The sequence below is a fragment of the Lytechinus pictus genome, chromosome 7, assembly GCF_037042905.1.
Source record: "Lytechinus pictus isolate F3 Inbred chromosome 7, Lp3.0, whole genome shotgun sequence".
NCBI lineage: Eukaryota > Metazoa > Echinodermata > Echinoidea > Temnopleuroida > Toxopneustidae > Lytechinus > Lytechinus pictus.
The window spans coordinates 15,070,180-15,129,526 of NC_087251.1; the positions used below are offsets into that span (position 1 = coordinate 15,070,180).

The following is a 59,347-nucleotide window of genomic DNA, read 5'->3' on the forward strand; positions in this document are numbered from 1 at the left end:
TAGGCCCTATGGAGCCTATAAAAGATAGGAGAGGTTGAATGTGTGGTGTATAGAACAAGGATGGTAGATGAGAAAGTCAAGGATTATGTTGTTTGGCGCTGTGTATGACATCTTTTTAGAAATTTAGTTGGTGGTGATGATGATGATGATGATGATGATGATGGAGTTGGATGACCAAACAATATCAGATTCGATAGACCTATTATTTTTTTATTCATTTTTATTCAATTTATCTGCATTTTGCATATGTTTTGTATGTTATCATGCTATAACATTTCAACCACTGGCTGCCAATCATGTTTTATCAAAACCATTTCTATTCTATTCTATGCAATCGACCCGCACATGGAGGAAATCAGTGGCGGATCCAGGGGGGTGGCGCAGGGGGCGCGCGCCCCCCCCTAGTATTTGAGCGGCGCCGAAGGCGCCGCTCAAAAAAAGATTAAAGAAAAGTAAAAGAAAGAAAAGGCGCTGCTTGAAAAAATAAAATAAAGGAAAGAAAAGAAAAGGCGCCGCTTAAAAAAATTATACACTGATATAATGTTAGCAACAGTAAGGAAAGACTATCCCCTAGCAAAGCACAATCATATCATCTTCCTTATCTTTTCTTTTAACTACCCTTTTCCCAACAACTTCGCCGGTTAAAAATAATCAGCAGTGCGCTGCCTGCATATAACTGGCGCCAATCAAGAATAATCAGCGCCACCTTAATCTAAATCGGCGCCGGACAAGAATAATCAGCGCCATTTGGTTATAAATCGGCGCCAGTCGAGAAAAATCGGCACCGGCTGCCAGAGTCTTAACCGGCGCCGATCAAGAATAATCAGCTCCACCTAAATCTAAATCGGCGCCGGGCAAGAATAAACGGCGCCATCTGGTTATAAATCGGCGCCGGTTAAGAAAAATCGGCGCTGCCTGAGTTCGTAACCGGCGCCGATCAAGGTTAATCAGCGCCACCTATATCTAAATCGGGGCTGGTCAAGAATAATCAGCGCCATCTGGTTATAAATCGGCGCTGCCTGAGTCTTAACCGGCGCCGATCAAGAATAATCAGCTCCACCTAAGTCAGATTTATTCATTTAGATTTATTCATTTATTTCCGTTCAAACAAAAGATATAATCAAAGTAAAGTGTAAATACATGTTCAAAATAATACATACAGTTCTATAACATTTCATAACAAATATTGAAGATAACATTATCTGAACGGAGGGACTTGCCAAGAAAAGCAGAGCTTGTAAATAAGGCAAGTCCCTAAACATAGTTCCAATACTAATTAACATAACCTATATACAAGAGACGGGTGGAAAACAAAAATAAAATACATAATCTACAAAATACCAAAATAGAGCGTATAAACGACAACAAAAAGTGGAAAGTAATTTGAATAATTGGAGTGATAACGATAATGATGATAAAATTTTTAATAGAAATTATAAGAGTGGAAAAGGGAGGCAAAGGAAAGAGAGGGGAGAAAAGGGTGGTGCAAATAAAACTGAAAATAAAAAGAGGAACATGACAGGTGCACAGGTCATAGGACACTGTAGTGACATTATTTAGAACATATATTAGACAAATTTGTTGATAATTAAATGATAGTTGTAAATACGTTTAGTTACAGTTATATATTAGCTTGACTTGTTGGTGTGGAGTATTGACAAATTAGCATCTTTTTAAGTTTGCGCTTGATAATGTTAATGCTTGGTGATTCTTTAAAGTCATTGGGCAGTGAATTCCAATACACTGGTCCAAAAAAGACGAAAGAGTTTTTTGCTAAAAGAGTACGGGTTGGGGGTAGATGATAACAATTACGTTGTCTCGTTGGGTAATCATGTATGGAGGAGTTTTTACAAAACATATTTGAAAAAATTGTGGGGAGATCATTTTTATTTAGTTTATACATAAATTGGGCGAGTTGGAAAAGATATAAATCATTCACTTTAAGAATATTATTTTGGAAAAAAAGGACATCTGTGTGTGATCTGAAATGAGTTTGAAAAATTATTCTAAGGGCCTTCTTCTGCAACAACAGTATCCTTTGTAATTGTGTTTGGATTGCACAACCCCATGCCAAAATGCCATAATTAATGTATGGTAATATTAGTGTATGATATAATGTAAGTAAAGTGTGAGATGGAAGAAAATATTTGAGCTTGTTAATAATTCCGATGTTTCTTGAAATTGTTTTGCATATATTATCAATGTGTGGTTTCCATGATAGCTTATTGTCAATAGTAACACCCAAGAATCTGGTTTGTGATACATTTTCAAGAACGGTGTTATCAAAAATGAGATTGTCAGGTAATGTATGTGTTTTGTTACTAAAAAGCATATAATTTGTCTTTTGTAGGTTAAGTGATAGTTTATTCGCCTTAATCCAGTCAGTTACATGTATGAGTTCAGAGTTTACAATTCTTACAAGTTGATTTGCGTTATCATGAGAAAAGAAAATATTCGAGTCGTCTGCAAACAGTATGAATGTTAGTAAATTTGAACTTTTTTTAATGTCATTGATGTAAGTAATAAAAAGAAGAGGGCCAAGTAAGCTACCCTGAGGTACTCCACAGGTGATAGGAAGAGTAGAAGAAGTATCGTTGTTAACTGATACGAATTGAGACCTATCTGTTAGGTAACTCCTGAACCACTCCAAGGCCTTCCCCCTAATACCATAAAAAGAAAGTTTATAAAGAAGTATTTCGTGGTTAATGGTATCGAAGGCCTTGGAGAAGTCCAGGAAAATACCAACAGTATGAAAACCTTTATCTATGGAAGTAGTGATTTTATCAATAAAAGACAGAATTGCATGTGAAGTGCTATGATTTTTGCGAAACCCAAATTGTGAGTTAGAAAAGATATTATGTTTATCAAAAAACGTACTTGTACGTGTATGTATAAGTTTTTCGAGAATTTTAGATAATGAGGTGAGTAATGAAATAGGGCGGTAGTTAGAAACAAGTTGATTGTCGCCTTTTTTGTAAAGAGGGATGACTTTGGCTATTTTCATGAGACTAGGTACTTTCCCTGTGTTCATAGAAATATTGAATATGTGCACCAAAGGATCGACGATAGTTAAAATAATTTTCTTGAGTAGAAAGTTAGGAATGCTATCGAAACCTGGGCTCTTCTTAGAGTGCAGATTGTTAACAATATTAATAATTTCTCCTGTATTGGTAGGATTAAAAAATATAGAGTTAGGGTTTGGGTTGTTAAGAAAACTGTTAAATGATTTATGTGTTAATGGGATTTTGCTTGCCAGATTGTTGCCAATATTGGAAAAATATGAATTAAACTCATTTGCTATTAAGTTATTGTCATCGATGATTGTGTTGTGTGTTTTTATTTTTGATATAGTGGAACTTTTATTCTTTTTGTTTAACGCGCCATTTATAATTTTCCAAGTATTCCTCATATCATTTTTGTGCAAATCAAGTTGGGAGGTATAATATTCTTTTTTTGCAATACGAAGTAAAGAAGTAAGTTTGTTTTTATATGATGTATATTTAGAACGGGATTTGTCGCTTGGTTTGGATATGTATTTATAGTATAATTTGTTCTTTCGGTTGATTGATCTCAAAAGTGATTTAGTAATCCACGGGTGGAGTGGGACCTTTTTATAATTTGATTTTCTGTTGATAGTAAAAGGAACGTGAGTATCTAGAGAAGATGTTAATTTGGAAATGAAGAAGTTGTATGCGTCATCAACGTCTGTGGATTCAAAAACACTCGACCAGTCTGTTGTATTTAAGTCATTAATTAGATTGTTTATATTGTCATCAGTTATTTTTCTAAATGGAGTATTGAATGTTTCTTTCATTATAGCTTTATTTGTAGATAACCTAGCAAAAATGGGAAAGTGATCAGTGATGTCACTAATGATAACGCCGGCTTTGGGGATTTGTTGAGTTATATTGCTAAAAATGTTGTCAATTAAAGTGGCCGAGTTATTTGTAACTCTTGTCGGTTTAGTGATAAGCGGTAAAAAAGAATAGGAAAGAAACATTTCAAGAAACTCCTGAGAGGTGCTGTTAGAATTGCAATTTACTAAGTTGATATTGAAGTCACCCATGAAGAAACAATCTTTATTTTTCAAAACAGGATTTAATAAAATTTCATTGAGAGATTCTAAGAATGCATTGGTATTTGATTGAGGAGGTCTATAAAATACACCCAGTATTAAGTTTTTGCCTTTTGGGTTTGTGACTTCAACAAACAGGGTTTCTAAAACGTCGTTTGATATGGTTATATTAGCTATATGAGTATAATCGTATTGTTGTGGTATGTACAGAGCGACACCACCTCCAGGTCTTTGCGTTCTATTATTAACAATTAAATCAAAATCAGGGAGTGTGAAGAGGGAACATGGATTATCAGAGAACCATGTTTCAGTTAAACCAATAAATGAAGATTTTGGAAACCGGTTGTTATCTAGGAATAATTTAAGTTTATCAAAATTTTTACTGGCACTTCGAATATTTAAATGGAGAAGATAAAAACTTTCGCTTGTGTTGTCTGATGTAATAGATGATTTGAAATGTTGTTCTGTGAAATAATGTGATGTAGAGAGTTGTCCAAATTGATCATTTGCATCAAAGTTGTAATTAAGATTGGTTGTATTATTGTCCATAAAATTTCGTATGTGTGTATCGTAATTGGAATTATGATTATCTAATGTGTGAGTAGCGCCATGTTGCGCCGAGAGAGACAACAAGTCGTCGTTGTTTAAAGAACTAAATGGAAACCTAGTAAAATCAGTCATTAGCAGAGGAGAGAGTGTTTGTGGTAAACCTCGGTGAAACAATGCACTATGCTGTATACCTGTTCCTGAGTATGTGTGAAAAAAAGAAAGAAAGAAATAATAAGTGTGTGTTGACGAAAGGGTAGTAAAAACAGAAAAATCAAAATAGAAGAAGAAATATAAGGAAAAAAAAACAGGGAGAATAAAAACTAATATAAAATGTAATGACCTTGTGCAGTGCAAAGTATGAAGGGGTGGTGTTGAAACTAGAGAAAATGTAAAACACTGAAACAAAAACAAAATAAACTTCCTTAGTGAAGTACTAAGAGTAATTGAGAATATATACTAGTATATGTACATATATATACATATATATATATATAAATATATATATATATATATATATATACATAGGTAAGTAAAAAAACAAAAAAATAAACAGAACGTATGAAAGCAAAATAAAGGAAGTAAAATGACAACAGATATTCATTCTGTATCCGTCTCTCCTGAAGGTTACATATATTTTTTTAAAGGTCATATCAAAATATCAAATGAGGATAACTAAATAGTAAAGATAGCAAACTTAACATAATGTCGGATTTATACCTGCGTGATCGATAGAAGTATGCAAAGATCGATCAATATAGTCTATTGGTCTAGAACGAATACATGTCGTGATATGTATATATACAGAAAACAAACAAGGAGGACTCTGCATTTAACATGTTTAACGAGAGTCACGTTTAAGTTCGAAGAATGATTCAAACTTTTACAAAACAGACAAACGATAGTCTAAATCGGCGCCGGACAAGAATAATCAGCACCACCTGGTTAAAAATCGGCGCCAGTCAAGAATAATCAGCGCCTCCTGGTTCTAAATCGGCGCCAGTCAATTATGAATTGCCGCTGCCTGAATCTTACGTGACGTCGGTAAAAATAATCAGCACTACTTGTTCTAAATCGGCGCCGGTCAAGAATAATCACCGTCCCCTGGTTCCAATAAATAGGCGCCGGTAGAATAATGAAGAAGGGCCTATTGCCAACCAAATCTAGATCGGCGCCGGTCAAGAATGATCAGCGGCACCTAGCTGGTTATACATTTTATTGTTGAATGGTCATAACAAAGCTTATCGCATGCCCTTACAGAGTGGACTGGGGCGGGGCAGTTGCCCACAGAATGACAGATGTCATGAAATCTTTAATTTATAAAAAAAATCCCAGAATCATACAAAAGCGTAGAGCAAATCCTTTAATTTTGATCTAATTTTCCAAGGCTTTAATAAAACGAAGGTCAGTCACTTTTCTTCTTTACACATTCCACATTGTGCAACCTCTATGGCCTTTAGTTTAGGACAGCTTCTATATAGTGTTTTATGAAGATGATTCGATATTTAAGCCCAAAACTTTGCTAAAACCCGTTGCTAGTATACCGGTAGTGTATAATTACGCAACCAGTCGTATATTGAGATTGAGCTACACAACTCGTTCTTTATTTAAAATCGTGCTTAAATTATCCGCTTCTCAGATTGGAATATAAAAATTTTCAGCTCGCGCTTCGCGCTCGCATCATTTCTGTAGCAAAACCGCATACTTTTCATGATTAAATAGGTGAATGAAATGTCCCTTTTTCAGGACTAAACGTCAAAAGATCTCCCGCTTCGATTTGCAATAATCTTTTGCTGGATATAATCTTGTTCTTTATTACAAACGTCCATTAAACTGTCATTTTTTCAGATCGAAATATTAAAATTTTAAGCTCACGCTTCGCGCTCGCATCTATTGTTTTTTAGATACCCATCTTAATCATTGGTACCAAAATGCATAGAATATCAAGCTTTCTGGTCAGAATATAAAGAAATTTCAGCTCGCCCTCGGCACTCGCATTATCTGTGTAGTGAAATATGTATCCTCCTCATGAGTTACTACAAACAGTCCTAAACAGGCACCTTTTTCCTGTTTTCAGGTCAGTATACCAAAAAATTTCAGCTCGCGCTTCGCGCTCGCATTAATTTGTTGGTGAGATATGTGTTTCTATCTCATAAGTCATATAAATATATATATATATATATATATATATATATATATATATATATATATATATATGTATGCATATGTGTGTGTGTGTTTGTGTGAGTTTGTTTGTTTGTTTTGTGTGATATCGAGCGCCTTTGGAAAGTTGATTCATGATATCGCCCCCCAAATCTTAAAAAAAGGATCGACGCCCCTGTGTATTATATATATATACATATAGTAAAAAGTATTGGCCTCATCGCAATAAAAGGGTTAATACACGAGATTTTGAAATCGCACATAACATGCATAATTTTGTGTTACTTTTTGCTTGTTTCTTTCTTTAATAAGTTTTTCAATCTCTCTCTATATATGTTTTAGAAAGATTATATGTTTAAATTGATGTATATTTTCTGTTATAATGAGATATGAAGTGGACTTCAGGGAATGGTCGTACGCAGCAAGGGGGAAGGGCACATTCGCGATCTGCTGTTGTGAAAAACATTTTTTTTTCCTTAACATTTCATGAAAACTATGAAAAATGTGCAAATGTGAGATGTGCACCAAATTTTCGAGTCTTGCCCCCCCCCCCCCCCGGAAATATTATCTGCGTGTGGTCATGCAAAATGGCATGACTGGAAATCCTACATTTTGAAAAGAGCATTTGACAGGGTCAGACTTTACCCCTTTTTCAACATTTTCTTTTATGGCGCCGGTGAAGTGCAAAAATATGTGCGCCGCTCGGTAGTGCGCCCCCCCTTTCGCCAAAAGCTGGATCCGCCTATGGAAATAGACGTTAGAAGAGGCTGCAGATGAAGCATGTGTAGCAACGGCCAAGTGAGAGGAGATGATGCGGCGTGCTGCTCAAGTAGGCATACGGGGTTGGGTTTCGTCCTTACATTAGAGCACGTAAGGAATGTCTCATTACCGCAAGTCGACGGTGTCCTCCAAATCCGTGCCTGTAGGCCAATTTCTGTTGCAAGATCCACTGATCTACATAGTGGATACTGTTAGAATAAAATGGCACACTCAATTTTTATTATTTTCATCATGTTTTAACAAAGAAGTGTACACCGGGATACCAATAATGTATATATTTCAAATGCAAGTCAGGCGCCTTACACCACTCTGCCTCGGCATCTACATTATTTGTTTTAACAAGTGCACACATATATTTATCAAGAATGCACGTAGAATTTTCAGCTATCAGTTGAATGCAGAATAAAAGAGCACGGATAAAGCCTTGATCAGCATGCTGTTGGCAGGGATCAAACCCCCGGATCGTACCCCGGACTTTCAAATGTCATGCCAGGCGCCTCAGACCATTCACCTCGGCACCGCCACTACCGGCGCACACCTAGCTAGTTACCAAGAATGCATTACTGTTGATTAATTGCCTAGCTTGCGGGCATAGGTGGCGCAGTGGCGGATCCAGGGGGGCACAGGGGGCGCACGCCCCCCCCCCCTAGTCCTTAAAATAAAATAAAAGTAAAAGAAATAAAAGGCGCCGCTTAAAAAAATGAAAATAAAGGAAAGAAAAGAAAAGAAAAGAAAAGGCGCCGCTTAAAAGAATTAAACCCTTATATAATAATAGCAACAGTTAAGGACTATCCCCGCGGCCAGCAAAGACTTTACCCCTTTTTCAACATTTTCTTTTATGAATTGCAAAAATATGTGCGCCGCTCGGCAGTACGCCCCCCCCCTCCCTTTCGCCAAAAGCTGGATCCGCCTATATGCCGTGGCCGGGGATCGAACCCCGAACTTTCAAATGTCTAATCGCGCCAGCTTGGACCACTCGGCCATGACACCTATATGCTCTCGAGCTGACTGCACTGTAAACAGACAGAGTGCTAGTGCCCTCTACGTTCGAAAATGTTTAGTTGTTGCGGAAATAGTTTGTGTACCGTTGGCAACCAATTTATGGAGAAAACTTGGTTGAAAAGAAGCGTATTCTAGTGTTTCACGGAAAAAGTTTTGCGATGGTAAAGCAAGGGATCAAAATTTTCTGCCGAATAAAACCAACCAAGGCAAAAACAGGGGTAAGAATCGTAGTGTTCGACGATTTTATTTTGTACTAACAATAACATGAGTCATGACAGCTGAGCATTAGCGGGCGCAAGCGCCGTAACCTACCCGGCTGCCCCGGCGTCCTGCATCAAGGGGTTTTCACACGAGCTCCCTGAGTCCCTGCCTAGTTTAGTCTTTAGAATTAGAGTTCACCTAACTGCGATATTAGCTATAATAATAGTCTAGATCTACAAACTCGAACACCAACGTGATTTCACTGTAAATTTTAAGCAGTTGGTAAACTTTGAGCATATTTAGAATAGGCCTAGAGTCAATGAGTTAGACAGTCATGAATTATTTACATGATTTTAAGACAGTAGGATTAGGGGGTCGGGTGTCCGGACACTTTATATTTTTGAAGCCTTCTTTTTTGTCGTTGGATTACACTAAAAATATGAATTCAATAGTTGTAATCATCTTCCATTTTGTTCTTTATAATATTTCCTAACATTTTGTACTAAAAATTGACGAAACTTCGCTTGTAAATTTTTCCAAATGACTTTCTAAAATTGATCGTCCGAACACACAACCTGTCCGGACACAACAACTGGGTATACAGAAAATTGGAAATACCACTGGCACTGCTTATCCCCGACCATTCGCCATACAGCGAAAGGTAGGGGCACAAAGTGGACCCCCCAAAAAGGAAAAGTTCTGTCTCGTTCGTTCTCCTTCTGTAAAAAGATTAATTGATATTGGTGATTATATTGGCGACTAAAACTTATAAATTTTGTTGGTGAGTCTTACTAAATTTAATGAGTTTTCGTGACAGGAAAGTGGTGAATCAGTGTCCACGGATACCCGAACCCAAAAAATGAAAACCGTTATCCGTCCATGCGGGCGGAAACCGTTCGGATATCCGTTTGGTGGCAGCACTACATGTAACTGTAAGTTAATATTTTTTTTCCCCCTTTAATAAATAATAATAATAATAATAAATTGGTAGGATGGGGGGTCGGGTGTCCGGACACTTTATATTTTTGAAGCCTTCTTTTTTGTCTTTGGATTACCCCAAAATATGAATTCAATAGTTGTAATCATCTTCCATTTTGTTCTCTATAATATTTCCTTACATTTTGCACTAAAAATTGATGAAACTTCGCTTGTAAATTTTTCCAAATGACTTTCTAAAATTGATCGTCCGGACACACAACAACTGGGTATACTTATATAGCGCATAATCAATTAAATTGGTCTATGCGCTTTGCACAAATTGCTCTCCAATATTACAGTTACACTACAACAAAAATAAATATGTTTTCAAATGTCTTTTAAACGATTCAACAGAAGTACATGATCGAAGGTGAATTGGTAAACTATTCCATGATTTGGGACCACAAAAATCAAAACTAGCTCCCCCCCTTTTGAAACAACTCTAGGAATGTGTAAAATTGTAGTGTCTTCACTAGAACGAAGTCTATAATGTGGCCGGTGTGGGGATCTAAGTAAACTATAGAGGTATTCGGGTGCCATTTTATGCATACACTTATAAACTAACAGTGCAACTTTGTAAGAAATTCTTTTGTCAACTGGAAACCAGTGCAAATGCTTTAACAAAGGAGTGGCTCGATCATACTTGAATGCGCAGCAACCTTTCACGATCTGTTTTATTGATATTATTTGGAGTGCTATTGCAACCACATTCTACCCCATTTTGGAGAGTATACATATATGTTTGACTAGTAATATTACACGGACGAGTCCTGGGTTAGCAAGTCCCCTGCCAGTACAGGTCCCTGTAGTTATGGGGAGAGAGTTGAAGTCATTTTCGTTCAATATTTAGAATTGGAACCGTCCGATGTTTGGGGACTTAACTCTTAACTCTGTTCACTCACACGTATTACGAGGTTAGTATGCTATACTAACCTCGCACTACGAACGTGTATACGCGATGGATTCTAGAGTTGTCGGTTAACATCGCTTCATAACGCGAATAATGTTAGGTTAGGGACCTGCATGCATAAGATACATGAACATACCTGCTGTTGAACTGCACACACAGTAGATCCAAGTTGCTGCTAAAAAAAAATATATTCCAGGGGTAAAATCCATGATTTTGACTTCCAGAGATTCTTGACCGTCGCTAATTATGGACTCCAAAAGATTGATGACTAAAAAAGAAATCTTGTAAGGTGGAACTGATTTTTGCCGTAAATATCGCTGCTGAGATGACACATGTTCAATCTGTCACAAAAAAATCTGCAATGGCCGCCACCAGGTTTCCCCAACGCGGGAAATTTGGCACCCTTCCAAATATGGCACTCTCCCAAATATCGAACATCCTTCAATATTTGGCAAAAAAAAAAGCTTAACTGGTAGTATGTTGGTCTGTTACAAAAATATTCAAGTTTTTATTCAACTTGCTCTCATTTCTTTATTTTTGCATTAGTTAATTTTTATAGTTGGTATTGGGTAATACCACACATGAGCTGAAGAGAATGATGGGGTTAAAGGTCATCTAGGGATCAAAAGGTCAAAAGATATGAGGTCATGTCCATCCTTGTTTTGAAGTTTTTGTTCACCTTGCTCTCATTTCCTCATTTCTACATCAATTTGTATCACACTTGGTTTGAATGTTCCTTGGATAAAACATGTACCACATGTGTGTTGAGGATGAGATATCAAAGACCCTTTATTAGGGGTCAGAAGGTCAAGTTTTTGTTCAACTTGCTCTCATTTCTTTATTTCTGCATGAATTATGTTCACACTTGGCATATACATGTATGATCTTTAGGTCATACCACATGTGTGCTCATGAGGATGATGGGGTCAAAGGTCGTCTAGGGGTAAAAAGATCATATTGTATATTTTATTGATTGCAAAATCAGGTGAGGCTCATGGTTTCATGAACCACCTTGTTTTAATATTGTACATGTACAAGCTTAATGAAGTTGGATTTTGTTTAAAGGGGTTAACTCCAAAATTTGAATGATTTAGATGAAATTCACCAATAGTAATTAATAAAAGGTACATGTACATGTAGGTGCAACACTGCATCCATACCATTTTAAGTTTCAGTCTTTGATTTCTTCAGTTGATAAATTTCATCATTACTTTTCTTCCAGCTCTATGAGGTTGATGAAGATGAAGATGAAGAGCCAAAAAGGCTCTCGTTGGTAGTTCCTAGAGACCAGGCCTCAGGATTTATCAACAATAAGAAAGAAGAGTATGCTTTTCGATTTGAGAAGGTGTTTGAGCAGAAGACAAAACAAGATGAGATCTTTGAATATGTGGCCAGAGATGTTGTGGACAAGTAAGTCTTTATCCTTTTTTTAATTGAAAAAGATATTCAAGGTGAATACAGACCATGATTGAAATTTAATGATTAGTCTTACATGAAAAAATGTTTGTTATATTGACTAAAATGTTTACAAATTGAATGTTACAGTGATGCAACAATGGGTAGGTGTATGCTAATTATTCAATAAGAATTTGGGAATTGTAGAAATTCATGAAATATTTAATTGTGTCTATATGAATGATGTTATTGAAATGCTTTCAGTGACCCATTTGGTGCCTTGACATCTTAACATTTTATGAATAGAAAATGAATCTTCATAGTTTCATGATAAATTTTGCACACTTACATATATAAGAAACAACATCAAATTCAACTTTTGTCGAATTTTAAAGAAATTAATGTTAAATTGCACATACATGAAGACCCCCTTCATTCAGGCATAATTATTCCTTTTTACTTATTTTGATATACAGTGCCCTCATGGGATACAATGGAACAATATTTGCATATGGTCAAGTAAGTATATATACAGTGCATATCAATAAAATGTTTACACTTTGAAAATTTCCTGGAAATTGAACAAAATTACAACATGGGGATAATTTTTTCACATATATTGTTAGGCATTGGTCTCTCACCTATCAAATGAAAGTATCATTTTTGACAGACTATTTTGATTGAGAGAGCATTATCCATTCTGGTAAAGCTCGCAGATATTGGTGTGTGCAAAAATGCTGAGGCCACCACCCCCCCCCCCCAAAAAAAAAAAAAAAAAAAAAACCTTGCAGTATATTTATAATATTGTAAGTCAATGAGAATAAAACAGAAAAATTGTAACTTTTTGTAACAACTTTGGTACCCAAACAAACATTTTAACCCTACATGTAGGTAAACATAACTTTTAGATTGCTTGTGTCAGCTTGACATGAGGACATAAAATGTAACTATTAACAAAAGTTTATTTCAGATATCTCCAGATTTTTTGTGTGTGTATTTTCATATTACTGTATAAAGGGGTTTATATTTCATTGTTCATTTCGTTCTTGTTTCTCCAAACATTCCCCAAACATGACAAAGAATAACAATTTAGAAAAAAAAATCTAATTTCTTAGCCATTTCAATCCAATCACTGCTACATGTTAAACATCATGAAGGCCTAGCTGTGTAGGGAGGGGTGGGGTGTTTGCGGTGTTTGCAGGAGTGTTTTGGGCAAAAAAAAAAGTTAGAAAGGGAAAAAGATATCTCAAATTAATTGATGAGCTAAAGTCCATGTGCTCTTCATGATTTATGTCTACGCTTATCCGTAACTATTTCCAATTTTTGCGCAAATCACCTTTCCATTAATTTTTTCATGGTAGGTGGTGCTCATTCAAGTAGAAAGTTTAAATATTGTCATTTGCTTAAAGAGACCTATACAAATATATAAATGAGATAATTTTATTTAAAAAATAAAAACTGTAAATTTTTTTTGATGCACACTTTATATTTTCCTCTTTGTCTGCATTCTTTTAAAAATCAAGACATGTTAATAATTTTACGGACATTCTTCCAATTTTGTTATTTTGAGGGGTAGGGAGTAATGCATTATGGGTATACCACAAAAGATAACCTTTACATTGTAACTTTAATACATCTACATGTAATTTCCTCCATATTGATAGACTGGAAGTGGGAAAACATTCACTATAACTGGAGGAGCAGAGCGCTATGTTGACAGAGGCATCATACCCCGTACACTCTCCTATCTGTTTGAGCAGTATGCGAAGGTAATTCCTTGATGTTCTTAAATTTGAACAGAATAGTGGTTACATACATTTGTACTTTGAAAAATTAGATCATCATCTAAATTTCAAAATTCCAAAAATGGATTTGAAAAAAAAAATTCAGCAAAAATGCATTTAGAGTTATTTACTGCTTGGATAGACAAAACCCCACAGCTCTTGATCATATTTTTGCAACTTCTTTGCTTTCCTCTTATTTGGCCATGGTTGCTTTCTCAGGCAAATTTATTACGTACTGTCTGATTATAAAATGTAAATACAAGGATGAAAAGCTGTGCTTAAAAGGCAGAAATTTAAATTTGGCAAAAAGTAAGATGTAGAGCTGTAGGTTTCTTAGGCTTTTGTAAATTATTTTCAAACTTTTAAACACAATCTACATGGTACATGTACTCTTCCAAATGTATTCATATTGATCTCTTCTTTTTTTTTCAGTATATTGATAGAATGATAATTGGAAACTACTAAAACTCAAAGCATGTAGTTAACTGAGCTATTTTACTCCACCATACATGTATGTGTTCTTATCAAATATAGAATCCAGAATATGTATACACAACACATATATCATACTTGGAACTGTACAATGAGAGTGGTTATGACCTTCTGGACCCCAAACATGAAGCAGCTAAATTGGAAGACTTACCGTAAGTATCAAAAATTATTCTTGTACTGTTAAAAAAAAAAAAAGATGTTGGCTGATCTCTGATCTGAGGTTGGTTGGTATCAACCAACCTGCCCTTTGGGGCTACATGTGAGCTATTTACAGAATACAAATAAAGTGCTATTGGTCAGCCCTTGTGTTTCTCATGGTAATAAGGCAATTATATTGGGTAATCACCTCACTTACTCCACTACCCTGGATAAACAACATCATTGTAATCATCATTATTATCTTCACCATCATCATCATCATTGCCACACTTATCCTCATCATCATCATCATTGCCTCCCTGATCATTGTCATTATCATCAACATCACCTTCATTGTCATCTTTACTATCTGTAATCATCATCATCGTATTTGTCATATTTATATTCATCATCATTGTCATCAACTTCATCTTTTCATTTCCATCTTCATAATCACTGTCTTCATAATCATTTTCATCCTCCTGATTATAATAATAATAATATATGTGATTTGTAATGCGCCAAATCCACTCGGCAGAGTGCCCAAGGCGCAGTGAAAGAAGAAAGAAAGAACAAAAGAGAAAAAGTACAAATATAATAGTAATAGATTCAGGAACAATTAAGAGTAAGAGGCATTGAATAGACGAGTCTTAAGGTAACGTTTAAATGTGTCAATGGACGTGCATTCACGGATTGTCAGGGGAAGATCATTCCAGAGAACAGGGCCAGCATGAGCAAAAGCCCGAACCCCCCATGTCTTAACGGATTTAGGAATAACTAGGGAACCAGAGTTGGATGAACGTAGGGACCTGACTGGAGTGTATTTGCTGATTAGATTAATATTGTACTGTGGAGCAGAGCCATTAATTGCATGGAATACAAAGAGAAGGATTTTGAAGATGATGCGATCGTTGACCTTTAACCAATGAAGAGATTTCAGAATGGGTGTGATGTGAACATGTTTTTTAGATAGGGTGACCAAACGTGCTGCAGCGTTCTGGAGCTTTTGGAGTTTAGACAACTGGGTGTTGGGTAAATTGTAAAGTAAGGCATTCCCGAAATCAAGTCATGAAGAAATCAGAGCATGAACCAATTTTTCAGTAGCAAATTTTGACAAATATTTTCTGATGAACCCAATATTACGGAGCTGATACCTTACAGACCTACAAATGTTGGTTATTTGATTTGACATTCCACAATCTAACATGACCCCTAGGTTACGACACGTCTGGGACACATTAATGGTACATCCCAAAAAAGAGACGGATGACAACTTGACCTTACTAAGTTGAGCCCTTGAACCAAATAGAAGGAACTCAATTTTGGAGGGATTCAATTTCAATGAATGACTATCCAGCCAGGAGTGAATGTCAGCTAAACAATTCTCAAGAAGGGCGATTGCATTTGTTGCATCAGCCTGGTTTGGTTTGAAGGAGAGATAGAGTTGGAAAATCATTATCATTGTCTTTATGATTACCTCAATCATCTTCATCATCATCTTCATCACCATCATCATCATTATCTCCACCATTTTTCCAATGATTGATCTTCATCTTCCCATTCTCTATGTTCTAGGAAGGTGACATTAATGGAAGATAGTGATGGAAACACTCAGATGAAGAATATCATGACCCACCAGGCATCCAATGAAGAAGAGGCTCTCAACTGGCTTTTCTTAGGAGATACAAACAGGATGATTGCTGAGGTTAGTCATGTTGTTGAATGCCATCTACAGTTTTGATAAAACATCAAACAGAATTATTTGTCTTTAGCTTATCAGTAGCAAAATGAACACTGATGTTTTGTATTTCTATTTCATTTTATACATAATCTCATCAAGATGAATAATAAACAAATAGGATATGAATATAGGCTGGCTAGAGATTTCTTTGCCTTTGAACACTGCATATCGCTATTGGATTCCATGCCAGAAAAGCAGGGTTCCCTTTTTCTGAGCATATGACAAATATCATGGTTATATTGAGCCCACTTCAGAAACATACTAAAATTCACTGGAAATCATAAGTGGACTCTCACGTGATATGACTGTAATTTTAATAATGTTTGTGCAAGATCTGTTAATTTGTATTATGTTTGAATGGAGATGAAGATAAAGTTTTGAATTTCTTTAATGATCTTACATACATATTTCTATATTTACAGGGCACTGTTTATCACAAGTTTCCTAATGAAATATTCTTTAGCTCTGTGGCAGATCCAGTTGGCTTTTTCAATAGCCACATTGCTTAGATGGGCACCTATTATGCACAAATGATATGGTCTTTGAAGTGATATTGTGTCAAAATTGACTGGATCTGCCACTGCAGCTTGCATGTTTCTTTGAAAATTGTTATTTCCCATTGTATTGTAAAAGTTTCTCTCCATTTCGAAGTGAACAAATGAAAATGAACTGAACTAAATTAAGAAATATCCATTGCCTCAACAGACTCCAATGAACCAAGCCTCGACCAGATCTCATTGCATTTTCACTATTCATCTTTCAATACGTGCAGCGGGATCAGCCACCCTGCGGAGGTCAAAGATACATCTTGTTGATTTGGCTGGGTAAGTAAACAGATTTTAGCAGGGTATTGTAGTGCAATGGATGAACCTTCAGATATTTAACTTTAAGGTATGTTGTTCCCAATTCATCTGTGGCATGAAATATTCATCTACTTGTGTCCAGACTAGGGTGCCAACATTTAGCTTGTATGCTCCTCACTGAGTAGTCTAAATCTTCTAACTGGATTGAGTTGCATCGTATGTTCACTTAAAGTGTGATTTTGAATATGATAACATTTGAATCTTGAAAGTAGACTCAATTGTTGGTTGGGACTTACGTGTCATTGACAGTTAACTGTAAATAAATGTGTTTGAAAATCTTCACGTCACGTTGTAAACAATGGTTGAAAGCATACCTACTCATATGATATCTTTAAAGATAAATGTACTTACCTTCATTTGATAAAATTAGCAGACATTTTCCATCCATACAGATCAGAGAGAGTTGCAAAGACGGGAGTAGGAGGAAATCTTCTAAAGGAAGCCAAGTATATTAATTTATCTCTTCACTATCTAGAACAGGTAAGAACTCAGTTGAAAGTTTCTGAATCTCTCTGAACTTTGTATGAATTTAAATATACATACATGTAATGTACACAACTTCCCAATGTATTAAAGTATAGCTAAGCATGATTAATGAATTCATTCAATTTATGTAATTTTTATTGCTTGATGTGAAAAAAGAGAGGTATAATTTTACTGTTATGAAAGTGATTGAACTATATTAGATTTAATTAAAATTTAAGGTAATTAGTCTTCCATTTCTAAACACTGTCTTGTAGTGTATTTAATTTTGATTTCAGTTTCAATTGAATGGTTAGGGTTGCTCATTGGTAGTTATTGTGCCTCATACTTTGGAGGTTTTAGATTCAATCCCTTGTTGAGGCGTACCAAAGACTTTAAAAATTAGACCTAGGACCTTCTACTCTCTGGCCAGGCACTTGGCAGAATAGACCGGAGAATGGTATTAAAGAATTACATTTTCATATGCAGGGCCTGAAGGAAGAATAGCTGAGAAGTGTTTCTACCCTGAATTTTCATTATTCAATTTGTAATGTCCAGGTAATTGTCGCTTTATCTGAGAAGTCCCGTACCCACATTCCCTATCGGAACTCAATGATGACTGCTGTATTGAGGGATAGTCTTGGAGGGAATTGCATGACGACCATGATAGCTACATGCTCTGTTGAGAAGAAGAACATTGATGTAAGTTTAATCAATGACGAATGACCACTTGATTTATTATCATTTGCTAGAAGTGTCTTGCACCACTATGGTTATACCCAAGTGCTTTTTTGGGGAATGGACCAAATAGTTCCGAGTGAATATTTTGTAACATGCCCGTTTTACCATTAAAAATGCCATCCACTCTAAATTGCTACTTATCATGTAAAGATAAAATTGTAATTATCATACTTACTGCCATAAGGTGGAAGTCTAGATTATCTCCCACAACTGTGGCCATACCCTAATGGTCTTTTGGCATTCAAATCAAATGGCCATGTGTTGAGTTTGACAGAAGTATTTTGTCACATGTCAATTATACTTTTTCAGAATGCTACGTTTGTTATTCATTTAATATAATATTTTGAAGTTTAATATTGATATTATTTTATCAGATTCTCAAGGTGCTTCAGTAAAAAATAATGCCAACATAAATCAGATTACAGCTTCAAAACAATAGTGGATTTTGGTCAAAAGCACATTATGTGTTCAGATTGTTCCTGGAGGAGGTTGCTGATGTATGGGTTTTCAAACTCTTGGGAAGTGAATTCCACAGGGACAGCCCCGCAATAGTTAAAGCCTGCTCCCCAGATTGAGGATGTTAAAGGACAAGTCCACCCCAACAAAAAGTTGATTTAAATAGCAAGAGAAAAATCCAACAAGCATAACGCTGAAAATTTCATCAAAATCGGATGTAAAATAAGAAACTTATGACATTTTAAAGTTTGGCTTCATTTCACAAAACAGTTATATGCACATCTTGGATGGTATGCAAATGAGGGAACTGATGACATCACTCACTCACTATTTCTTTTGTATTTTATTATATGAAATACGAAATATTCTAATTTTCTCCCCAATGTCCTATGAAACAAAGTTTATTTCTCCCTGAACATGTGGAACTACCATTGTTTAACATTTTATGGTTCATTCAAGTTTGTCCATATTGTCAAATCTGTAAAAATTGAAATATTGCAAAATTCAAACAATAAAAAAGAAAAGAAATAGTGAGTGAGCGACATCATTGACTCTCTCATTTGCATGTAACTGACTCATTCATATAACTGTTTTGTGAAAAATAAGCGAAACTTTAAAATGTCATAACTTTCTTGTTTTACATCCGATTTTGATGAAATTTTCAGCATCATGCTTGTCTGATTTTCTCTATTGATTCATATCAACATTTTTCTGAGGTGGACTTGACCTTTAATGTTCATGACGGTTGGTAACTATGTATAAAAATACATGTGTTGATTGTACTTGTTTTGTTTCTTCACTTCCTTACACTGTCTAGGAGTCGATATCAACATGTCGTTTTGCTCAACGTGTAGCCTTGATAAAGAATGATGCTGTTCTGAATGAAGAACTTGATCCTAAATTGGTGAGCAGAAGGTCCACTTTTATTGTTGACAAGATTGATGATGCCTTGGACTTTAATGTTTGTCAACATGATGCCTTCTCCTATAGTTTGAATTAATGATTCTAATGATATGAAAAGAATGAATTTGCAATTGTTTTAATTTCAAACTGTATGTGGTTTACACACAATATAGCGAGATTTTCAAGGAACTTATTTGCAATTAGTTGCAAATATCAAGTGCACATTAAATGTTGTCAATTTTGAATGAAATTAATAAATTTTCTGTCACAAGAATAAGACTAGAAATCAAATGGAAATTTGCAATTCAATATGAAATTTAGTATCGGTTATGAGATCGAACATTGACTTGCAGTGGGTTGCATGATTCTTGAAATGTTCCCTTGTCTCTAGCTTACCCAAATCAATGTTATTTAAAACAACTGTTGCAATTGATATAAATTGCAAGCTTGTAATATTGTTAAAGCTCATCAGTGACATTGTATGAGCCATGTCTGGTGATTTGCACAGTGAATCTGAAGTTATGTCTGCATGAGTTTGTCAACTCTCCTGACCATTATAACCAATTCTCTTTTGATAAAAAATATAATATTTATCAAATAAAATGTATCACTAATCGGATTATCATTTTTTAGATATTATATGTATTTTTTAGTGCACTTTGTGAAGAATTTTGTGGTTTGGCTGATTTAAAACTTCTCTAGTTGTTATCATACTATTGTCAAGTTTCGGTGATGACAGTCGTCAGATGAAATCTTGACAATAACTATGAACAAATCTATCCTTTGATGATTTTCTTTGGACTGCCTGTCATTTAATTTTCATTTGATGATTGTTTGTTTCAGATGATTGCAAAATTAAAGATGGAGATCTCTGATCTCAAGAACCAGCTAGCTATGACCTCAGGAGAACAGTCAATGGAAGAACTGACACAGGAAGATATTGAAAGGTACAACATGTATATCCTTTTTGCAATCTAATAAAAGGTTTAAGTTCACACTGAACTTATTTCATTAATTTATTAAGTAATATTTCTCACTATCAGCGTGATTCTTGTTGCTGTAAATATTGGGTGAATTTATATTTTTTTCTCAAGCAGAATATTTTTTAACCTATATATTTACAGATTACAGGAGAAGGTTGCTGCATACATAGAGAACACTGACCCTGAATCTCAATTGAATGTTGGAGCTGATATGAGGAAAATCAATGAATGTTTCAGAATATTGAAGGTATGTTCTATATTTTTTTAAGAGAAAGAATATCTCTTTCAATTCTTTCTTGGCAACAGAATATTGCAATTATATTTTGAGAGGTGAAAGTGTGTGAAAGGTTGACAGGAAAATGAACAATTTTAAAGCTAATTTTTATAACACAGGAAAAGAAATAAGGCTTGTAATGACTGATGGTTGTGTTAAAAAGATTAGAATAGTGGCGTAATTTTCCCAAAATTTGAGGGGACTGGTTCATGAAAATTTTCAGGCAAGCAAATCAAGAAAAAAGAAAGAAAAAAATGTGAAAGATTAAATGAGAGTCCTTAAAGGGCTTCATGCTGTAGGTTATCTTCATCTAAAGAAATTAGAGAGGGTTCCAGATTACCAAAAAAATTAAAGGAGGTTTCTATAAACATCTTAGAGATACCATATGCAACCTTATGGTTATTCTTTCAATATATTTGAAAGGATCTAATTTTCATACCAAACATATTTCCTCTCCAGAAATATAGATACATGTATATTTTTTTTCTATTTCTGCAGCGATATTCACAAGGCAAGACCATCTCCTCTTCGTCAGAATCCTCACCTCAGAAACATCAAGAGGAGAGATCGTCTAGACCTGATGACACCCCACCCCCAAGTTATACCCCTGATACCAGCTACATGGCAGGGGCGGAGGTCAAGAAACTCCAGGGCATGGTGCAACAGAGAGATAATGAAATCAGTATCCTTTGAGAAAAAACAATTCTGCAGGCCATCGCACAACCTTGAATTAGCCCCGCAAATTGCTCTCTCACAGTTTGAGTTAGATTTCTCAATGTGATAAACATTTCATTTCATTTATTTGTCCGTTAAAACGGATAATTGTATAACTTGACAATTCTTGCAACAAAAATAAAATTCACAGAATAACATAACAACAATGAACATACCGGTAACATATTAAACATGAACATGAACGTAATCATCGTAATTGTACAGAGTTATAAAATACATGTAATGTATACATGAATTAAAATCGATGACTTTGCTGGCATAGTTATTGAGCATTTATTTATTTGTTCAGTTATTTATTCATTCATTTTTTTGTTGATTATATTTTTAATGTTTTTATGGTATAAACGTTGTGAATATATTATGTATTAAACATTATTTATTTTCTTCATTCTGAAAGTGATATCAATTAAAGCTGTAGCTAGATCTTGGTTTTACATATTTCAATACTTCCTCCTTTCAAGTTAAGACATGCAGTCGCGGGGGGGGGGGGTACAGTGAGAGTTAAAGGGACATATCTTCCCAACTTTCTCATCTCTAAAACTCTACAATTACTATTGACATGTAAGTTGCAGAGTTGTCTGCTACATTTTCTCTTTGTTTCTACAGATAAACCACACTCCGTATTCTACTGTATTTCATTGACAACCCTTATGGAGAAAGGGACGAACGAATTAATGCGGCGACTGGTTCTTGCTTTTACAGATTTCAGTCTTCGTCCGCTTCTTAATTGAATATACTGGCTATTCAGGGGGTGGGTTTGATCAGACATAATGGAGAGAGCTATCGAAAGTACTCTTTCTTTACAGATTTCATCTAAGTCAACAGTGTTATTCATTATTTTGCTGGCTTGCTTAACAAGTCTTCTAAGCTTTATTTTTTTTGCAATGATCCCCATGCAATGATCAGTCTTTTTGGTTGCAACCCTCTCATTGGATTTCTTTTAGAAGATTGCTATGGATTTTTTTTTTATTTGTTGATATATCTTCTCAGTCTTATCAATTAATTTCACTGTTTTATTACCATTACAAACCAGTTCTATTATTTTATAGCAATTTACAATAGGTGCTACATGTACGTGTATACCAACATTGGTTGATATTATCACTAGATTATTTCCTTATTAGAAGGGTCAGTTGTCAGACATGCGCAGGTTCTTTTCAAATTCTTGTGTGTGCATGAGCTACATATGTAATAAACACATGGGTTAGGTGATCCTTGAACTTGCTCAAGTTTGATCATCTTGTACTTAAGCCTTTATTTTCACTACTTCTCATATGGGAGAAATGAGATTCATTGTAAATCTGTCCTATATTCTTATGTTGCAATAATGTGTGTTATGTGCAAAAATTCTTGTTCATTAATAGAGTCATTTTTTTATAAAATTGCTATATTTGCAGTAAGCTTTCAAAAGTAATGGGCCTACTAATTTTGAACGATGAAAAGGGGTTCCCCCCAAAATTGTGATTAATGCTTACTAATGTAGGATTCTGGCAATACAAGAAGTTGCAAGATTCTAATCTAGGTAAATTAAATGTCCTTGACCAAGTGTTCCACCAGACATCTTGGTTAACATGCTGAAGAAAGAGAAGAAGAGAGCTCAAGATGCTATGAAGCAGGCATCAGATGGAGGAGGCGGGACCACCAGGCACCATCCAACCAATAGCAGGGCTGCATCAGAAGAAGACACGCCCCATAGCAGACATCAAACCACTGGTAGTAGCCAATCACAGAGTAGCTATGGGAGTAGGGCAGGTCACTCAGAGGAAGAGGAAGGGGAGAGTAGCCTTCTCCACAGACCTAAGAGCTCAAGGAGAATTTTAGGTAAGCAAAAATACATTTGTTTCATATATCATGTTGGTTGTTTATAACGCTGTTTGTAGCTTATGCACCACTTTGTGGATGCCTGGGATATGAAGTTTTACCATAGCTTAGAATTTACCTTCATGATTCAACAACGTACTCCTGTATCTGTGAAAACATCATTCGCAATTTTAAACAGCTTCCATAAAACTTTGCAATCAAAGTCAGCTAAAATCAAATGCGACTCCCAGGATGTGTACCTCTGATCGGTTATAAGTAAAGTTATGTGTGCTTTTTAATTTTTTTGTTTTTCAAAATTTTATGCAACAGATTTATCTTAAAGGGATCGTTTAACTTTGTGAGCAGCTGATTTAAAAAATTCTCAAACTGAGACAAAACATGTGTATGAGTGCATGTATTTGTCCTCAAAAACCCTGAAACAAACCACAATATAGAATGAAAAACTCTAATTTAGATACAAGTAGCAATTTATTAGCTTGATTTTGAGAACCGTCTAGTAGACAGGTTAAGCTTATGACCAATTTACTCCAATTCAAAAAGTCCGTTGGCTATTTTGACTGCCTTCTGTTGTGTGTATCTCCTATTTACACACACACGCTATTAGCTGCACTGAACATTCAGTGTATACCTAGTACACACTGTATGTAGGCCATGCTGTGTTCATCTAGAGTTCGTGTGTTGTGGTGCACAGGTTCACTGTATACACATAGTCATTGAAACCAACTCCTAATTATTTTCAAACTTTGGTTTACATCTTTAAGCTTTAAAATTGATCCTGTGGATATAATACTTTGAAACTTTTGGGATGGTATTTTTACCCTATAAGCCTAATGTTAAGCCCATTTTCAAGAACCAAAATGATAATTTTTTAAATCAGAACAAAGTGAAATGATCACTTTAAGTTACTTAAATTACAGTTAACTCATTCCTTCAATTCCTTTAGGGGATATGACTGTTGGGAGGCAGGAAGCGTTTGAGATCTTCAGACGGGACTATGAGCACAACCTTACCATTGAGGAAAACAAACATCAGCTAAAAGAGAGATATGGAGCAGCTAAATCATATGGACAGGGGGTTAATGATTGCAGGCAGAAAATCAGTGAGTTTAATCGTTATGTTTTTGTCTTACTTTGTTCAAATCTTTACTGTTCTCATCCTTCATTTTCTGCATGTAGCATGACAAGACTCAGAATTTTTTATTTATTTCACAAATGCTTCTTTTTGTTTTCATCATCTATACCAATAATGTCAGATGAAATTTTCTGCAATATTGTTTATGATTTTGATACAACTTTAGACTGATGGTTGTAGAGTAATAGAAATTAATAAAGAGGAAATTTATTGACTCGGTCCTGAAATTGTAAAATTGTACAACATATATTGGTTATCTTCTGCTTGCATAAATAATCACATTTTTTAAATTGTCAAAATTGAATTTTTTGTTGGAGTAATTATTTATGGTTGTTAGAAATGGGTAAATTTTGTCATTATTGTATCACATTTTTACATTTGAGTCATTATTTATGTACCATGAAAATATAAACTTGTGGTGCCTTTCTATTTTTGTTCAAAATTGAATTAGCCAAGAGCCTTTATTGTATGTGTCATCCTTATTTTCTCAAAACAATGAATCAGTCCAAGACTAGGGATAAACCAAAATCTGTAATAAGTAAAGAATTGTGAGATGTATGAAAACCCTGGGAGTTCCATTAAATACATGTGTATTTGTTTTCTTCCAGATAAAGTAAAGCGTGAGATTGAGCACCGTAGGATGCAGCTTGCCATGGCAGGCGACATTGTGGCTGAAGAGGAGGATGAGGTCGAATCAAACCTGAGGATACAATTGGAAGATGAGAAAACAAGGTAACGTTTTCTTTCTGTGTTGCATAGTTTTAAACTGTCCACAAGAGCCTTGTGACCCTATTTTGAATTATAACAATTGTTGATTTCTTTTTTCACCTCCCCTCAAAATTCTGCAGGTATAAAGATGTTTTTAATCACCTCCGAGGCATGAAGACTGAGATAGAGCACTTACAGCACCTTCTAGAGAGATCTAGGCTTCAGCTCCAGAAAGATTTTGAGGTTTGGTGGGCAGAGCAGTCAGCATCTGTCCAGGTTAGTAGCTTTATTTCAGTTTCTGAAAAAAGGCAAGAAGGAGGTATTCAATTATTTTTCAATGAAAGTGTGCAGCAATTTCCATTGATAACCTTGAAATTAGAATTCTGTAGCTGTTGATGAAATGTATTTGGTGGTAATTCATGTTAATATCTTAATCACACCATTAAGATCTGTCATTCCAGGACCATCTTGCGATTGAATGTAAACCTGTCATTTTTTTATTCCAGGTATTGTTTGTTCATGTTTTTTTTCCAATGTGAAATTGTTTTTGGGGGATAAGGGGGGGGGGGGGTTGAAAATATGAAGACAAAAATAATTGTATGTCTAGGGATACTTTTTATAGAACTGAAAGCCCAGAAAGTAGTGCCTTTTTTATAGTGTTTTTTGTCTATTATCCAGAATCAGGCAGCCCCTTCACCTCACCGGCCTCCAAGCAACCCTTCCAAGGCGTGGCGCACCCCTCCCGTCTCGCCTATCAAAGGACAACAAGAGGATCATACTAACAGCATCCACCACTCATCATCATCATCTTCATCATTGACATCTCAAACCCATGGCAACAGCCACGCCCTCATAGACCCTTCCAGTTACCGCAATAAGACCAACCATCACCACCATCATCATCAGGATAAGGGTCACCATGAACATCGAAGCAACCTCCAGGACAACCATCCAGAAGACCACCAGAGACATCATAGACCACACTCAGCCACTCACAGGAATGCACTTCTTCAGGGGCTCAGTCAGAACCAGCAAGGTTTGGACTTCAGTAGGAGACCCCCTGTTCCACCAGTGGGGAAGTCCAGTTCAGCAGAAGATAGGATACGAAGGGGTGGTGGAGAGAGTGGATCCGGAGAGGCTGAAAGTGGCAGACAGCAAAGGTACTGTTCACATGTCAGAGATACAAACAGTTTGGTTTGATTTATATTACATTGTAATTAAGACCATATCCAATGCTTGATGACGATGTTGAGTTGACTGGTCAGTGATTAATAAGAGATTGAAAAATATGTAATGATTACAGAAAGTTCACAAAAGTAATACCTTTCTATCATGTCTTCCTCTTTTATACATGTAGGTCTAATTCACAGGGTAATTCCAGCAGTCTGAAGCTGACTGGTGACAAGAGGGCTGATGCAGATATTATGGCTTTCATCAAAGCAAGACAGAGTTTGCTCCAACAAAAAGGTAAAGCTGGTAACAAGTTTTAACAAGTTCTCTCATGCTCCCTGCTTCCATTGCTTCATTGTTTGTTTCTCTTTTTTTTTATATAAACCCCTCAAAAAAAGTTTGGAAATCTGAGTTGGGCCATTAATTTTTTCCAGCTCCCAATTTTACACAATGCATATTTGATATCATTCAAAAGATCAACGGCACTATACAACATAGAATAGCCATTTTTTTTCATATCAATGCATTGATAATATAATTCTGAATAATTTGATACCTTGATCAACCTTCTACGACAAGTAGTAACGGAATTTGCCTCTTTCAAAGTTTGCAGCACGCGCGCACTAACCTTAGGCAATATATGTGCTAAAACATGTCTTTACAAAATTCATTATAGCTCTTCAGGAAGTCCGTTGACCCCAAATTTTTTTTTCATATTTGAATAGAGTATGGATGGGAGCTATGATTTTATGCCACAATTTACTCTAAATTTTATCACGACGTCATCAAAATGGCGTCGGAACAAAAAATTTCCATTTTGCTCCTTATGACGTCATCATAGTTATGCAAATTTGACTCTAACTCCGTAAATATTGGTCAATTTTCGCTCAGTTTTTTCCATGTTGTAGCTGAGGACATAATCTTTTTAATGTATTGGCTTTATGTACATTTTAAGGAACGGATCATCCTAAAAAAATGCGATTTAAAGAGGCTTGTCATTTTTTGCGTGTAATCTCTATGGGAAATATCTTTTTATCAAAACTGGATTCTACATTTGTCTATTTCGCGAGCCATATCTCCAATATTTCTTGTCGGTTTTCTCTGAGCTTTGAGTATGTTATAGCTGAGATTCTAAGCTATCGCAAGTGTGGTCTTCATTATCAGATGCCGGGATCATGCCTGTATTTCACTTGCAAAATTGGATTTGAGATCCTGTTAATTTGCTTATGTGTAAAGTCTATGGGAAACAGTGCAGCTCAATTGGTAAGGCATCAGACTTGTGTCCTCAGGGTCCACGGTTCGAACCCAAGGTGAACGTGATATTTTTTTCTTTTTTGTTTCTTTTCAACATTTCGCAAATGATCATTTATGACCATTTTAAGGTATATACGTTAAAATATTGCACAATAAAAGATATTAAAATCCCTTTTTAATATAACACGTACCATGTATATGACCTACACCTTTTCACGCAATCTTCTCAGTTCCCTCTTTTTCAAGAGTATGAAACACATTCTTCTCGTAAGAAAAGTTCAGTTTTCATCATGATGATCATATTGATCTCAATAAACATGGTGATTGTATTCGGTTTCATGAAAATCAGAGACAGATCACCTAATTCGTCCTCATGACGAATTAAAATTCTAGTTCTCTTTAATTCTCATGCTTGTTATGATCATGCCATCACGAAAAGAGCAGGATTCAAAAGCGTTGGATGAAGTCTGAATTGAAAAGCTGCAAAACGAGCAGAAATAGTCATGAAGGGTCAATACAGAACAGGTTTCTTTTGTCTGTGTCAATAGAGATGAAAATCTATTCAAATCAAGCCCCTGCTTCTTCATTTTTGACGTTTTGTTGTGGTTTATGTAGTGATGGTTCTGTGAGATAACATGGCTTGAGTCATGGTTTGAAATGCCCTTGCATGTTTGCTTGTTTGTTATGTGTTTGCTTGTGCAGAGGTGTGTTTGATTCCATGTTAATGTTGATGTTAAGGTGCATGAAAACAAAAGAAACCGCTGAGAAACTCATCAGCCCACAGAAAAAAAGATCAGTGACAATATTGTGTCATTTTGCAACTTTTGAATTTTGACCTTGCCCCACATTTCAAGGCACTGCACCGCCATGTGAATCATAATCATATCATGTAGGGTATCATTTTAAAGAGAATTAAATGATCTATTCATTGGTATTAATTACACATTGAGATTTACTAAAATAGAGGAGAGATTATCGATTAAAGTCAGATTTCCAAACTTTTTTTGAGGAGTTTATATCTGAATGTGTTTTGATGACTTATAAATCAATGTATTTTTATTGATTTTAATGTTTATATCTTTGTAAGCTTTAATAGGAACTAGTAGTCTTTTGGCTATCCCTAGCCAATAGTCGATGGGTCTTTTAATTCACTCTGTATTTTTATCTCTTTTGCCAGAATTGAGTAGATAAGTATTTTTGATGTACAGAGTTTATTCTATTAAGAATATATGTATGAAACAAGGCTATCAGTCGAGTGTTGAAACTGGGTCTAGTATGTTATGAATGGATGGAGAGGTTTGAGGTTTGAGCACTGGTCACGTCTTGTGGATGATGACATTAAAGGTTGGAGCCAGATGTAAATAATCATATCTGGGGACCGTAACAAAAGCTTAGCAATCTTTAAGATTGATTGCATCAATTGTGAAAATGAAGCATATGATCAATCGCTAACGGGACCCTGATAGGTACACATCTGTAAAAACTCAAATTTTTCTATGTTGCAGGGCAAGCACCGAGGTAGCATCTATTGATACTGGTTGTATCTTGTTTGTCATGCTGTATGTTCCAGAGTTTGGAGAACAACAGAACCCACCTACATGTGGCTTCAGTAGCATCTAGGAAAAGGTCATGACTGAATTGTGCCAATGCTTCTCCTTGCCGGAATCAGGTCGTGAGTCCTGTTCCAGTTCTAGGGCTACAAGACACAAAGCTTAACAATCAATCGTACAGTTGATTTGTATGTTTGATTGCACATTATGATCAAAGTCATCAAGAATGAGAAATTGTCCTATGATCAAGCACTAAGCTTTTTGATACAGGGTTCAGGTGTCCTTTGATTAGAGATAAGTCGATGCTTTTCCTCTCCACCAAGGTGTCCAGTGGGTACCTGTAACGATGCGAAAAATAAATAGAAGTGTATTTAGCAAGTTGAGAGTAGTAACTCTTACTCAAATGCTCCTCAATGCTAAAGGTAATGTATGCGTTTTGTCTGGGGGGCAAGCCAGAACCAGAATACTCAGTGGGGTAATATTATTTATTGTGTGATATTAGTTGTCAGGACTGACAAGTAGTCATTACAGTGGTAAATTACCACTTGGTCTACAAGCATTTAGTCAACCTTCCATTGGGTCTCATCCCACATGTATGTCCCTAATCCGTTTGTCTACTAATCATTTGGTCTAGTTGCTCATCAACGACTTTGTCTAACTTCCTGTTAAGGGTATACCATTTCATGTAATATCCACTTGGACTAACACTACTCCGTCCCGTCTTACAAAGAGTTGCGATTGATCCACCATCAACCACAAGTATGGATGGCCAGTAACGTCAACATTTAAAATGCAAATTTGTTCAAAATATTTTTTAGATATGATGTATATTCATACATTCATTGTTTCCTTGAAGATTCAGTGTGATTCTCTTTGTTTATGAAAGACATTGTGCACATTTTCTGCATAAAAAATTATGCTATGGATGGATTTCCATACTGTTAAGATTTATTTGATCAATCGTGATTCTTTACAAGGCGGGGCCCTGATTAGATGAACTGTGTATAAACCAAATTTTCATTCAAAAAAGTGCAAAATATAAGAAGACAATGAAAATTATACCGTCTGTGCATTAGACAAAATGATAGTTTGACCAAGTTATGGTTGGGTCAAGAAGTAATGAAACTAAATTAATAGTAGACCAGGGGCCTGTTGCAGAAAGAGTTGCATATAAACGCAAGTGAAAATATCAAGCGCAAGTCCAGAATACGGGTGCTTCATTGGCTGAAAGTCAAGTTGCGCAAGATATTTTGAGTTGTGTTTGATCGCAACTCTTTCTGCAACAGGCCCCGGGTGCAGCTCAGACTAGACTATTTCCAGAGAGATGGTGCTATATATATATATATTCCTATTATTGTTATCACTGATTAATTATTATAGTTATTATTAATGATTGTAATAATCATTATTATTATGATGGTGTTAGAAAATCTGAGAATTAGACCATCTGCTTGTAGACCCAGTAAATACGAACTACTAAAAACTAATGCACCTTGTCCAAAGTCATAATCGCATTTTTTCCCCATAGGAATTCCACAATTGGCTTTTCGTCACCCATCCTCATATTTTAACTTAGACAAAATGGTGGAAAAGCCTTAATTTTGTGAAAAGATGCATAGCGTCTATATAGTGGGGTTTTTGTTAAAAGTCTTTGAAAAGTTTCCTGACAGACCTCTGTGCTTCTTTGCCAATCAAAGTCATGGACAGTTGTCTGGGTTGATTGTTTTTATATGAAAATTGTTACTTCCTCCCCTCCCTGATAATAAGACTGACAACTGTAGGAAAATGTAATGAACAAATAGAGGAGGCATGTGATAAATGAAAAAAATTATTTCATGTGAACAACAGAGCAAATGCGATTTTGCCATACTGTACTGTGAAATATTGAAATGGATAACGGTTTTCTTATGCATGTAAAGCATTGCAAAATTTTAACCAACCGTAATGTGCAATAATTGTGTGGTGTGATGAATTTATGATGATACTTAATTGATTTTCAAGCAAACGAAGGTATATGAATTTGTGAAGCATTTGTAACTCATTTCTTGTGCAAAACTAATGCATAATATATAAGGGCAGTTCCATGTATTATTTACTTTCAATCCCTTTATGTGGGACCTTTGGTTTGTCTCTCTTCTCTAGTTCATTTAAAAGTTTAGTAATGCTTTCAATTCATCATGGTTTGATAACTCTTTGAATTGAAATTAGAATGTAAGAAATGTAATAAAGTATTACTTGTGGAATTGCCCATAAACAACAGAACAGTAATGACATCTACGAGTTATTTCTATTCTTTGGGTATAGGGTAGTCATAGATTACTTTTAATCATTTAAGTTTTATGAAATAAAACCTTGTGTAGGAAGACACTTGGCATTTTCAAGTTCGATGTTGGTACTGGTATTGGAAGTACAATTCAGATTCATGTAAGATTTTCTAGCTTCAAAACATAACATTAGTTTTGAAACATTTTTGACTCTTCAATATACAGTGAGATTCATCCCAGGGCTCTGTTTCATAAACTTGTTATAATAACAAAATTAAAATATCAGTTTAAGCTACTGAAATCCTTCAATTTGATCGGCTGATAGTAAACTTGATTAAAGAAATTGTCCTTTTGTTACTATAACAAGTCTTTATGAAATCGGACCTAGTACCAGCTTCATTTTAGTTTTGGTGCTGTACTGATGTGAAAATACCCAACACCAACACCAAATGGTCAACACTAAACTTGAATTTGTTTCCCATTTGGAGACTTCTATGACATTTGTTCTGGCAACACATCTGTGAAATCTGCACACTAAGCCTACTCTAATCCTAACCTTAATCCCAATCCTCACAGAATTCCAAACGAAGTACATGTACCCTGTCATAACCTTTACCCTTACCCTATTTCTTCAGAGAAACCAAGGGAGAAGCAAATTTTACTGTAGTATGTGTTTTTCACTAACTTTAACCATTAGATCTGTTACCAATGCATACAAAATGTATGAGTACACATTCGAGAAAGGTTGTTGCCAAGGGGCTAAAATCTCCCTTGACGTGGCTACAGATGTAAGTTTAGTGTGTTACTTCATAAATGGGTAAAGGTAACATTTATTCATAAGGTCCCTAACATTTAACTAGAGGCTTATATCTACATATATGAAAAGCGGTTACACTTCGTAATTCCGAAGGTTCTTTGTTCCGAAGGTTCGTAATTCCGAAACACGTAAATTGCCTATACCTCGATGTTCGTTAATCCGAAAACGTAAAAGGGTTCGTTAATCCGAACATTTGTAGCGTTATTCCGAAGGTTCGTTATTCCGAAGGTTCAATAATCCGAAAACGAAATAAGGTTCGATGTTCAGAAGGTTCGTTAATCCGAAAACGAAATTAGGTTCGTTGTTCCGAAGGTTCGTTAATCCGAAAACAAAATAAGGTTCATAGTTCCGAAGGTTCGTTAGTCCGAAAACGAAATAAGGTTCGTTAATCATTTCGTTTTCGGACTAACGTACCTTTGGAATTACGAACCTCATTTCGTTTTCGGATTAACGAACCTTCGGAATTACGAACCTCACTTCGTTTTCAGACTAACGAACCTTCGGAATTACGAACCTCATTTCGTTTTCGGACTAACGAACCTTCGGAAATACGAACATTCGGAATAACGAACCTTTGAAATATCCGAACCTTCGGAATAACGAAGCTTCGGAATTACGAATGTATGCGATGAAAAGCTTAATAAACCTGTTTGTATTTGTTGCATCCTTTTCACCCCCTTTCATGTGGGTGGCAAACACTGCCAATATTTTAATTCAATTCATAATTTAGAAACATGTGGCATTTTATATCATAGTTTATTCTTAAGAAATATATCTGTTTAAGAAAAAAATGTCAACAATGTATTTGTTTATTGGAAAATTGCTTGAAATGGATGGATGGTACTAGGGGTAAACATTGGAAGATTTCAAGTATGGTATTGGTGCTGTTGTTGATGTTGAAAGCACAAATTGGATTGCATTCCATCGCTCTAAGATGTAGTCTGAGTTGACAAAGATGGTCCAAATCATACTTTTGCTTTCTAAACACAGATTGAGAATTGTCCTAATTAATCTTGTTTTAATCTGGTGCTGTGCTGATGTAAGAAATTAGCCAAACACCTACACTGAAAGGTCAACACCATGTGGACTCAAAATCACCTATTTGGTGCAGTAGTGATTAACAAAATTTTCTTCCATCTCTGAGTTATACGTATATGTTTAAGAAAATTTTGATGACATTACATTTCTCTGATATTTTTTTCCGTCCAAAATATTCATTACTACCGGTTATTAAGTCTTACTCTGGATAGTTATTTAAGGACGTTCCACAGTTAAAGTGAAATCCATGTCATTTTCACCAAACTTTGCACATAGATACTTTAGAACCTTAATATCCGAAATATGCAAAAATTAACATAGGTCCATGCGCTTGATTTTTTGCTATAGAGCTTCAAGGTTCATCCAAATTAATGTTGTTAAGAATTGCGCATTCAAAAGAATTTGGCATTTTTAGACCTCGCAAGATTACTACAATGAGTTTAAACCTCTATTACTCAGTCAAAATACATGAAAAAGTCATCAAATTTCGCAAGAGAGTTAATAATTGTATCGTTAGAATGGATAATCTATTTATAGTGCTATTTGTTTGCAGTTTTAAGTCTAACAGCACTGTTAGTTCTTAAAAATGGCGTAAAAGATAACAAAAACCCAATCTTAAAAAATGTGAAATTTCAATAACATACTACAAAAGTACAATAAATGCTGCACTTTATTCAAAATCCATGTCATTTTCACCAAAATTTGCAAAGTTGTAGAGGAAGGTATACCTAAGAAGTACAAACATTAAAAAATGGGGGTTCATGTGCTTGTTTTTAAACTATCAGCATTTTTATTAGAGCAAATGTGCTTTTTAAAACACCAAAAATGTGCCGAATGCTTTGTATCTATGTGAAGAAAAAATCAAAACCACTCTACCATTTATTCAAACTCGGGGACTTATTCGTAATTCTTTGCAGCACTGCAGAGTTAAGTATTTTGAAATTGTAGAGATATTTTTAAAAATGATGAGAAAAATCAGCTCATACCCAGAGCTAATTAATCACCTGTTCATCCATTGTGACGTCAGCGCGCAGAGTGTAAACTATGCGCAGATCATAATGCGCACAAACATAACATGGATGTGTCCTTTCATAATGATGGAAACAAACTGTGGTTTCTTTGAACTCTTCCAAATATGACTGTCCAAGTTCTCATTGCGACTTTCTTCTTTCTGGTAAAAACAATTCAAAAATGAGTATGAGTTCATCTACTATTATATCTATATTGTGATTAAATATACACTCTGGTGTATTTCATATATCGATTTGCTGAATTGCCTTTTTTTTTCTTTTTAATGTCCAATTATTACTTCAGAAGTGAAGAATAAAATGAGCTTATTCATAAGCTGGTAAATGTTGATTATTAATTAGTTTGAATGGGTAGTATAATTGCACAGGAAAATGCACAGATTGCAAGCAGTCTGCTTCAGATAGAGAGAGATATATATATTTATAGAGAGAGAGAAAAAAAATTGACATATAAAGAAGGAGATACACATAACTTAACAGATGGGGGGGGTGTAAAAGAGAGCAACATTGAGAAGAAGGATAAAGGAGGGCTATTGATGTGTGAGTGTGTAAGAGAGGGAGTAAAATGGGACAGCACGAGAGAGAGGAAGTGAGATAAATAAATAAATGAGAGAGGGAGGAGAAAATCCAAGCTCTGATCTCACTCCAATCCAGGGGCAGATCCAGGATATTCCAAAAGATGGGGGGCACATTTTCCTTAGGATAATTTGACAAGAACAAAAAAAGGGTATCGCTCAAAAATATATTTTTCCCCATGTAAAATTTGACCCCCCCCCCCCCCAAAAAAAAAAAATAGAGTCCTCACTTGTGTATGAACGACATATTCCCATTAAAATATTTACTGTGATTCTCAAAAGTGGGGGCACACTTTTGTTGTATGAAAAACATCTTTAAATTAAAATATTGACTATGACTCAAGGGGGAGGCATGGGCCGGATGTGCCTCCCCCTCCCTTTTGAGAGTCATAATCAATATTTTGATTGCTCCAATATGGATCATTTGGCAATTTATTAACATTTTTGCTCCTTTGCAGTGTTAGTCAATAAAAACATGAACTATCAAATTAAATAACTTAGTATCATAAAATATAAATCTTTTAACTTTATTTTTTGTCCCTACTCTATATTAATTCATGAAAAGGGCAGATAAAAGTATATTGTATTTTGCCAGGTACCATGTTAAATTACAGGTGAATTACAAAGTAAAAATGCTGAGATTTCCATCACATTATCTGATTTCATTAAATTTGATATTTTCATGATTTATGTTTCTTAACTAACTTTAAAAAGGGAGGAACCGATCTGTGATCAAAACTAGACTCCAACAGAGAAGTGTCATAATTCAGAAATTTTATTTAAAAATTGTGGATAAAATTTGTCTTCATGTCAGGGGCGTAACAGGGATCGGTGGCCAGGGGGGGGGGGCAAGAGTAAAAAAAAAATCCCCGGTCATAATCATGGTATGAACAGGCAATGGTGTAATGAGGCAAAAGTTTTGAGGGGGCCAGATATAGCGTATTGAGCAGAATTTATCTGAAAAAAAAGTTGCGACCAAACGAAGCGAGCGAGCAAAAATTCTGGCATTTTTATTACAGAAATCAATTTTTGTTTGACATAGTATTCAAACAATGATATCATTTCAGAAAATGATATCATTTTCACCCTTCTCTCTTTCCTTGTTTTTTTTTGTCTGTACGCCACTGTGAACAGAATTTTTTAAAATTGTGCGCGAAGATCTATAGGCGTGAAGAGCAAAAAAATAAAATAAAAATAAAGAGGTGCACAGTATGACACATGTGCCAAAAAGATGCGTAATAAAAGTCCTGAGCAAACAAAGCAAGCGAAAAAATGAACCTTTTCATGAAAATCTAACTTTGAGGCAGAATCAGTAAACAGGCCCTAACATCATTTTGCACTTTTCCTTTGCTTTTCTTTCCTCTTTATCTTTATCTTTTTTTCTTTTTTAGTTGTTCTTGGTTGTATAAATTTTGAGGGCCATGGCCAAACCGCCAGTGCTATGCGGGTGGGTTCAAGGCAGGGGCGTAACAGGGGTCGGTGGCCAGGGGGGCAAGAGCCAAAAATTTCCCGGTCATATCGTGGTATGAACAGGATTTTTTTATGATTGTGCCCGAGCATTAGCTCAATGCGTGATAAGTACAAAAAAGAGGGGGCACAGCATGGCGCGTGCGGCAAAAAGTTGCTTAATATAAAGTCCCGAGTGAGCGAAGCGAGCGAGAAAAAAAATCACCTTTTCATGAGAATCTAACTTTGAGATTGATTTTGACATGGTATCCAGAAAATAACATCATATCTTACATCTTTCTTTCTTTTCATTTCCTTTCCTGATATCTTTTCGTTTTTGTTCTCGGTTGTAGAACTTTTGGGGGCCAGTGCTATGCGGATCGGGTCCTGGGAAATGGCGGCACCAGAATTTTTAACCTAGGGGAAGGCAAAAGAACATTTTTTTTTGGGGGGTGCAACACACATATACTTTGCCGATTTCACAAAATCGAGCGAGAAGCGCGAGCTAATTTTTTTCAATGTAGATCCTACTGACTTGAAAAAAGGACCTGTTAAGGACTAGCTGTTTGCATTGGGTCACGAAGATGATATCTCACCAAATAAATAATGCGATCGCGAAGCGCGAGCTAAATTTTTTTGATATCCTGAGACCTAGCTGAGATGATAACTGGACGTTTTAAGCACTTTTATGATCATGAACTGGATGGCTATCTAAGTAAACAATTGATGCGAGCTCGTAAAGCGAGCTGAAAATTTTTATTTATGAAAATTATGAATACGAAGGATGTGTATCTCGCTAAAACGAATAATGAAAATTATAATCGCGAGAAGCATATTGACTTGAACATTGGATTTTTAAGTCCCATGTGAACAAATACTTTACTTATCACAGTCAACAGTTACTGCGAGCGCGTAGTGAGAGTGAAATTTTGAATTGTATGTAATGACCTGAAAGATTTATGTTAGTGACAAAAATTGTTGGGAGCTAACGGTGAATGAGTGAGAAAATTTTCAAAATTTAAAGAACGAAAAAGCTGTTTTGAAGCACTTTGCAGCTTTAGGAGGATGGTGACTGCATTAACTATCTCCAAATTTGGGGGGGGGGGGGGGCAAGTGGGGGATCACTTTTGGGGCAAATGCCCCCCCCCCCCCCGTGCCTGTTGGTGCCGCCACTGGTCTGGGGCAGAAGCCCCCGGTACCTCGTAATATTTTTATAATTGCAGATGGCCACTTTTTTTATCAAATCGCGGGTACATACACAACACACATAATAAACGAAATATTTTGAGGCACCACAACATAGCAAATGTGAAAAAAAATGTAAAAATCGCCAGCGAGCCAGAGAAATTTGGCCTTTTATAATTATTTTGAAATTAAATTCTAATTAGCCAAAGTAAACATTAAGAGGATTTTTACGGTAAATCTAGTCAGCGTAAAGCTTTACTTATAGATTAGGACATATAAGGAGATATAACTAGCCCTTGGCTAAGGATTTTTTTTGTCCTGATTGCGACCATTATTGCATAAAATTTAGCAAGCTTATAATAGACGCCATCCACCTTTCTCCCCGTTCTTTATGTTTTTCAATTCTCGGCAGCCAGTTCGTGTTTTTAAGTTCTTTTGTTTGTTTGTCCCTTTTCTTCATATTCTGATTTTCCAATTTAGCTTTTGCCTCTACATTCATTTCCCGTTTCTTTTTGCCCCTTTCTCCCATTTTCCTGCCATTCTTACCCGTGTCATCGAGTCATATCTTTTGATTTTATATTCCTCTCTTGCTTATCATGCTAATGTAAGGAAATCTTGTACTTCCTCACATGTTCTTCGTTCCTTCCTTTTCCCGCTTTCCTTCTATTTCCCTATATGTTCTTTCTTTCTTTCCCTTTCTTTTCATTTTCCCCTTTCCCTGTCCCGTTTTCCCCTTTCCTCTTTTTCTTTCTTTCTATCTCTCTTTCTTTCTTTCTCCTTTTTCTCTTTCCCTTTTTTTTTTTTACTTTCCCGGTAAAATCCGCCGGGGGGGGGGGGGGGAGCTGCCCCCGCCTGTTACGCCACTGGTTCCAGGGTGGAGCCCCTGGAACCTCTTGATATCAAAGCTTTTTTAAACCTTGCAGATTGCAGCTATTTTTAATCAAATCGCAGATATATACAGTATATATCTTTTACACAACACATTAAATGCAGTTGCGCAATGAAACAAATATTTTTAGGGGATGCAACATAGCAATGTGGGAAAAAAAATTAAAATTCGCCAGCGAGCGAAGTGAGCCCGAAAGAAAATGGTCTTTTAAAATTAAATTCCAATTGTTTAATTTTTTTTTACATTACATTCAGCAAATAACATATTTTATTGTTTTCCATTCATTTCATTACGTTGCCTCCTTTATATTTTCTTTATTTCCCCTTCGGTGTAGAACCAAGACCCCCTCCCCCTTGAGTATACGCCAGTGTTTGAACGTAAAGCTTAATGTAGGAAGGGTCCATACAAGGGGGGGGGGCGTTATAGAGCCCTTTGAAGGTTACAGATGAAAAGCCCCTACTGCGTGGGGTATGGGGCAGAGCCCTCAGTCGCTTTGGACATGTTGGAATTAGCCGAAGTAAACATTAAGAGACTTTTTGATGGTAACTCTTTAGCGTATATAAATCACCTAGGTAGGGCATATAACAACAGGAGGATATTTCAAGCCTTTGGCTAAGGACATTTTTGTCCTGATTGGCGACCATTATTGCATAAAAGATAGCAAGCTTAATGTTAGGCCTATAATTGTGCAGTCCATCTTTCTTCCCGTCCTTTATTTTCAATCATCGGCAGCCCGATTGTGTTATTATGTTCTTTTTTTTTGTTGTTCCTTTTCTTCGTTATCCAAATTAGCTGTTGGCTCATTTTATATATACGTACTACCTTAATTTTCCGCTTTTGTTTGCTATTTTGTCATTTTTTTAATTTATTTCCCTTTCTTACTATTAATCATGCTAATTAGTAGGCCTATTGCGGAATGATTTGTTTTTCCTCACATATGTTCTTCTTTCGTTCCTTTTCTTGCTTCCCTAATTCCGTTTTCCGTTTTTATGTTTTTTTAAAGATTCTGTTCACATTTTCCCCTTTTCCTTTCCTCCTTTCCTCTTCCCCCCTTCATTCCCCTTTCCCTTTCTTTCTCCTTCCCTTTTCTCTTTTTCCCGTTTTTTATTATTTTCCCGGTGAAATCTGCCAGGCGGGGTAGGCTGCCCCCTGTTGCGCCACTGCCCCCAGGGCCAGGCCCAGGGGGGGGGTATTCTGAAAAGTCTCAGAAGTTTATGTCGTAAAATATAAATGCAAGATTTGCGTCTCAAACGCCCTTGTCGCAATTAATTATCTTGCTTTTGACTACAGGTGGCGCTTGATGTTTTTTATTTCGTCGGATTGCACAATCTGTTGAACGTGCCCTTTTATGCTGCAGGCAAAATTAGTATGAGCGGTGCGCTCTGAGAAACATGCCCGATAGATTAGCGAGAGATGGTTGGCAGCAATTCGCTGAATTACAGCAACAGCAGTCACGTCACTGCGGTTTCCATGCATAACATTTGGCTGGAGTACACGGGGAGTACACGCAGGCATAGCGCAAATTCCAATCATATTCCATCGGTCTCTCGATCAGACTGGACTCGGGGACAGTGGAGATGAAGGTGTAAGGAATATTCCAAGCTAATTCTGCCAAGTTCGAGGGATAAGCAGAAATCGGATAACCCCTGCACGTCTGCTTGTGAGCGATCTGGAGGGCTGTTGCGGGTTTGTTGATTTTTTTTCAGCTTCCATCGCTGCTTGTCGACGACATTTGGCCTGAAGGCCTGACTGGCCAGGCCGGTCGATTCCCAGTAATGTTAGTGCAACAAGCATCTATTTACATGTGAAAGGATTAGACCCTGACCTAAACATCTACTTAAATCGGAACACCTGAAGACCTCGAGTGATTTTTAATCTGGAACACCCATAGCTGTTCGGTCGATGTTTGTACTCTTCGAGTTGGAGGACTAACTGTTAGGAATCTCTTGGTCTCCAATCCTATTTGACAACAACCTTGAGGAAATGTTATGTAACTGCATCTGATCATGGCATCACAAGACGCGGAAGATGAGGTGTCTTTTCTGAGGACGGTAAGATATGAAAGGATCTGAATATGATGTATACAAATTATAAAACAAGGAGATGATGATGGTAAGGATGGTGGTGAGTGGTGGTGGTGGTGATGATGATGAGGAGGAGGATTGAGGAGCAAGAATGATGATGAGGATGATGAAGATAATGGTGGCCGGTTATGGTGGGGGGTGGGATGATGGTCATTGATGAATTATACACTGATGATGATGATGATGAAGATGATGGTAATGATAATAATGATGATGAAGATGATATATGATTTTGATGGTGGTGGTGGTGGTGATGATGTTGATGGTATTATGATGATGATGATGATGATACACTCAATGACAATGTTGAGCAATAAAGATTATCATTTTGGAAGCAGCTTGTAATAGATCTTGTAATTTTATAATTTTGATGCATTAACCTTTTAATTGAACAGAATGACAACAAGAATTTGATAAATCACCAAATGTTAAAAATCATGTCCATATTTTACACAGCCATTTTATTCAGTGCTTTCAATAGCATTTCATCATAATTACTGAAAAAATAAATGCAAAATTTACAATGAACCGAAATCTGTTACATACATGGAGTTGTGTGACTATCATGATAGTCTTAGTATTCAGGTGTGTCTGTAATTTAATCGTCTTAAAGAAAAATTAAATAGAAAGAAAGGAAACTTGCAGTGTGCTTAACAGAGCTTAACTTCACACTGGAGCATTGCAGTCCCATGTACCCATGTTTGAGCTGTTTGATGCGACCTTTGTAGACCTTTGTCATAAAAATACATGATTGTCACTGATTTATAATTTTACATCATATTTCCCTACCAAACTCATCCAGCACTGTACTCATCCCAATCTTTAGGGGGGAGGGGAGGGGATGTATTTCCAATGATGCATGCTATTAAAGCACCTTTGCTTGGTGCACAGTGTACAGTATTGTCGTCTCCCTTTGATAAAAACACGCGCTCAGTTTTATAGTTCTTTGACCCACTTATGAACTTGAGTCGACAGTCTCTTTTCACAGACCTAGTTCATTCATTGGAATGTATTTAGTAATTGAATTTCATTGGTGTATGATAGTCATTCAGCTTGAATATTAATGAGGGCTGTTCAGGAAAATCCATTTAAATCCACTTTCAATTTGTACATTGCCATACAAGCCATTATTTTACAAAGAATAATGCTGATCCTAATGTTGATAGTAATAATGATGATAACATTCCATAAAAAGGAATGATAATTATGATAATTGTGATAATTATGATGGTGATGAAAATAATAATAGTAACTGATGGATTGATCTTCAAACTTACAAGGTATTTCAAAGTATTTTATAGGTCTATCTGAGTATCTGTGTCTTTCAATTATTGTCTTTCAAATTATGAATGTTATTGTTGTATTATTCTGCAATGAATGCCCCTGAGATTAATCTTTGAACTTTCACTCTATTGTACCACTATCACTGAGTCATGCATGAATTGTTGATACAGACAAACATACCAAAGTACAGTAACAACAAGAAATTATATTTTATGTGATATTTCTTTTAATTCAAGATAGTATAAGTTCTTTTTTTATGATAATTTGTTTTGTTATCTTTAAGACATGAGATTTAAGGTACAAAGCACAGACCTTAAAGATATGCACGATTGAATAATAAATAGAACTTTAAATTTGAAGATAAAAAGGATGATTTGTCATTTCTGAAAACTAAGGATACTTCATGTAAGTCCTAACTCAACTTTGCTTGTTTACATGGTTTCTTGATAATGTTGAGACATGCCTAGACACAAAACATATGATTTATTTGTATCTCCCATATTCATCTTTATCAGTGCCAAATGGGGACTGTGTACCACCTATTCTCATAAAGGCTGATTTTGCTTGGTAATTCATATTTTGGTTTATTTTGATTTTATTGTGAAGATCATGAACAGTAAACATTGCACATAGGGAAGTATGATTTACATTGTACTCTCTAGTAGTGAAGGGTTCAAAGGTTTTTTTTTTGTCTGAATAACAGTCTGATTCCTATTGATAGGAAATAATGAAGTCTCCACATTTTAGATTTTCACTCATCAATTTCATATTGGTTAGCGATCCTAACTTAGGACTACAATGTAGGAGTATATAGATTGTGTATTAGAAAGTTTTATTGAAAGATATGATAAAGGTGCAAAGAGAAACCTCTGAAATGTATTTAGCTGCTTAATTTTCCCCAGTATGTTAACTGTTTTGTGGTATTTAAAAAGAATAAACAAAAGAGGGCCAGTACTTGACAAAACTTATTATAATTTAATCAATAGTAAATCAAATTTGCTCTCAAAAACTTGAATCAATTGCTCAATATCAGTAGCCTAAAACAGAAGTCTGTGAGAACTTTGCAAAGAATTTGTCAAGTTACAAATAAAGCTAGATGAAATGTGAAGTTCAAACAGAGTGAGAGACGAATGTGGTATGAAACTAAGGAAATATATCAGGTACAGAAAATTGAAATAAGAATAAATTAGAAAAAGATGAGAGTGAAAGGAAGTGATTTATAATAATAAGTAGGCCTACTTATCATTAAAGGGGAATCCAACCCAAATAAAAACTTGTTTTTATAAGAAAAAGAAAAATCAGACAAGTTGATAGGTGAAAGTTTGAACAATATTGGACAAACAACAAGAAAGTTATGAATTTTTAAAAGTTGTAAATATTGGTAATCACTATACCCATGGAGACTTCAAATTGGCCGCATATGGGATGTCATAGTGATGTAAGGCAAGGACTACTCTTCCATGTACTCCAATACATATTATGGCTAAAATGTCATTTTCCCCAAAAGTTTTATTTCAAATTATATTTTTCTTTCATGAGGACATAAAACAATATACTACCTGGGTTATATTTAGATTACTGCCCCAGGGGAAAGGGTACTTAGGAGAAAACCACAAATCCCTGATAATAAAGTACATGGCCTATGGAAAAGTTGTCCTTGCCCCTTGTCATAATTTACTTACATAGTTGCCAATTTGAAATCTACATACTATTAGTGATCTCAATTTTAAAGCAGCTATAACTTTCTTATTGCTTGTCCGGTTTCTTTCAAACTTTCACCATTCTGTTTAATTTATTTTTTTTCCTTCCCAACACAACATTTTGTGGCCAAGGCTGGATTCCCCTTTAACAATAGAAGAGGGAACAAGTAATTCAAGTACATGAGGAAGGAAACCCAGAAATGGAAATAATTTTGCTGATAAAACAATTAAAGTAACGAGGAAACTTCCAGTGTTGCAGTCAATGTTCAGATACCTAAGGCACCAGAGAGTACATAATCATTGTTTATTCATATTTGCTGTTTGCTTTTTAATGATATTTGACAGTACGAAGTTCAGTTAAAATTAAAGATGAACAGAGTAAAGCATTGAAGAGATATGAGTTTGTCTTCCATTTGATAACCATATTAAGGGATATCTTGTAAATCAAAAGTGAAACTTGATTTTGTTTACACAATTTAGGATCTACAAGATATGTTTGCCAACAAAAGTAATCAAATATTGATTAACGCAATGAAATTAGAATGAAATATTGTGTGTCTGCACCGACATTTTTGCACTTTGTATGTATGCATGACAAATAATAAAGGAACCCTTGAAAAAATGAGGCAATATTTAATCTGAAGGGTTTTGGTAGATGTATGTTTACATACATATCAAATTGTCCAACGTAAATCATTTTAAAAAGTTGCATGAACTCTTAGATTTGGCAAGCTAATCTGCCAAATCAAGACTACATGATTGTGTACTGGTATGTGTACCACTATTACTTAGAGGTATAGAGAGAGACAGAAAGAGAGAGAGAGAGAAAGAAGTAGAAACCTGTTTCACCCAGTGACAAAGCACTATTCTTTTACTCAACGCATATTTCGTAATATAAATGTTTGATTATTGTCCATTGTTTGTTTAGTAGTACAGTACTGCAGAAAGATAGCTTGCTCAAACTTGTCTACCTTTAGTGTTTTGTGATCTTTATCAGTTCAGATTATATCAGTAATAAAATTATCCTTTTAGAGGTAATTTGCAAAATTATGTCAGAGAACTTTATTTAATAGATATATGTTAGAGTATTATATGACATGTTTTCTGATGGTTTTTGTTCATAGGTAAACCATGAAAGTGGTAGTAGTAGTAGTATATTTGTAATAAACATTACTACTAGTACACTACACTGTACTACTACTACTTCTACTACAATGTAGTTTCAACCTATTCTGCTATTAACTTTTATACTGTATAATTTATGTAACTTCTCCCTACCTACATTACTGTCACCTCTTTTCTAGTAAAATAAGATACGCAACGAACACAGACTTTACACATGCAATACATAGACAGATTTTCATTTTAAAATCCGACTCAAAATGGTGGGAAAATAATGAATTTAGGGCTTTTCATGTGACGACCTCAAAATGCAGCCTTTCTCATCCAAATCCTCGAATCGTGTGCAAAGTGAATGGGTGCGCAGACATGGGGTACCATTTTTTTTTTCAATCTGAAAATGACTGCCCAAGGTTTTTTCAAGAAAATCCTATATTTTCTTTCATTTTTCAATGAGAAATTTGGTACACTTACTCATAATAATATAAGGAACATTATTAACTGAAAGATTTTGTGAAATAAGAAGAAATTAATATTAAATCTTAACTCAAATCGTTAGGGGGGAAAAACTTGGGGCCCACCATCACAATTACAGAACAAGTTGAAGTACTATCATCAAGGTTATGCTGATCAATTTAACCAAAAATGTGGCCTAGTTCCCAGCCAATTTTTTAGTGATGGCAGAATTTGACTATCATCATCCATTCCATATCCAATATGTGTACACAGGATTATAGTGCTATACGCTGCACCACACTTAGTCGATATTATGACGGGTATATTAAGCTAGATGTAGTGGCAGGCAGCTCGTTGAGGATAATGTGATTAAAGTATACATCAGTCATTCACTTGATGAGTCCAGACTTGATGAGGGCACACTAGCATAGGGATGTTGTCATGACAACCAGACGCACACCATTCAGGTGAGCTGAGAAAAGCACTCCATCTAAATCCCACCTTTGGTCTGCGAGATCTAGATGTCTGATGAGTAGACACCTTTGGCTAAATTGAATCTATTTTTTCATCTTCATCATATTCTTTCTGTCATTTTCCTATGCCTCTGCACCTTACTTCTTCTACTACTACTTCTCCTTCCCCTTCTTCCTCTCCTTCTTTCCTTCTTCTCCTTCTCCCTCTCCTTCTTTTTATTTTTTTTGTCTTCTTCTTCGTCTTCTCCTCCTCCCCCTCCTCCTTCTTCTCCCCCTCCTTCTCCTCCTTCTTCATCGTCATCATCATCATCATCATCTTCTTCTTCATCTTCTTCTTCAAGTTTCTTCTTCTTCCTCTTCTTCTTCACTTCTTCTTCTCCTCCTTTTCCTCTTCTTTTATGTTTTCATGTAAAAATCAAATTTTCAAGCTAACAAAAGTTAATTATTGACCCCTTAATAATATGCGTAAGCGTTGATAATTAAAGATACTGTGTGCTTGTAATCAAAGCCGTATTAGGGAAGTTAACAAATTGATGCACTCTAGGTTTGAGGTTTGATCCCTTGTCATGTCTTTTGGATGGTGAAGTTAAACGTGGTAGGACTCAGTCCCAGATGTTAATTATCATATATCTGACTGATACACGTCTGTAAAAAGACAAATGCGCTCATACATTGATTGTGTTTTTTAAATGTTGTTGTAGGTTTGAAGTGCACATTTACTTGCAAAAATATCCTAATTAGTTAATCAATGCATCATTTAGAAGGATTTGTATTTATTTGGTTTTTAATGCTGTATGAATGAAAAGTAAATGTAATGTATCTATTATAATAAAGGATTTGATTTTGAACCCCAAGATATCGAAACCAAAAAAAAATAGTATCTTAGCATTTTCTCCTGCTTAAGAATGTGATTAGTGCCTGTAATGGATTATGGTGAGCTTTTTTCTTCAGATTTAGCAAATCATAAATAAAGGTACAATGTAAACCTACTGAAGCAGTGAAAATCAGATTACTTGACTTTATTATGCTCTCTACATGTAGAGAGTATGTGTACATGAAGTAGGGAAGTGATTTTAAAGAGGTAGAAGTGCCACAGAACTGATATACCGGTAGATTGATTGATGTACAAAATGAAATTACAATAATTGAAGAAATATGGAATATATTTATATAGGCCTAATATACTTTTTACGGATGGGGATGGTATGATAAAGAGATAAAGAATCAAACTTGCATTTAATAGGTGAATTGAGAAAGGGAAAGGACATGGAGGAATAAATATGACAGATGTACAAGTAGAATAGAAAGGGGAGGGGGGAGTGGGAGATAAGTTTACAGAGACAGGATTCGCAGGGGATTTGAAACAGGTAGACAGAAACTGGTGGAAAATTTTAGTATGGAAAGAGAGAAAATAGGAAAAATATCTATGAAATGTTATTGTGAAAATCTATCAGGGTTACTAGTACACCACTCTGATTGCATCACTCCAATAGAGTCTGTAGACTGGTTCTATGCATGGGATTGAATATGTAATTAAAGTGCACTGTATCAAATTGCTATACACATACACTTGTTGCTGTTTTTAATTATCAATAGTGCTGGGTAGAGGAAAAAACTAATTGTTAGTGCTGATTTGAAAACTGGCTAGCAGTAGCAAGCTACTTTGTAGTTGACATTTGGAGGTGCAATAAGCCTTTGTGAATTATTCATATTATAAGGTGCTTACCCTGACGGTTGTTTTTCATGTGTTATTCTTGAATGTTCGCTGAAGCAAATCTGAGGATTGACTTTGAATAAATGCATAAATGCATACTGGTCAGAAATTGAATTTAACAACAAATTTGTGAAAGAAATTCTGTTTACTAACATGCCCCAAGTAAACTCCCAATTATTAATATTATACACCTTCTGGAAAACCTTATCACTTCAAAAAGTGACTGTTTGTATACTTTCTTATAATGTAAATTTTAGTAGAAGGATTCCTATTTTGTGGTTTATTGTATGTCCATGATACCTGCATGATACTGCTTTTTGTATTATTAAGTTCGATGCGCCAAAAAATGTATTGTGCAGTCATGCATGGTCAAGGACCTTTTGTAAACTTCTGTGTAAGAACTGATACAATACACTGGCAACTATCCAGTCTTGCTTGCAAAAGGCAGGTTCTATTATTTCTAAAGTCATAAATGACTTTAGAAATAATAGAACCTGCCTTTTGCATTATACTATAGTGTCATTGCATGTGGGATTCATTTATGAAATAGCCAAGTGCAATAGAGAGCTTTGCAACTCGGTCCCTGATTTTATTTAATTTTTACCACAATATATAATATAGATTTCAAGTTTTAATTTTTGACTAGATGTAGTGTTGATGATTGTCTGTCAAATTTTACCCAGATAAAAATCAGACAATTTCCTAGCAATCAATGATACATCAGCTACATGTATATAGGCTTATTAATTTTTTTACAGACGGTTTTAATATGAATCTTCAAGCTATCGAACCGTACCATGAAATTCAAAATAGCTTAAGACTAATCTCTTAAATTCTCTTTGTGGTTTGCAATTTTCTGAAGGACATAACTACTGCTTTCATGCTTCTTTGATCAGAGCATGGATCCTACTAGAAAATAAATGGTTTTCAGATCCAAAGCTCCAGATTCTTGTTTGAAGCCTGTGAGGAGCTTCAATGTACATGCAGATAAATGCAAAAGTAAGACACTGTGAAGTCATCTAATATACTCATCTTGTTAAATGATTAACACACAGAGCTAGGCAAAATATTGTCAATTACAAAATCCTGGCCAGGTACACTGGATGTATTGTGAAATTCACCGGGGGGGGGGGGGGGGGGGTTGGCAGTCAAATATATTGCTATACACACGCGTGACAAAAAACTTGTTTAAAGAGGTGTTTTTTCAGTTTTGGACGTGGGCTGCGTGTGCACTCGTTAAGGGTATCAAAAATGCTGAATTTAAAAAAAGGGTAGTTTTGAAAAAATGGTCAATGGTCAATTGCAGGGTCAAACTTATTTAGGGTATGTTTTTTTTCCAAAGCTTTTTTTTAAAGACTAACCAAACATGTTTAGGGTATGTTTTTTTCCCTGGGGTCATATTCTGGCGACAACTTGTTTAGGGGCCAAAATGTGTAAAGAAAGCCCGCGAAAAACTTGTTTAGGGGGTTATTTTGCACACAGCGAAAAACTTGTTTAGGGGGTGTTTGGAAATAATTTGTCCATACGTGTTTACAGCAATACATTTGACTGCACCCCCCACCCCCTCCCCCGGGGAAATTCACAAGAATCCCCATCGCCCACAGTCCACAGAGGTGATGCAGGAGGGCAGAGGAATCTTGCAGCACCCAGCATTGCCCCAGCGGAGAACAAAAATGAGGATTAGGGCCTATGAACCAACCTTATATTATCCACATTATACACTAACATTCACTTGAAATCATAAGTAAAATATTGAATATCATCTTTAATACAGGTATTTTGACATGATTACCTTTTACAGATTATTATTTTTTGCTGCCAAGACTGGTCATGAGCTTATTTCAATCAAATGTTGACTGTTTAATGGTTTACTTGATGCTTGATAATGCAGTTACTAGTCATGCAGTCCGTTTGATCTTTTTATCAATTTTAGATGCATGATCCAGTGCAGCTGACATGCAATCACAGCAAGACATGTGAGAGATTTAGATAGGGCTATCTCTTGCGCAAACATAACTGTTTTATAGAGACAATGGTAAACATGCTGTAATGTAAACACATATGAGGAAGGCAATTATGTTATGTGCCATCCGCTTTATTTATTGGCTATAGTAAGAAGGTGTGATGGTTGCACTGAATTACAGGATGTTGTGGGTAGGGCACTGAGAGCAGGTGACATACGTGTGACATTCATGTAGGCCTATTTTGTTTTGTTGATTCATGATTTATAGCTATTTTTCAGGATTCTTTGAAAAATATTGGCAAAGTCATAATTATAAGACTGTTTTATTCTTTTGTTCATTAAATTTGATGATTTATTTTTAAATTATGATCCATTTTGAAACTAGAGATTAAGCTTAATAGAGATTTTCATTAAATAATCAGCCATCTTCCGAAGTTGGCCTCTAGTTGTTGTTGGTAAGTTCCAAGAAAACTTTGATTTTGGTAGTTGATTTCTCTAGAAACTTCTAGTAACAATTGATGGCAAATTCACCATGCATGGCAGTCATAATTGTATTTTTCTCCATCAGACTCTTTTATCATCTGTAAATAGAAAATTGAAAATTATAATGTTTTATTTCTTTTACATGTATGTGTGCTACTGCACTATTATTTCCTTTGACCCACATAAAAAAAAACACCAAGAGAGAATAAATGTAAATTGTAGGCCTACCTGCACTACAGGTATATTGTATAGAAATATTCATATTGCAGAGATGTGTGGAAAAGGATGATGAACATTAAAATAGAAACACATAATTTCTTTAATATAATATTTTTGAGTAACAGGCAGTCACAGTCTCCTGGTCTCATCTGATGTTGTTCAAAACCCTTTCATATTTACATAATTTTATAGATTCAAACATAAATATAAATTATATTTTAATTTGTGTTAAAACATAGTTAATCATTGCAAATTTTAATACTAAAATCCTATAAAAGCAGTATTACACTCCAAAGAAACCCTCATCTAGAAAAGTAGGACATGTGCAACTTTCCCCCAAGAAATTACTGTGTAAATCAAAATTTTGTAATGAGTAGAATCTGCAGTAGATAGATCTTTAATTGCCATGAATGCAAAGCATTCTCTTTATGCCTCAGAGGAACCAATTAAATTGCTGGGTTTCTCAAAAGCTTCCAGCTTTCATTTAATTGGTATATAATGCAATCAATATTGACATGCCCACAAATAAGTCAACAATTAATCAGGCATCCAGTGTATTAATGTATGCAATCTGTACTAATTGTGGATTTTCTTACAGCTCTCCCATTTTCTATGCAGTATCAGATATAAATTAACAACATAACTTTCTGAAAAATCACTGAATCGTTTATTAATGTTGCAGCAAAAATTATAAAAATGTTGACAAAAAAGGTTGGTAATTATTAGTTTGCATGGTGAGTGAACCCATAAAATATGACAATTCTTGAAAAAGTCTGTAAAGGACTTTTGAAAATCATCTTTTACATCATTCTGGGATGACATTGTTGTTGTTGTTGAAAACAAAACATATATCACCCATTATACCACAAACTGGCAGTATATTGCAAAATGTGAATACCCGGTATTGAGATAACTTCTTCTGAACGTTTGCATTGTCCTCTGCATGTGGAATGATTTTGCCACCTCCATGTATTAAAAGATCAGATCAGATTTTTAATATTCTGATTATTAAAAACTAAACTTAATAATTCTAAAGAAGTGACTGTTTCTTGAAATTTTGAGTAAAACTTGTTTGTTAATTCATGAGAACGAAGTTTTAACTTCCCAAAATCGAATACATTTTCTATAACAGACAGAATTTGGTAATGCAAGACATAGATATATATGCATCACGATAGGCATTGCACTGTATAATCACATCAGGGACATGTTTTGTTTTTCTCTTTCACAAAAATACAGATTTACTTTATAAATTGTTGCATAAGTGATTTGTCACTTCGTCAAAATAAAATCACTAAATCAGTCTCATTCATTATAACACACGAAAGCATTATTATGGTCGGAACTTTGTGAGGTGAAGATGTTAAATGCTATGGTCACAAATACCTTCAAAATTAATTGATTGCTTTTATTTCTGCATTCCATTGCTCTACGATCGCCATATATGAACAATTTTTATGCACAGCAATAAATGGGCATTAACAAGTGCAAAAAAATGCAGAATTGAAAAAAAAAATGATTATCTAAGTTTCTGTTAGTTTGTGATATTGAGGAATGATACGGATATATTACCGAGAATCATGCAAGAGGTCTGAATAACACTCACCATTATTTTGATAACGAAGCTCTTTCTGGAGGCCATGCGCTAGATTATTTGAACTTAAATATCGAAATGATATAGAAACTTGTATTTTTGACTGTACAATCATTTTTACTGAATTGAATTATTTCTGTGAAAAATATTTGTCTGTATAGTAGAACACTCTTCCTGTTTGTATTCTTTTGTAAAACAAAACAGGAAGGAAAAGTATTGATTTTCGATTATTACCGCTCCAATATTTTTTATAGCTATCATATGTCATCTGCCTGAGAAATATTATGAAGTAGGTTTTACAATATACAATAGTAGTATTGTACCTCAAGGTAATTGGTTCTTTATTTATTGGAAGTATTTTTAAGATCTACCCCAAAATATGTTGTTTTTTTTCCTTAGATGTGACCTCTTTCTTTTGACCAGGTTACATTTTCAGCTTACAAAACTCTATAAGATATGAGTTTAACTTAATAAATAAAGGTATTACAAGTTGATAATTTTTATTCCAGATCATTTCATTATTTCATGATTTCTATAGATAGTATTGATATGTTCCTGTGAACATTCATTTTCTTCACTTTAAAATTGTATAGATAATCTGATTTCATGAATGGTATTAAATACTTTCTGCAGTGCTCGAAACTGGCACCGGTCTGAAGGTCCCAGACCGGTAAACATTGCTGTCGGGCCAGTAGTTTTTCAGAAATAGCTAGATTAAAAAAAATATATCAAACAATGATATTTTCTTCTCTTTTGTAAATTATAAAAATGGCTCTGATGAATTATGTTGTGTGTGTGGTCTGTTTTTTTTTTTTTTGGGGGGGGAGGGGGGTGAGGGGCGTAACAATAAGCAATAAAAGACAGCAAAACAAACTGGTCTTTTTATGTTTTTCTGTATTTTGGGGGACCAGTAAAGTTTGGGTTAGACAAGTAAAAAATGGAAAAAAATGGTTATCTACTGGTCCGACATATCAGGTTGGACCAGTAGAAAAAAAAGAGTTAGTATGGAGCCCTGCTATCTAGGAGTTTTCTCCTCCAATTAAGTACCATTATACAAATTATTTCCCTTATGACTTTTTCTGTCACAAAAGTACTGCATATCACGAGTAGATTTTCCCAACTATATGCTTATTGACTACCATGCATAGTATGCGCACATGTACGTCATACTAGTTTCTTTGTGACCATGGTCAGCCTACTTTCTTGTGATGTTGCATATCGGATACCTACTGCTGTGCATGTGACTGGTTGAAGAATGTCGAGAATGCTCTCATTGCCGGCCCAGCCAGCCGCATCAGCAAGCATGGCTCTTGGTAGTAGGCTTTTGAGTAGAGTCAGGTGATGAGCGACTTGCATGGCAGCACTGGAGGGGTTTGTCTCTCAGGACCCCATCCCTTCTGAACACATGTAATTTCAACATTTAGACCCTACATTATACACTACATGTAGTGTACAATGCAGGGTCTATAAATGATGAAATACATGTGGGCCTACTCTTTGTTGACTATTGAAAAAAAAAATAACAGTGAACACATAAGCACAGAATCTCTTTTAAAACAGATTATTACTATTAGATATTGTAATAGTCTAACTAGCCAAATTTCCTTTTCCTCATATAGCGTTCGTATAGTGCTACACATACGGATCTAGGCGTTCATATGTAGATGAACATTTTTATAGTGAAGAGCTAAAAGCAAATAGATTTTAAAAAAAAAGAGCATGAAGGATGTGGCATTGGCAAAAAAATGACATAAAAAGATTCTTCGCCCACTGTACATAAAAAAACCAATAAATATATCTGAATGATTTCAGTACCTTCAATTATCATGTTGAACCAATAATCTTCCAATATATAGTACCAGTATGTTCTACACATTCTCACACATACCAGCAGATGCAGATCTGTACATATCCTCAAACTTGTCCGATTCACTGTTTTTAAGCCACAATTATTTCTACACATATGCAGAATTCATGCACAGACAGTCGCTCGGTCCTTAACCTACAGTAGTTTGCATGAAAGAGCATTATAACCAGAAATGTTCGTATTCATACACAACCGTTCAATTGACCATAATAATTGAGTTAAAACTCAAATTCAATTGATTTATAACCTTGGTGTATAGTCAGTGTACAGCCAGTGATCAGTCATAATGAACTTTTGTGTATACCTTGATCTTAGCCAACAAATGACCTGTATTCCATATTGTTATTGCCCTTTATTGCATAATCAATCTTATAAATAGATTCATGGTGCACTAAGACAGTTTGCATTGTTAGGGCAGAATGTAGATGGAAATCGTTATTGTGTCAAATGTGTGAGAATTTTATATCGCTGCTTAGTGGACAAAATCTTTGAGTAAAATTTATATGTTCAGTGCTCCATTTCAGAAAGAGTTGTATTTCAATGCAAAAAAAAAATCATATGCAAGTCTGGGACATGCACAGTTCATTGGTAAAAAAATCAAGTTCAATTTGATTTTTTTAGTGCCGTTTGATTGACTAGAATCTAGTCATACAGAACATGACAAGTAACAGTTGCACCTAGCTGAACCTTTTATTTCATCATTCATTATTAGTTTGTGCAGTGTGTACACATATTTGTGACCTGCTACACAGAAATAGTTTTCTCATCATTGTATTCTACTCTTTAGTTTAAATTGCAACTGAAAATATAGATAATGAAAATGATATAGTTTGTGAAGGTGCAGCAATTTATTCATTGAATTTTTTTTTAGATAAGAGAAATCAGAGATAATGGGATAGAAACTAACTTTAGGTAAACAAAATTGTCTAGATTTGAGAGCTTTTAGCTACTCAGAAATTATACATGAACTACATGTAGAGGTACATGTATTTATGTTTTGTGAAAGCTTGTCTACGTTGTTCTATTGAACCATTACTGCATTTATCTTTTCACTCTTCTAAATTAACTTTTCTAAAAATCAGCATGCATGGTATATTTACATGGTACAAAATGGTACAAAAACATTTATATGGTACAAAATATTTGAGTCATACACAATGTTCACTCATGTATGACCATATGTTGAGAACCTGGGCAACGCCTGGATACCCTTTCATTCTTAATTCAATCTGTAGTCAAACGAGGCAGAAAATATAATTTAATCTTTATTGATTGATCTCAGTCGTATCAAAGAATTTGGTCATAGCCGAGAATGAAGACCACTAATTGCATTCTGATTGGTGTGTCTTGGTCTCTATGCAGAAGAAGCTATGGAATGGGTATGTGTAAACAAAGAGATTTGCTTTAAGATGATATTGATTTTCAAGAAAATAAGAGAAATGGGTTTCTGTATGCTTATGGATTCTAGGGCTGTTGGGCCTGAAGGGAAACTTCTGACACCTTTAACCATATGAAACTTGTCTAGAACTGTATTTATTATGCTTCTCTATACACTATAGCCCCATTGTGATTTTAAGCGAATGAAAAAACACTCAATTTATGTGCAGTGTGATTGACTTCAAACAGTCAAAAGTGTACCTTTTTGACTTGCACTTGTTCAAGAAATTTGGCAAATTTATTTAAGATTAATAATAAAGATACCTAATTTGGCTGCTAATTCAATCATAATTGCAGTCATTTTATTTTGTCAAGAATGGCCAGAGCTTTATATAACGCCAAGCAGACAATTATTCAACGGTATCACCAAACCAGTGAGATTTATTCTGGCAGGCAATAAATAATAAGATAAATTATGAACAGCTTTATAATACACCTGTGTGGTATTGTTGGTCATACATTTACACTAGAAAGGAGAAACAATTTAGGCTATCTCTCGTTTCTTCAGAATATTTTTTTCTACTTAGAAAAAAGTTATTCATTATTCAAATGCAAGTGTTTCTGCAACGTGGCCAAAGATGTTTTAAAAGTAGCTCTCCTGTCATTCTTTCCCATTCTTTAATGTTTTCATATCTAATGCTGATTAACAATGAGGAAAGAAGTGAATCGGAATGAAAACAGGATGTTTTAATTTTCATGTGTACTTGGAGGAGAAAGCCACATGCTTTGTCTTGACGCATTTTAAATTTCTCAACTTCCTATCCACCTATTAAAGAGAAATATTTTCATGTGCTGTCTGAATTAATGAGACTGCATTCCTTCCTGAAAGACATGTATTTATTCATTACTAGAGCTGAAGCCAAATCATGTGGAATGATGAAAGCTATAAGAGTGAGGTTCACACTGCACTCCATGAATTCAGAGATTCCATCAAGATGCAATATAACTTTAAATCAGTGAAAAAAGGTATTCATTAATTCATTTCACTGATATAATTTTCTATCATGAAACAGAAAAATAGAACTTCTCTTAGCCACCCCCTTTGGACCAACAATGAACAGATTGAGCTTACCCAGATGTTGAATTGGTATCGATGTGACTATATTTTGACATTGTAATTTATGTTTATATTTCTATTTGTTGTGATTAATGATGATGATGATGATAATAGAATGATAGTAATAAGAAAATAAGAAGAACAACTACAATGGCATATTTACCAAGGGTAGCCACTTCAGTTCTGAAAACTGTTCTCCCAGTGGGCCCTGCTATTATTATTGTTACATCAGGGGTCGATTTTAGCGGGAGCCCGGTGGCAAATGGCTCCCTAAAACCTCTGCGGGCTCCTTAGAAAGCAATTGAAAAAGCCCGGCGGGCTCCCTAACTTTTTTTCTAGTACCAGCCACAAAAACGGTTCCATTATCATTACCGCCGTGTGTAATTTCTAATGCAAACATTTCCCCTATGGATATCACGATTCTGTGATATAGGAGTTCAAATTGCACATGAGATAAGTCCCGGAATTCTAATTATAACCTCGCATTGGTGAGTCTGTCGTTGTGTAGACTTCGGCTCTGCTCGAAAAACGGAGCCTATTATTAACATCTAAAATAACTTACCTCGGTTGTGAATTATAACTGAAAAATCATTTTTTTTCTAAGGGATGGGTAAATATCAGACAGTAAATCATCAAACAAGGCACCATCTGATTTTAGGAGGCCACTGGATTTTCCTCACGCACGCACTGACACTTGAGCAAGTCTGAGCTCTCTCTCTCTGCCAGAGCTCTGGGGGACCATTCGGTCAGTAAAGGCCTCAATGATGGTGATTTTCTGTTTCAGATAGAGTTTACATTTCAGGTCTATTTTTTAAAACAACCGATAAAGTTGGATGATTTCTTCATTGTGATGTATATTTAAGTTATTAATGAATACTTTTTCACCAAATTTAGACTCCCTCATAGAGAAATGCAATTTCCGTGGAGATCTGCGTTTTCAAACAACTGCAGGAAAAGTTAGGGTACACGTACATTAAACATGTGCCTACATGTGACATACTTAGCCTGTGTGGTTTTTGTACTGATATAAAAAGGATTATGGAGTAGAAATTACATAATTAATTTCCTTTACTTATACATGTATATCCAAGTCCACCTCACAGTCACACCCACACAAATACACACCAACCCACACCCATGATTCTGAGCATGAAAAAAATGTTTTTTTAACAAATAATTTAAGAGTTCTAGATCTTTCATAATTTATTATTAGTAGATCAGACTCTCTCCCTATATTTTTTATATATATAATTATTCATCTTGCTTATTTATTCTATTTCATTTTTGTTTATTTATTTATCTTTTTTTTGGAGGGGGGGGTCATTAAAAATGAAAAAAAGAAGCCAGTGGGTTTGTGAAGTTGTATACCGGTGTGTAAGGGTAGTGGGGTGTCAAAATACACTTAAAATCTTATTTACCGGTACCCTGAATGAATACACCTGGTGCAGATGATTATTTTTAAAAATATTGTGATAGTGGGTTTTAATTTTTGAAATAGTTAATGACCAGTATTACACAAAAATAAATGTGATGAACTTGGGCTCCTTAAAACCCTTGCGGGCTCCTTAAAAAAGTGCTTGAGGAGCCCGGCTGGCTCCCTAGGAAAAAAGTTAAGGTCAGGCCCTGTTACATGTTGTTTAAATATACATTTTATTTTAAATAATTAAGGATTCTGTGTATTATCATTTTTTTTCTAAAATAAACCTTTTAAAACTATGGAAGATCCATGTGAACATACCCAAATGACGTGCACAACTTAAACAAACTTGTAATTGCTCTCCTCAGACACATTTTTTTTCTATACTTATTTTTTCTTCTTTTGAAAGGGAGAGCAATTAGGAGAATGCAGTGCTTAGGTTGAAGCCAATGCCATTTTCGACAAAGCAATCTTTAGTATCTTGATGCAGCACTTACAGTAAAAATCATTGTGTGAAATCACCTACAGGGAAAGGTACAAGAAGACAATTTTGGGGGAAGACATGTGCAAATATTTTAATGCAATTTCACAATAGTAGACAGAACAGTCCCTCAATTCATACTCCATCTTTCTACTCCTCCATCATTTCCCCTTCCCTCCCCTATAGTCCTCTTTAATTACAATTTATTAGGAGAATATAGAAGAAAAGGAGTTATCTGGGTGAAGACATGTACCCCTAATCAAATACCAATCAGAGAGAATGCAATATCTCATTCAACAGGACATTGACTTTGTTGATTCATCATCCCCTCCCCAAAGGGCATTCAACCTTCTGACATTTTACTGGACAATATTAAGGTCGTGCAGATTGGTCCGTCCACATGACTACCTTAGGATGTGTATTGTGTAGTGTAAAAATATGTTTGTGATGTTAAATGAGCTATGTATGAATGAGCATTAAAGGGAAAGATCATCTTATGATCAACAATGACTGATTAATGACCAATGAAGATTGGTCCGTCCACATGACTACCTTAGGATGTGTATTGTGTAGTGTAAAAATATGTTTGTGATGTTAAATGAGCTATGTATGAATGAGCATTAAAGGGAAAGATCATCTTATGATCAACAATGACTGATTAATGACCAATGAAGTCCAATTATATCACAGAATACTTATCTTTGGTAGATTGGAACCAAGTATGCATTACCAATTGGTCTTGACAGTGTACTTGTGCCAACAGTCTAAAGTAATATGCAAGTGCATAGGTAAAGATGAAGGTACAGTTGGTGATTGTGATATTAATGGAAGCTCAGAGAAAGAAGATAGTATAGAGAGAAGGAGAGGGAAAATTGAATGAAAGAAAATGTAGAAAGAATGGGGGAGAAAGGTTGAAAATGAAAGAGGAAGAAGGAATTCTAAAATAGGAGGGAAGGGAGGGATGAAAGAATAGATGAGAGGGGAGGAGGAAGGAAGGAGTGGGTGTTGAGGAGAGTTGTGTTTGATAACTATTAAACTCTTTCTCCAACTGGACCAAGATCCTTTGGATATAATTCAAATCTTAAGTAGATATAGAGGTATACCTCGGAGGATTTTAGACGTCACATATACAGTGCTTTTAAAAATGGCTATTACAAATCTTGGAGATTGAGACTTATTAAGTGGGGAATCCCCTAAGATTTTTTAATCAGATATCTGTTGGTGTCTCTTGAGGTTAACTTTCATTCACTTTGATGTAACTCTTTACTGTCAACTTTACGAACGGGAATATGGAATGTAATATTGTTTTATGCACTCAAGTTTGATATACCGTACCATTAAAAAACAACCTGACAATAATCTTAAAAAAGATTAATCAAAATAACAACAGTGGTCTAAATCTACCAAATCAAAGTATACCAGGATTCATGTTGAGTTTGACCATTTTATTCCATGGAAAACATGTTCATTCAACAGATAATGTTGATCAATCCTTTTTAAG

The 59,347-nt window shown here is 35.3% G+C and overlaps 1 protein-coding gene across 1 annotated transcript; it reads left to right on the forward strand.

Moving 5' to 3' along the window:
* Nucleotides 1–8,607: 8,607 nt before the first annotated feature.
* On the forward strand, nt 8,608–34,639 carry LOC129265471 (kinesin-like protein KIF6). Its single transcript, XM_064102031.1, has 21 exons — nt 8,608–8,784; nt 11,878–12,065; nt 12,527–12,569; nt 13,715–13,819; nt 14,369–14,478; nt 16,040–16,169; nt 16,911–17,029; nt 17,461–17,548; nt 18,089–18,232; nt 19,545–19,631; nt 20,474–20,577; nt 20,755–20,860; nt 21,386–21,569; nt 23,180–23,443; nt 24,387–24,542; nt 25,183–25,306; nt 25,423–25,558; nt 25,961–26,442; nt 26,640–26,749; nt 29,212–32,408; nt 32,974–34,639. Exons 1-20 carry the CDS (start codon nt 8,725–8,727, stop codon nt 29,226–29,228), a joined length of 2,757 nt encoding a protein of 918 aa, XP_063958101.1. The 5' UTR covers nt 8,608–8,724; the 3' UTR covers nt 29,229–32,408; nt 32,974–34,639.
* Nucleotides 34,640–59,347: the final 24,708 nt, after the last annotated feature.

What these genes read in the sequence shown, in the direction of transcription:
- LOC129265471 (XM_064102031.1), top strand. Translation starts at nt 8,725, where the DNA reads ATGGTAAAGCAAGGGATCAAAATTTTCTGCCGAATAAAACCAACCAAG. An exon ending in CATCTTGTTGATTTGGCTGG is followed by an intron (nt 17,030 to 17,460) that starts GTAAGTAAACAG and finishes CCATCCATACAG; the next exon opens with ATCAGAGAGAGTTGCAAAGA. An exon ending in TTGAGAAGAAGAACATTGAT is followed by an intron (nt 18,233 to 19,544) that starts GTAAGTTTAATC and finishes TACACTGTCTAG; the next exon opens with GAGTCGATATCAACATGTCG.